This window comes from Halichoerus grypus, chromosome 4 (genome assembly GCF_964656455.1).
Source record: "Halichoerus grypus chromosome 4, mHalGry1.hap1.1, whole genome shotgun sequence".
NCBI classification, from domain to species: domain Eukaryota; kingdom Metazoa; phylum Chordata; class Mammalia; order Carnivora; family Phocidae; genus Halichoerus; species Halichoerus grypus.
In genome coordinates, this window is record NC_135715.1 from 164,860,495 (window position 1) to 164,932,583 (window position 72,089).

The 72,089-nt window shown below is 41.3% G+C and overlaps 1 protein-coding gene across 4 annotated transcripts; it reads left to right on the forward strand.

The window, feature by feature from the left end:
- Nucleotides 1-28,650: 28,650 nt before the first annotated feature.
- Nucleotides 28,651-60,239, forward strand: ZDBF2 (zinc finger DBF-type containing 2). 4 transcript variants are annotated; one of them, XM_078071233.1, is made up of 7 exons: nucleotides 28,651-28,916; nucleotides 33,567-33,619; nucleotides 34,386-34,463; nucleotides 35,501-35,605; nucleotides 41,906-42,033; nucleotides 48,231-55,116; nucleotides 55,171-60,239. In XM_078071233.1, the coding sequence occupies exons 4-7, from the start codon at nucleotides 35,546-35,548 to the stop codon at nucleotides 55,447-55,449; spliced, it is 7,353 nt and encodes a 2,450-aa protein (XP_077927359.1). In that variant the 5' UTR covers nucleotides 28,651-28,916; nucleotides 33,567-33,619; nucleotides 34,386-34,463; nucleotides 35,501-35,545; the 3' UTR covers nucleotides 55,450-60,239. The 4 variants fall into 4 exon arrangements, with proteins under 4 accessions (XP_077927359.1, XP_077927362.1, XP_077927360.1 ...); XM_078071236.1 differs by lacking the exon at nucleotides 28,651-28,916 and adding an exon at nucleotides 29,040-29,130; XM_078071234.1 differs by lacking the exon at nucleotides 28,651-28,916 and adding an exon at nucleotides 29,067-29,211.
- Nucleotides 60,240-72,089: the final 11,850 nt, after the last annotated feature.

The window sequence follows — 72,089 nt, forward strand, 5'->3', positions numbered from 1 at the left end:
TCCTGCAATATGCTGATTAGAAAGCCTTTACATATATCTGATTTGCAATTATCATCTTTTTTTGTAAGTTGCCCCTTACTCTGTTGATTCTTGCAATGAAGTGCAAAAGTATTAAAGGCTGATATAGTATCATAGGTCAATTTTTAAAAAAATTTGTAAGGGCAATATTTGTGTATTGCTTGTGTTATAAATATAACGATTGATTTCAAATTGATTACTGTAATTTTTTTTATTGCTGTGATAGAAATTGACACAAACTCAGCGGCTAAAGGAAACTCATATATTAGTTCAAGTTTTGTAGTCACGTCTGCCCAGGTTGTATTTAGAGCTGAGCCAGTCTCTCCGCAAATCAGGAATCTCAAAGTCAGAGTTCCCTATACTTAGTGCCGAGGTCCCTGATAAAGCCTGTCTCACCATGAAATAGTGTCAGTGACTATTTGTTTTCTGTAAAGTGGCACTGTATGCGACACAGTACCGCTGTCGTGCACACGTCACTAACTTGTGCATTGTGCACAGAGTACAGGGGACATGAACTTTCTCCGAGAATCATCTGTGCACCTCCTTGTAAACTGAGGTTTTGGAAGAACTCTGCTAGGTGAGCTTTGGCCAGAACCCCGTCTTTCCATCTCAGTACAGCCTAGATATCTCCTCAGGGTGGCCATCCTTCCCCAGGTGCTGTTTGATCCGTCTGGGCTGTCCATAGCAAGAATCCTGTGTGGTCGCCTTAACCAGAACCCCCGTTCGTTTCCTCTGAGTATTTTTGATCCACTGTCCACTTTAGAAATTATTCCCACTTGCCCGTGTTGTAGTTGGAGTGCAGGGCGCTCTCTCCCTGAAGTGAAGTCCTAGTTGGAGGGGTCCCTCTATCTATTGCTATGATCCGAGTCATACCTGCCTTACCATCCTAAGAGGCATCATGGAATGTTCTTTCTCTGAGGAGGCTCGTCTTGGCAACAGCGAGCTGCCCGAGCGCACCGCGACACTGTGCTCAGCCCCATCAACGCTCCTTGGCGGTCCCTTCGCGGCACAGGCACGGCACGCGGCCAAGTTAGGGGCTCATCTGGGTCCCCTGCGGGGCTCTGCGGGTCTTGGCACTTTTCACCGCACTCTTTGAGGCAGCTTAGGGGGACCCCACTTTCTAGGAGGTGCCCACTGCCATTGGGTCCCGTCTGTGAGCCCAGCCATCCAGGGTGTGTGTCCTCGACTCTGTGTGGGGATCCCCATGCCTGCAGGCCCCTTGTCTGACCTACATGGCCTGCCATTGTTTTGGGCAGAAAGAGAGAGGAACACAGGCAGGAAAACGATTGCCCTGAAGGAAGAGGTTCGTATTCTGCTCGCAGTCCCCTAAAACAGGAGAGGCGGCAGGGCGGGAGGGCCAGCGGGGAAGCAGCCTGCAAGGTCAGCGGGCAGAGCGGGGGACAGGGCACTGCGGGACCGAGGCTGGATGGAGGATTTGTCGGGAAGGAGTGAGCAAAGCAAGGTCAAGGAGACGCACCAACTGAGGATCTAACTGCTTCTTCGAGGCTGTCCTGTTGTGGGCACGGAATTGTCCTACTCTCTTCTAGTACTTTTCCTTCTGGTTGGAGTAGAAGTGTCCCCTCTTCGTTCCATATTGTACTAATTGGAGTCCTCCTTTGTTTTGTCTTGGTCAGTCTAACGGAAATAGTTAATTTCATTTATCTTTATTCAAGGGAACACTTATTCGTTGGTATGTCTACTGTGCTTCTATCTATACATCCTGGATTTCTGCTCCTTCCTCATAGTTCCTTCCACAGCTAATTTTTGATTTAGTAGGTTGTTCTCGCCATTCTTCACTGAGATTAAAGTTAGGTTCTTATTTGAAGTATTTCCTTATTCTTAGGGTAGTAGTTTTCAGTACAAATGTCCTCCGAGAACTGCTTTTGCTGCATCTCATAAACTGTTGTGATGCATTTCATTTAGTGTGTGTGTGTGCGTGTGTGTGTGTGTGTGTGGTCGTGATTGCTTGTGTCAAAACAACTCCCGTTCTGTGAGTTGCCTTTACTCAGGTGATTGCTTCCTTGGACGTGCAGATGTTTAAAATTTGTTGTGGTCACATTTGTCTATTTTTCAAAATTTATAAGTGCAGTATTAGTGTATTGCTTGTGTAATGAATATACTAATTGATTTCACATTGATTACTGTAAATGTTTTCTATTACTGGATAAAAAAATGCCACACTCAGTGGCTTAGATGAAATCCAAGTATTTATTCAAGATATGTGGTCAGAAAAGCAGGATCTATTTGGAGGTGAGCCCAGTCTCTTCCCCAGTTTCAAATCCCAATGGCATAGGTCCCTATATGTATTGCGAAGAACCTGAACAAAACCTTTCTTACCATTTTAACATGTGTCATTATACTTTTTTTTCCTCATTGAGTGGCCTGCATGAGGAGTAGCTCTGGAATGCACTGCAGCTCTGAAAACAAGCTCCTGACCTGGCATTAGCTGGGCGCCTTACCTGGCTCCGTCCCTCAGCTGTGCACTGTCCCCTACTCAGCACCACACCTCGGTTCCATAGGTCCCACGAAATCCGGATGGTTTTCCTTACCATATCGCAGCTCTATACCAGGTAGTCTTTGGTGACAGAGATTCCTTACCTTGGTACACTTTATTCAGGTTTCTAAAATCTCACTAGGGCTCATGTATGCACTTGTTTGTAAATCACATACGAAGGAGCCCTGCTAAATGATTTCCTCTAAAATGTCCATATCTGAGCACCTGGATATGCGATCAGGACCCTCAGGCCTCCCCATCTCCCAGGTGATACTTGGTCACTCTCTTCTGTCTTCAGCAAGACTCATGTTAGATGGGATTAGCCAGAAACCCCCTTACCCTGATGTTCCCTCTTAGTAATATCCATGCACAGTCCACACGGCTTCTTGTCTCCAAATGTGCACTCGCCCTCCTGTATTCGGAGGTGGGCCAGTCTTTCCCGCATTGAGGAGCGCCAGTTGGAGGGGTCCCTGTACCTAGTGCTGAGGTCCTGAAGAAAGCCTGCATTCCCTTGTTTAACAAGGTCATTGAATACTCCTTTCCTTTACCAGGATCAATGGGATGCGCTGCTGCTGGACCCTGGGGCAACGTCGCTCCTCCGAAACTCTGCGCGACCTCGTGAGCAGCATGGTACGCAGCCCCGCACGTGCGCCCCTAAGTGGTTCTGAGGCGGCATCGTACCTCGGGACCAGAAGTCAGTACCCTGCCTCGGCACCTTACTGCAGCTGTACCTCTGCCCGGTACCTCTCACCGCACTTCCAGGCCTTTCCAGGCACTGTTTGGTGAGGACAATTCTTGGTTCACCATACTGGGTCAGGCAACTGAACCGTCTCTTAGACTCTGTGCACTTCCTTGTCAAATCGTGTTTAAACTCCCACCTTGCTAAGTCTGTTGGCCCAGGACCAGCACCCTCCACTTCTGATCACTTGGATATGAGATCGGATTTGTCATCCTTATCATCTGCAATGGATGTCTCATCACCTGGATCTTTCTTCTTCAAGAATGACAGAGGAGGGGCACCTGGGTGGCTCAGTTGTTAAGCGTCTGCCTTCGGCTCAGGTCATGATCCCAGGGTCCTGGGATCGAGCCCCGCATCGGGCTCCCTGCTCCATGGGAAGCCTGCTTCTCCCTCTCCCACTCCCCCTGCTTGTGTTCCCTCTCTTGCTGTGTCCCTCTCTGTCAAGTAAATAAATAAAATCTTAAAAAAAAAAAAAAAAAAAGAATGCACAGAGGAGGCTCATCCAGAACCCTCTTTATCCTTGACGTTTCCTGTTAGGACTAGATGTACCTCTAGTCCTCTCTCCTGCTCTTTGTCTACAATTGCACACATTGCAAAAAAAAAAAAAAAAAAATCGCCGAAACAATTGCACACATGGTCTTGCTATATTCAGAGTGAGTCCTGTCTCTCCCTCCATATAAAGCCCAATCGCAGAGGTCCTATACCTATTGCAGTGCTCCTGAGTGAACGCTGCATTACCATTTTTAACAAGTGTCATGGAATGTACTTTGGTTTTTACCATGGTGCCCTGTAGGAAACCACATTGCGGTACCACCGTACTGTGGCTCCATTGTCCGCACTGGCCAATCGACCAGGAGTACCATGCTTTAAGGAAGTGGGGCAACAGATTTATCTTTCTTGTGCTTGGTTATTTTACTGAATAAAATGTCCTTGATGTGCATTCATGTCATAGTATCTGAAAAGGTATGTTGTTGTTTTTCTGAAGCCGGCAGAGTATTGCATTGTACAATGCACCCCATTTGTTCTCTCCATTCTTCTAGCGATTGACTTTTGGGATAGCTCCATCTCCTCTATTTTGAATAATTTCGTGATGAACATGAGGGTCCAAATGTGTTTCTAACACTACTTCCTGCCTCCTCAGTGACAAACTTTTCTGGTTTGCCATACCCTAATCAGGCTCCTGTACTTTCCTTAGGTTCATCTGTGCACCTCCTTGTAAAATCCAGTTTTAACAAGAACCCTGCTATATCAGCTTTTACCAGAACCCACACGTTTCACAACTGATCACCCTGTCCTATTTCTAGCAAGAGTCCTTTTCGGTTGCTTTAACCAGAATCCTGCTTAGTTACCTCTTAGTATTTTTCATCAACTGTCCCCGACCTTCCTCTTTAGCCATAATTCTCACTTGCCCCTGCTGTAGTTGGAGTGCAGGGCGCTCTCTCCAAAGTGAAGTCCCAGTCGGAGGGGTCTCTGTATCTATTGCTATGATCCCAGTCATACCTGCCTTACCATCCTAACAGGCGTCATGGAATATTCTTTATCCCTGCGGAGGCTCGTCTTGGCAACAGCGAGCATCCTGAGCGCACTGCAATGCAGTGCTCAGCCCCATCAGTACTCCTCAGCCACACTGCATGCGGCCGCTTTAGGGGCTCATCTCGGTCCCCTACAGGGCTCTGTGGGGCTTGGCACTCTTCACCGCACTCTTTGAGGCAGCTTAGGGGGACCCCACTTTCTAGGAGGTGCCCACTGCCATTGGGTCCCATCTGTGAGCCCAGCCGTCCAGGGCGTGTGTCCTCGGCTCTGTGTGGGGATCCCCATGCCTGCAGGCCCCTTGTCCAACCTACATGGCCTGCCATTGTTTTGGGCAGAAAGAGAGAGGAACACAGGCAGGAAAATGATTGCCCTGAAGGAAGAGGTTCGTATTCTGCTCGTGGCCCCTAAAACAGGAGAGGCAGCAGGGCGGGCGGGGCCAGCGGGGAAGCAGCCTGCAAGGTCAGTGGGCAGAGGGGGGTGCAGGGCACTGCGGGACCGAGGCTGGATGGAGGATTTGTCGGGAAGGAGTGAGCAAAGCAAGGTCAAGGAGACGCACCAACTGAGGATCTAACTGCTTCTTCGAGGCTGTCTTGTGGGCACGGAATTGTCGTACTAACCCTAACTTTGTCCTTCTCTGGGAGGAGTTGAAGTGTCCGCTCTTTGTTCCACATTGTACTAATCGGAGTCCTCCCTCGTTTTGTCTTGGTCAGTCTCACGAAAATTGTTAATTTCGTTTATCTTTGTTCAAGGGCACCTTTATCCGTTGGTCTTTCTATTGTGCTTCTATCTATACATCCTCAGGTTTTGCTCCATCCATATTAGTTCCTTCCTACAGCTAATTTTTGATTTAGCAGGTTGTTTTCGCTATTCTTCATGGAGACTAAAGTTAGGTTGTTTTTTGAGGGATTTCTTATTCTTAGCGTAGTAGTTTTCAGTACAAATGTCCTCTGAGAATTGCTTTAGCTGATCTCAAAACTGTTATGAGGTGTTTTCATTTAGTGTGTGTCTGTGTGTGTGTGTGTTGTTCATGAATGATTGTGTCAAGATAAATTGTGTTCCATTTGGTTAACAAGTTTCATCCATTTGTTATACTGGAGTTGTACAATTTCCATGAGTTTGTGAAGTTTTCCCTTTTTCTCCCCATAGGAATTTGTCCCCTCACACCAGTGTGGCCAGAAAAGAACGCGATGGGATTCCAGACGTGTCCCTCTAGCCTACCGGGTACTGTTGGGGGCTCTCTGTGTGGCACGGGAGGCGTCACTGTTCTGGGGTCCTCGCGTGTGGCTCTCTGTATGACTATATGACCGCTCAGCAAACACTGGACTTTTCAAGCTCCCCATTTTTAGACTGAGGAATGACGGCGATACATGGGAAAAAGCATCAGAACGTAGCTGCCATCAGACAGCCAGCCCGCCAACCAGCAGCGGCGCCCCTCAGGTGGTGGCCGTGGTGTTGGGTCAGTGAGGAGCGCCAGTCGCCCATGGGTGTAGCCAGTGCAGCCGGAGTCAACCAAGCTGCTCATTGCACCAAATGCCCTGAAAATGTACCCTGGACTTGTTTGTGCAGATACAAAGATAGAGAGAGACACAAACACCTTGCCATGAGGCACAAACTTTTTGAAAACTCAAAGCCCCCCAGAAACATTGGCTGTGGAGCCCAGAAACGTCACTGGGGAAGGGGCTGCATGGTCAGCGGGACAGGGGAAGTGTGGGAAACAATGGGCAGTAGTCTTATCTTATTAAGTAGGATCCACACCCAACGTGGGGCTTCAACTCATGGAAATAACGCTGTGATGAAGATGGGGGTCCACGTATCTCTTTAGGATCCTACTTTGAGTAGTGTTGGGTGAACACCGCTGGTGGAATTGCAGGATCCTATGGCATGCTCTCTTTTTATATCTTTCAGTCACCCCCATACTGTTTTCCATCCTGGGGCACTGTTTACACTCGCAGCAAGGGCTCTGGTGTTGCACTTTCTCCATTTCCCCCCAACACTTGTCAGTTTCTGCTCCTTTGGTAATGGCCATCCTCATCCACGTGAGGCATTCGCTCATTGTGGTTTTGATGTGCATTTCCCTGAGGATCAGGGAAGTTGAACATCTTTTTATCCAAGTGTTGGCCATATTTATACCCTTTTTGGAGAAATGGTTACCCAGTTTGCTGCCCATATTTTATCAGGTGATTTGTTTCCTTCTGGTGAAGCAGCAGATGATCCTGACTGTGCTGGATGGGCAACCGCCCATCAGCTGCCTGAGCAGCAATTATTACCTCCTATTCTGTGGTGACCTTTACTGAGGTGATTGCTTCTTTGGACATGCAGATGTTTAAAATCTGTTGTGGTCAGGGTGCCTGGGTGTCTCGGTTATTAAGCATCTGCCTTTGGCTCAGGTCATGATCCCACGGTCAAGGGATAGAGCCCCGCATCGGGCTCCCTGCTCTGTTGGAAGCCTGCTTCTCCCTCTTCCACTCCCCTTGCTTGTGTTCCCTCTCTCACTGTGTCTCTCTCTGTCAAATAAATAAATAAAATCTAAAAAAAATTTGTTGTGGTCACATTTTCTATTTTTCAAAATTCATAAAGTGCAGTATTTGTGTATTGCTTGTGTAATGAATATATTAATTGATTTCACATTGATTACTGTAAATGTTTTCTATTACTGGGTAACAAATTGCCACACACTCAATGGCTTAGATGAAATCCATGTATTTGTTCAAGGTATGTGGTCAGAAAAGCAGGATCTATTTGGAGGTGAGCCCAGTCTCTTCCCCAGTTTCAAATCCCAATGGCACAGGTCCCTATATGTATTTCGAAGGACCTGAACAAAGCCTTTCTTACAATCTTAACATGTGTCACTACACTTTTTTTCCTCATCGAGTGGCCTGCATGAGGAGTAGCTCTTTAATGCACTGCAGCTCTGAAACCAGGCTCCTGACCAGGCATTACCTGGGCGCCTTATCTTGGCTCCGTCCCTCAGCTGTGCACTGTCCCCTACTCAGCACCACACCTCGGTTCCATAGGTCCCACAAAATGCGGATGGTTTTCCTTACCATACCGCAGCTCCATACCAAGGTAGTCTTTGGTGACAGAGATTCTTTACCTCATTACACTTTATTCAGATTTCTAAATCCTCGTTAGGGCTCATGTGTGCACTTGTGTGTAATTTGAGTATAAGAGAACCCTGATATATGATTTTCTCCAAAACATCCATATCTGAACACCCTGGGTATGCAATCAGGATCCTCATTTCTCCCTATCTCTTAGGTGACATTTCGTCACCCCCTTCTGTCTTCAGCAAGACTCCTGTTAGTTGGGTTTAGCCAGAAACCCCCTTACCCTGATGTTCCCTCTTAGTAATTTCCACGCACAGTCCACACGGCTCCTTGTCTCCAAGTGCGCACTTGCCCTCCTGTATTTGGAGGTGGGCCAGTCATTCCCGCGCTGAGAAGTGCCAGTTGGAGGGGTCCCTGTACCTAGTGCCGAGGTCCTGAAGAAAGCCTGCATTCCCTTGTTTAACAAGGTCATTGAATACTCCTTTCCTTTACCAGGATCAATGGGATGCGCTGCTGCTGGACCCCGGGGCGACGTCGCTCCTCCGAAACTCTGCGCGACCTCGTGAGCAGCATGGTACGCAGCCCCGCACGTGCGCCCCTAAGTGGTTCTGAGGTGGCATCGTACCTCGGGACCAGAAGTCAGTACCCTGCCTCGGCACCTTACTGCAGCTGTACCTCTGCCCGGTACCTCTCACCGCACTTCCAGGCCTTTCCAGGCGCTGTTTGGTGAGGACAATTCTTGGTTCACCATACTGGGTCAGGCAACTGAACCGTCTCTTAGACTCTGTGCACTTCCTTGTCAAATCGTGTTTAAACTCCCACCTTGCTAAGTCTGTTGGCCCAGGACCAGCACCCTCCACTTCTGATACCTCGGATATGTGATTGGGTTTGTCATCCTTTTCATTGTTACTGATGTCTCATCACCTTGACCTGTTTTCTTCAAGAATGCACCGGGGAGGCTCATCCAGAACCCTCTTTATCCTTGACATTTCCTGTTAGGATCTTTGATCAACCCACTATCTCTAGTCCTCTCTCCTGGTCTTCGGCTACAATTGCACACTTTGTCAAATTAAAAAAATCACCGAAATAATTGCACATTTGTTTTGCTATATTCAGAGTGAGTCCTGTCTCTCCGCCAGTGTAAAGCCCAATAGCAGGGGTCCCTATACGTATTGCAGTGCTCCTGAGTGAAAGCTGCATTACTATTTTTAACAGGTGTCATCGAATATACATTGGTTTTTACCGTGGTGCGGTGTAGGAAAGCACATCCTACCGTGGCACCATTCCCCGCAGTGGTGAACCGACCAGGAGTAGTATACTTAACGAAGTGGGGCAAACAAATTTATCTTTCTTGTGACTGGGTTATTTTACTGAATGAAATATCTTTTTTTTTTTTAAGATTTTATTTATTTAGGGGCGCCTGAGTGGCTCAGTCATTAAGAGTCTGCCTTCGGCTCAGGTCATGATCCCAGGGTCCTGGGATCGAGCCCTGCATCGGGCTCCCTGCTCGGCGCGAGGCTTGCTTCTTCCTCTCCCACTCCCCCTGCTTGTGTTCCTGATTTCGCTATCACTCTCTGTCAAATAAATAAATAAAATCTTTAACAAAATGATTTTATTTATTTATATTTGACAGAGGGAACACAAGCAGGGGGAGTGGGAGAGGGAGAAGCAGGCTTCCTGCTGAGCAGGGAACCCGATGCGGGGCTCGATCCCAGGACCCTGAGATCATGACCTGAGCCGAAAGCAGACACTTAATGACTGAGCCACCCAGGAGCCCCTGAATGAAATATCCTTGATGTGCATTCATGTCATAATATCTGAAAAGTTTGTTGTTGTTGTTGTTTTCCTGAAGGCACCAGAATATTGCTTTGTACGTATGCACTCCATTTTCTCTCTACATTCTTCTGGTGATTTCTTTTGGGATACTCAATCTATTGCCTTTTTGAACAATTTTGAAATGTACATGGGGGTCCAAATGTGTTTCTAACACTATTTTCAGGAGTTCTGGTTAATACCACAAGTGGGATTCCTGGATCATGTGATAATCTCAATTTTCCTATTCTTGAGTAACCTCTATACTGTCTTTATCAAGGAGGGGTACAGAATTCACATTCACACCAACAGCATCTTGTGTTTTTAGCTCTTAATTCATCCTTCCCAGCAATAGTCATTTTTTGTTCTTTTGATAGTGGCCATCCTGATACTGAACGATAAGATATCATTGTGGTTTTGATATGCATTTCCCTGATGATTAGCAATGTTGGGCGTCATTCATATGCTAGTTGACAATTTGTATACCTTCTTTAGAGAAATGTTTATTGAATCTTCTGCCTATATTAATGGGGCTATTTCTTTTGTTCTTGTTGAGTTGCATAAGTTCTTGCAATATGCTGGATAGGAAACTGTTTTCCAGATATTTGATTTGTAATTATGTTCTACTTTCCTCTAATTTGCCCCTTACTCTGTTGATTCTTGCAATGAAGTGCCAAAATCTTAAAGGTTGATATCGTACCCTAGGTCAATTTTTAAAAAAATTGTAAGGGCAATATTTGTGTATTGCTTGTGTTATAAATATAACAATTGATTTTTAATTGATTACTCTAATTTTTTTTATTGCTGTGATAGAAATTGGCACAAACACACTGGCTAAAGGAAACTCATGTATTAGTGCCCAGGTTGTATTTAGAGCTGAGCCAGTCTCTCCCCAAATCAGGAATCCCAAAGTCAGAGTTCCCTATATATTGCCGAGGTCCCTTATAAAGCCTGTGTCACTATCTGAACGAGTGTCAGTGACTATTTGTTCTCCGTAAGTGGCACTGTGTGCGACACAGTACTGCTGCTGTGCACGGGTCACTAACTTGTGCATTGTGCGCACAGTACAGGGGACGATGCGCCCCTCCGTACATGGTGTTCTACGTGCACAGCGACCCTTAGCTCCCTGGAACTTTGTGTTGTGCACCGTACGTGGGTCTTCTCCGTGACAACGTTTTTGCTTTCCCATACCTCAGTCAGGTTCCTGAACTTTCTCCGAGGGTCATCTGTGCACCTCCTTATAAACTGAGGTTTAGGAAGAACTCTGCTAGGTGAGCTCTGGCCAGAACCCCGTCTTTCCATCTCGGTACACCCTAGATATCTCCTCAGGATGGCCATCCTTCCCCAGATGCTGCCAGATCCCTCTGAGCTGTCCTCAGCAAGAGTCCTGTGTGGTCGCCTTAACCAGAACCCCCCCCCCCGTTCGTTTCTTCTGAGTATTTTTGATCCATGTCCGCTTTGGAAATTATTCCCGCTTGTCCGTGCTATAGTTGGAGTGCAGGGCGCTCTCTCCCCGAAGTGAAGTCCTAGTTGGAGGGGTCCCTCTATCTATTGCTATGATCCGAGTCAAGCCTGCCTTACCATCCTAACAGGTATCATGGAATATTCTTTATCTCTGCGGAGGTTCGTCTTGGCAACAGCGAGCCGCCCGAGCGCACCACGACGCTGTGCTCAGCCCCATCAGCGCTCCTCGGCGGCCCCCTTGGGGCACAAGCACCACACACGGCCGAGTTAGGGGCTCGTCTGGGTCCCCTGAGGGGCTCTGCGCGGCCTGGCGCTCTTCACCACACTCTTTGAGGCAGCTTAGGGGGACCCCACTTTCTGAGCTCCCCAGTGCTCGTCTGGGGCATCCTGGCCACACTGGACCCCAGAGAGCACAGCGCGGGAGCCATCAAGCAGCCAGGCAACCACAGCAGTGTTTCCCTTTTGGGGGTGCCCGCTTCCCTTTGGTCCCATCTGTGAGCCCAGCCATCCAGGGTGTGTGTCCTCGGCTCTGTGTGGGGATCCCCGTGCCTGCAGGCCCCTTGTCCGACCTACATGGCCTGCCTGTCAGAAAGAGAGAGGAACACAGGCAGGAAAACGATTGCCCTGAAGGAAGAGGTTCCTATTCTGCTCGCGGTCCCCTAAAACAGGAGAGGCGGCAGGGCGGGCAGGGCCAGCAGGATATTTGTATGGTCAGAGTTGTAATATCTCCTCTTTTGTTTCTGATCTTGTTAATTGGATTCCTCCCTCTTTCTGTGTGTTTAGTCTAACCAAAACATGTCAATTATGTTTGTCTTTTTAAAAAGGGAAGTCTTATTTTGTGGTGCCTTCGTGGCATAGTCCGCTAAGCGATCTCCTCTTGGTTTTTCTCAAGTCAGGATCTCAGGGTTGTGAGATGGTGGTGAGATCTGTCTCTGCACTCATTGCAGGATCTCCTTAGCACTCTTTTCCCCTCTGGGTCTGTCCCTTCCCTTGCTCGGGCTCTCTCTCTGTAAAATAAATAAATCTTAAGAAAATAAAGAAATAAAGCGGATCTCTTATTTCGTTGATCTTTCTTTTTTTTAAAGATTTTATTTATTTATTTGACAGAGACACAGGGAGAGAGGGAACACAAGCAGGGGGAGTGGGAGAGGGAGAAGCAGACTTCCCGCCGAGCAGGGAGCCCGATGTGGGGCTCCATCCTAGGACCCTGGGACCACGACCTGAGCCGAAGGCAGACGCTTAACGACTGAGCCACCCAGGCGCCCCTTTCGTTTGTCCTTCTATCTATTCTTCATTTCTGCTCCATCCATATTATTTCCTCCTACAGCTAATTTTTGATTTAGTAGCTTGTTCTCACTCTTCTTCCCTGAGGTTAAAATTAGGTTGTTATTTGAGATCTTTCTCTATACTTCTTGTAATGTGCTTAGTATAAATGTCCTCTGATAACTGAATTTGCTGCATCTCAAACTTTCTTATATATTGTTTTCATTTTTTTCTGTTCAAGATTATTTTTTAGTTCCCTTCGATTTCCTTGGTTGACGCATTGATTGTTCTTGTGTTGTGTTTCAATTTCCACAAGTTTGTGAATTTTTCTCTGTTTCGCTATCCATTTCCCTGTTTACCCTAGTGTGGGCCGAAAAGAACTTGATCGGATTCCAGCCTTGACAGTCTAACATGCCAGGCACCCTTGGGGCACTCTGTGTGGGGTAGTAAGATATGCTCTTACAGAGGCTTGGGGCGTGGCTCTGAAGGCTGCCCTCTGTATGACGGCTCTTGCAGGGAGCACAGATTTTAGGCTGAGAAATCTTGGCCGTATTGGACAAAAACAACAGAATGCAGTAGCAGTCAAATAGCAAGCATGCCAACAAGCAGCGGTGTCCCTTAGGTGGTTGCTATGTTTGCTGGGTCTGGTTGATGAGCGCAAGCAGTCCAAGGATGTATCATCCTCTTCTTGTGAATCATCCCTGCTGTCTGCACCAATTGTTCTAGTAAGATACCCTGGACTTAGTTTTGCAGATACTTACACACACAGACACAAAAATGATTGTTATAAAGAAAAATATTTTTTCATACTCAAGATGTCCTAGAATCATTTGACATGGGTAACCAGAAGGGCCCCTGGGGTAGCAGTGTGTATGATCAACAGGGGCGCTGGGTCAGGGGAGTGAAGGTGGGCAGAAACTGTGGGCGAGAGTATTATTGGATGTTTCCTCAGGCAGAATGAGTTAAGCAAGGGGGCGCCTGGCTGGCTCCATTGGTAAAGCATGCGACTCTTGATTTCGGGGTCCTAAGTTCAAGCCTCACGTTGGTGTAGAGCTTACCTAAAAGACCAAAAAAAAAAAAAAAAAAGTGGGCTAAGCAAGGTAACCAAGGGGGTACAAACTATAATTGGCGAGTTTGAACAGTGTGGACATTCAGCAGGATAGAGCAATTGTTCCCAGCCATGGTCTCCAAGAGTGTAAGGATCTTCTAGTCAGTCCTGAATCTTAGGATAGCGAGCTATTTGCTTAATTGTTGCTTTTCCCAGACAATGAGCCAAGGCTCAGAGCAACATACAGACCCTTCAATTACTTTTCCCTCTGACCTGTATCATTTATGCCAGTAAGGGTACCGTGTATAAAAAATATTTTCCTAACGATTATCTTAGCCGTTCTTGAGTGTATACTTAGTGTTCAGTGTGTTCACTTTGTGTTGAACATTTCCTTAAGTCTTTTTTATCTTACAGTTTTTTTAAAAAAATATTTTATTTATTTATTTGACAGAGAGAGACACAGCGAGAGAGAGAGAGAGAGAGAGAGAGATAGAGAGAGAGAGAGAGAGAGAGAACACAAACAGGGGGAGTGGGAAAGGGAGAAACAGGCTTCCCGTAGACCAGGGAGCTCAACGCGGGGCTCGATCCCAGGACCCTGGGACCACGACCTGAGCCGAAGGCAGACGCTTAATGACTGAGCCACCCAGGCGCCCCTTTATCTTACAGTTTTGAAATTGTATAACCAATACACTAATGTCTCCTCTCTCTTTCCCATAGCCTTTGGGAACTGTGATTCTACTTTTGTTTCTATGACTTTTGAGTACTTTAGATAGTTCAAACAAGTGGGATCATATAGTATTTGTCATTTTTGAGATTGGCCTATTTCTCTTAGTATGATATTTCATGCAGTCGCATGTGAACGGATTTTTTTTTCTTAAGGCTGTAGAGTATTCCATTGTATGTATATACCGTATTTTCTCCATCCATTCATCTAGCAATGAACATGTGGATTGGTTCTACCACAGGGCAACAGTGAATAATGTTGTGATGAAAATGGAGGTCCAACTATATCTTTAAGATTCTCCTCTGAGTATTTTTGGATGAATATCACAAGTGAGATCACTGGATCATATGGTATCATCTCTTTTTACATTTTTGAGTAATTCCCTACTATTTTCTATTTGCATGGATAAAGTATTTGGGTGCACTATTTACATTCACACCAATAGCTCTCGATCTCCCCCCACTCCTGCCCTGCAACGAATTGTCATTTTCTGTTCCTTTGATGAGGGCCATTAGATACATGTGAGGCATTATATCATCGTGGTTGTGATGTACACTTCCCTGATGATTAGTGATGTGGAGCATTTTTCATATGCTTGTTAATCATATTTATTCCCTTTTTGGAGAAATGTCTATTGAATTCTGTGCCCTTATTTTAATCGGGTTATTTGTTTTTCTCTTGTTGAGCTGTAGAATTTCCTGAAATATGCTGGATAGAAATTCCCTAATCAGTGTATGATTTGCAATTTTGTCTCTTTCTGTAAGTTGCCTTTTACTCTGTGGATTTCTGCATTGAGTTATAGAAGTTTTAAAGTTTGATGTAGTCCCATAGATCAGTTTTTCAAATATTTATAAGGACCATATATTTCTGTATTTTATGCAATAAATATAATAATTGATTTCACATTGATTACTGTATTAGTTTTCATTGCTGTGTAACTAATTGCCACAATCTCAGCTGCTAAAGGAAACTCATTTACTAGTTCCAATTCTGTAGTCACAATTGCTGAGACTGGATTTTGAGCTGAGCCCAGTCTTTCCCCCAGTCACAAATCCCAGTGGCAGAGGTCCTGAATAACACCTTCTTATGGTCTTAACAAGTGTCATTACATTTTTTTTTACAGTGGTCTGTGCCTGGTACTATACACTGAATCCCTCTGCAGCCCTGACCTGGGGCTCCTGACCTGGCATTACCTGGGCGCCTTACCTGGCTCCATCCCTCAGCTCTGCACTGTTCCCTACTGTCCCCTACTCCTCACCACACCTCGGTTCTGTAGTTCTGTAGGGATGCTTCTCCTTACCATACTGTAGCCTTGTATCAAGGTAGTCCTTGGTGACAAAGATTCTTTACCTCTCTACACTTTATTCAGCTTCCTAAAACTTCAACTAGTCCTCATCTGTGACTTCTTTATAAATTGAGTATGTGGGAACTCTGCTAAATGATTTTCACCAAAATGTCCATATCTAAGCCCCTGGGTACGCAATCAGGGTCCTCATGCCTCCCACCTCTCAGGGGATATTTGGTCATCCCCTTCTGTCTTCTGCAGGGCTAGTGTTAGATGGGTTTAGCTGAAACCCCTTTTACCCTGATGTTCCCTCTTAGTAATTTTCATGCATGGTCTGCATGGGCTTCTTGTCTCCAAATGCGCACTGCCATGTTGTATTTGGAGTTGGTCCCAGGTTGTTCCGCACTGTGAAGTCCCAGTCGGAGGGGTCCCTGTACCTAGTACTGAGGTCCTGAAGAAAGCCTGCATTCCCTTGTTTAACAAGGTCATTGAATACTCCTTTCCTTTACCAGGATCAATGGGATGCGCTGCTGCTGGACCCCGGGGCAACGTCGCTCCTCCGAAACTGCGCGACCTCGTGAGCAGCATGGTACGCAGCCCCGCACGTGCGCCCCTAAGTGGTTCTGAGGCGGCATCGTACCTCGGGACCAGAAGTCAGTACCCTGCCTCGGCACCTTACTGCAGCTGTACCTCTGCCCGGTACCTCTCACCGCACTTCCAGGCCTTTCCAGGCGCTGTTTGGTGAGGACAATTCTTTGTGCACCATACTGGGTCAGGCAACTGAACCGTCTCTTAGACTCTGTGCGCTTCCTTGTCAAATCGAGGTTAAACTCCCACCTTGCTAAGTCTGTTGGCCCAGAACCAGCACCCTCCACTTCTGATCACTTGGATATGTGATCGGGTTTGTCATCCTTATCATCTGCCACGGATGTCTCATCACCTCGAGAATCCTGAGAGGAGACTTATCTGGAACCCTCTTTATCCTTGACATTTCCTTGTAGGATTTTCCTTTTTTTCTTTCAAGATTTTATTTATTAATTGTCAGCAGGAAAGAGCGATCGAGCACAAGCAGGGGGAGTGGCAGGCAGAGAGAAGCAGGTTCCCCACTGAGCAAGGAGTCCGATGCGGGACCCGATCCCAGAACCCTGGGATCATGACCTGAGCCAAAGGCAGACACCTAACCAGCTGAGCCACCCAGGCGTCCCTCCTGTAGGATTTTGGATCGATCCAGGCTCCATACTGCTCCTTAGCTATAATTGCACACTTGCTCTTGCTATAGTTAGAGTGAGTCCTGTCTCTCGCCAGGTGTAAATAAAGCCCAATAGCAGAGGTCCTACTACCTATGGCAGTGCTCCTGGGTGAAAGCTGCATTACCATCTTGAACAAGTGTCATTGAATTAACTTGCCCTTTAACACTGGCGCCCTGTGGGAAATCATACCGAGGTACCACCATACCTTGGCGCTGTTCCCTGCACTGTCGAACCTACCAATAGCACGGTACTTTATAGAAGTGGGACAAACAGATTTATCTTTCTTGTGACTGCGTTATTTTGCTGAGCGTGATGTCCTTGATGTGCATTCATGCCATAGTATCTGAAAAGGTTGTTTTTCCTGAAGTTGCATAGTATTGTATTGTACGTATACACCCCATTTTCTCTCTCCATTCACCTAGTGATAGACATTTGGGATAGCTCCATCTCTTGGCGATTGTGAACAATGTTGCAATGAACATGGGGGTCTAAATATGTTTTAGACACTGCTTTTAGGAGTTCTGGATAATACTACGGGTGGGATTTCTGGATGATGTGATGTTCTCTGTTTTCACATTTTTGAGTAATTTTTATACTGTTTTCTATCAGGGAGGGGTACAAAGTTCACACTCACATCAACAATGGTCTTGTGTTCTTAGCTCTCAATTCCACTCCCCCAACAATTGTCATTTTTTTGTTCTTTTGATAGTGGCCATCCTAATACTGTACGATAATCATTGTGGTTTTGATATGCATTTCCCTTTGGATTACTGATGTTAGGCGTCATTCATATGCCTGTTGGCAATTTGTATACCTTCTTTAGAGAAATGTATTTTGAACCTTCTGCCCATATTAATGGGGCTATTTGTTTGATCTTGTTGTAGAAGTTCCTGCAATATGCTGGATAGGAAACTCTTTATTAGATATAGGATTTTTAATTATGTTCTCCTTTTCTGTAAGTTGCCCTTTACTCTGTTGATTCTTGCATTGAAGTGCAAAAGTTTTAAAGTTTGATATAATATCATATGTCAATTTTTAAAAATTTGTAAAGACAATATTTGTGTATTGCTTGTGTAATAAATATAATAATTGATTTCACATTGATTACCGTAATTTTTTTATTGCTGTATTAGAAATTTCTACGAACTCAGTGGCTAAAGGAATATCATTTTTTAAAAAGATTTTATTTATTCATTTGACACAGAGAGAGGGAGAGATAGAGAACAAGCAGTGGGAGCGGCAGTCAGAGGGAGAGGAAGAAGCAGGCTCCCCACTGAGCAAGGAGCCTGACGCGGGTCTCAGGACTCGGGTACTCGATCCCAGGACCCCGGGATCATGACCTGAGCTGAACACAGATGCTTAACTGACTGAGCCACCCAGATGCCCCAGGAATATCATTTTTAGCTCATGTTCTGTAGTCACACTGGCTAGGCTGTATTTGGAACTGAGCCAGTCTGTCCCCCAATCATGAATCCCAATGGCAGAGGTCCCTATACCTATTGCTGAGGTCCCAGTAATCTGTCTCACCATCTGAACGAGTGTCAGTGAGTATTTGTTTTCTATAATGTGGCACCGTATGCGACACTGGACCGCTGATCTGCACGCAGCACCTACCTCTGCGTGGTATCCAGCAGGAGAGGGGGACCATGCGCCACACCCAATGTGGTGTCCTACCTGCGCAGTGGCCCTTAGGCCTTTGGTGCACCATACCGTGCACCTTACCTCTGCCCCCTCGGTGACAAACTTTTCTGGCTTGCCATACCCTAATCAGGCTCCTGTACTTTCCTTAGGTTCATCTGTGCACCTCCTTGTAAAATCCAGTTTTAACAAGAACCCTGCTAGGCCAGCTTTAACCAGAACCCACACGTTTCACAACTGATCACCCTGTCCTATTTCTAGCAAGAGTCCTTTTCGGTTGCTTTAACCAGAATCCTGCTTAGTTACTTCTTAGTATTTTTCATCAACTGTCCCGACCTTCCTCTTTAGCCATAATTCTCACTTGCCCCTGCTGTAGTTGGAGTGCAGGGCGCTCTCTCCAAAGTGAAGTCCCAGTCGGAGGGGTCTCTGTATCTATTGCTATGATCCCAGTCATACCTGCCTTACCATTCTAACAGGCATCATGGAATATTCTTTATCCCTGCAGAGGCTCGTCTTGGCAACAGCGAGCCGCCCGAGCCCACCGCGACGCTGTGCTCAGCCCCATCAGCGCTCCTCGGCGGCCCCCTCGCGGCACCGCATGCGGCCGAGTTAGGGGCTCATCTGGGTCCCCAGAGGGGCTCTGTGGGGCTTGGCACTCCTCACCGCACTCTTTGAGGCAGCTTAGGGGGACCCCACTTTCTAGGAGGTGCCCGCCTCTGTTGGGTCCCATCTGTGAGCCCAGCCATCCAGGGTGTGTGTCCTCGGCTCTGTGTGGGGATCCCCATGCCTGCAGGCCCCTTGTCCGACCTACACGGCCTGCCATTGTTTTGGGCAGAAAGAGAGAGGAACACAGGCAGGAAAACAATTGCCCTGAAGGAAGAGGTTCGTATTCTGCTCGCGGTCCCCTAAAACAGGAGAGGCGGCAGGGCAGGCAGGGCCAGCGGGGAAGCAGCCTGCAAGGTCAGCGGGCAGAGGGGGGGGAACAGGGCACTGCGGGACCGAGCCTGGATGGAGGATTTGTCGGGAAGGAGTGAGCAAAGCAAGGTCAAGGAGACGCACCAGCTGAGGATCTAACTGCTTCTTCGAGGCTGTCCTGTTGTGGGCACGGAATTGATATAGTCGTCTCTTCTGCCACTTTGTCCTTCTGTGGTGGGAGTTGCAGTGTCCCCTCTTTCGTTCTTGATGGTATTAATGGGAGTCCTCCCTCGTTTTGTCTTGGTCAGTCTAATTAAAACTTGTCAATTTTGTTTATCTCTATTAAAGGGAACCCTTTATCACTGATCTTTTCATTTGTCTTTCCATTGTGTATTTCTTTGATTTCTGCTGACTTTACTATTTTCTACCTACCTGCTAATTTTCTGTGACGTTGGTCGTTCTCTCTATTGTTCCCTGTGGTTCATGTTCGATTGTTATATGAGATCTTTCTGCATTCTTAGTGTAATTTTTCAGTAAAACATTACTCTGAGCACCGCTTCTGCTTTACCTTATAAACTTTGTTGTGTTTTTATTTTTGTTTGTTTCAAGGGACTTTTTGGTTTCCATTTTGATTTCCTCTTCCATTCATTAATTGTTCTGGTGTTGTGGTTTAATTCCACATGTTTGTGAATTTTCCAAAATTCTCCTGCTAATGAGTTTTACGTTCATACCACTGTGGTCAGAACAAAGAACGTGATACGATTCCAGACCTGACAGCCTAGTCTAATGGGTACTCTCGGGGGCGCTCTGTGTGGAGCCGTAGGAGATGCTCTACGGCAGGGGCTTCGTGAGCACCTGTGCAAATGACTCTCGACATGATAGTTCAGGGAGCACTCAGCTCTTTGAGCTCTCCAGTTTTAGGCTGGGAAATCATGGCGATACCCGATAAAAAGAACACAGTTGAATAGCCATCAAGCAGCAAGCGTGTCAACAGCCGGCGGTGCCCTTTAGGCAGTGAGCGTGGCTGCTGAGTTTAGTTAGCGAGCCCAAGCAGTTCAGGAAGATAGCATCTCTTTCTGGTGTGAAACGATGCTGCTGTCTGCACCAATTGTTCTAATAATGTTCCCTGGACTTGTTTTGAGGAGAAACCGTAAGAGACAGGGCCATGAAAGTGATTGCCATGAATGAAAATATTTTCATTATACTCACGGTCCCTTAGAAACAGTTGGCAGGCCTGCTAGGAAGGCCACTGGGGAAGGAGTTTGCCTGATTAGCAGAGAGAGGGGGTAGGGAGACGGCAGGCGGGAGCCTTAATGGAGATTTTCTCGGGAAGGAAGGCTAAGGAAGGTAAGCAAGGCGTACAAACTCTAATTGGAGAGTTTGAATAGTTTCTGTGGACTCTGGGCCATAGGATGGTCTCCAGTTGTCTGGTACTTTGCCCAGTAGTGATTAGGGCAGGGAATTGAGTCCTGGGGTGTTGAGGTCCGATGAATGGATCCAGGTTGGGGGTATGGACTCCCGGATTGGTTCGCTTGCATATCAAAGCTTTGCTAGTAAGCAAGTTGTTATCTCTTGGATTTAGTTAATCCTGGGTGGGTGGTTTCCCCTGGGGTCGAAAGCCTCCAAATTCCACAGTGTGGAGATTATATAAATAAGAAAATATAGTTAATACTATTGGCCCTGTGGTACTTGGGCATCTCAAGGTGCTTTGGTGGAATTATGGGAGATATGTTAGCCCTAGTAGATCTGCAAGATGAGTATCTTCTATAGATCTGCTGTGCAACATTGTGTTCAGGGACAATAATACTATATTATACACTACCTGTTAAGAGGGTAAATCTCATGTTAAATGTTCTTACCACAATAAAATAAAATATAATATGTATAATAGTAGGGAACTGCATTATTGCAATATTTTAAGAGGCAAACAAGGAGGAAATTGATCACTAATATTCCTATTAGTAAAATTAACCTAATTTGGAAGCTGGTTCCTAGCCAGCCATGAAAATAAGTTAGGGATTTGCAGAATACAGGCCAAAGAATCTTGACCCATGTTTCATAGGTGTAATGCCTCAAAATTTTAGGCAAAATTAGATAAAGTCTTAGATATTCGTTGATAGTTCTGTGTGATTTGATTTTGTCTGTTGATGGCAGTGACCCCGGTTGAAAAGCCTGCAACTCCCAACGATATGACCTATTCCACATAATAGGGAACGACAATAGGGTCACGTCAATCAATGCCTTTGCCAAAGTGAAGTTGAAGGGAATGCTGCTTGAGACTGATACATAGTCAGGGGAAGCCCTGGTGTGAGCAAGATTGAATGGGAATCCAATTTTTATAGGGCAACACCACGTACAGGTGACATTGATTTTTGTTAATAGGGCCATAAGAAAAACCCAATCCTGAAGTACATGGCCTCAGGCAAAATTGGGATCCTAAGCATAATTTTTTGTAGGTTTTTATGAGCTGTATGAAGGCCAAAATCACACCTGTTAGGATAGAGCAAAAAATGCCAATAACGTTTAGCAGTGAGGGTTGGTACAAATCCTATCCAGAGGATCCCCTAATTGAACAGTTTTTTGAAATCTCGGGAGCTTGGTGTAATGGGAGTGTTGAAGTCAGTTGGACTATATTTTGGCTGGTTAACCTTCACCAGTAAGGGAACTCAGAGCTATGTCAGTAGGATATGCAAATAGCGGGAGGATTGTGGAAGGTAAATGGACTGCAGGTCCCACAATTGCGGGCATTTAAACTCTGTGCTGCCATTTCTGAGAGTTGAATGTAAATATTGCTTGTATCAGAATGATTTTGTGGAACACAGGTTGCTTGGCCTTTGGCTTTAAACGTGTGGGTCGAAAGGTTGATAGGCAAAGAATGAGTGGTGGGTGGGGGCTGTGAAAATTCTCGTGATGAAGTAGCTCTAGCAAGTTGGGTTGGTGAGGTTAAGGCATGTGATGAGGAATGCATGGTAGCAGTCAGGAGCTAACAAGAATCAGCGGAGATCTGTAGCACTACACATAGAAGGGGCCAATCTTGCAAATGGAAAGTTGAACATAGTGTAGTAGTATTAGAGGGTATATTTCAAGTGATAGCCTCAAAGATATATTTTTTATGATCCCATCTGCATGGTTTCTGTGTGTTTCACTTCCCTCCGTGAACGTCATCCTTGTTCTTCTCTGTCTAAACAGATCCTACCCATCGCTCCAGGCAGAGCTCAAGTTTTCGCTTAACCATTATATTAGAGGGTGAATTTTGAGAGATATCGTTAAGATACGTGTTTATGATCCCGTTGTTTATCTTCATGATCCCATGTTTACTAGCATCGCTTTGCAAACACGGGGCTTGTTACTTTGAGTTTGAAGGCAGGATAGGATACAGCAGGGTCCTAGGTGAAGCGAACCGCCAGCTCCCAGAAATAGACATTCGGTGGGTGATACTGTTGCAAACAATCCTGGAGAAGTTCAGGGTCAGGAGTCCAGGAGGATGGCATAAGTGTGGAGCGAGGCAACTGGGCTGAGTCCAAGGGATAATTTTGAATAAGAGCTTGAGCAGGAGGTGAGGTCACTTTGAGCTGAGCACTCGTGTGCCGGCAGGGGCCATGCCTCCTGCAGTGAGGTCCTCTCCAGCAGCGAGCCAAAATTCTTTCCGAGAAGTCAGTAAGTCCTCTGTAGCCTGGCTTATCTATTTTGATGCCAGGAAGCCACACAGGGCTGTCAGGTGGCGGATGGTCTCTCTGTTCTCAGGCCCGTGGTGGCTTGAAGTAAGATTGTTTAGGCGGACCCAGGTTCAGGTGGCAAGCAGCCCCTCAGATTTTGAAGAAAAAAAAATGACTCCAGTTTTGACTTCAGTTTGCTTCTCACTGTCTAGTCACCCAGAAGGGATCCTGAAGTCCATTTAGTTGCAAACAGTGTAGATGGTGTTTCTGAGGATACAGACTTCCTCCGTGCACCTTCTTCTTCATGTCCTCGGGCAGGGGTCCTGCTCCAGAGCCCATCATCCAAACTTTGTTTCTCCCCTGTCTAATGTCTCTCAGTTTGAATTTTTATCTAGCTGCTGTTTTAAGTGGAAAAAATTCAGAAGACTCATAAACCATAACATGATAAGTACAGGGTGACAAATGTCACTCTCCCCACCTTCACCCTCCCTGTTTCTCACCTCCTCGTTTTTGCCATAACTGATTATTTCCTGAATTTCATTTCAGAGTTATTTTGTGGAAATATAATTATAAATTTGTATCCCAAGTTCTCCATTTCTTACACAAAAATGTATTATGCTTTGCTGTTTTCACCTAATATATTCCAGAGCTCTTCCTAAATAGTGTTTGAGTGTCATTAAGTTTTAAAAACAGGGTCTATGGAATTCATATTAGCTCCTACATTTGTCCTTATAGCAACTATATTTAAATGGAATAATTCTATATTGTTGCAAGTCGACCAATGAAAACAATTGGGAGGGTTTTTTAAAGATTTTATTTGAGAGATAGAGATAGAGAGAGAGCACACAAGCAGGGAGGGGCAGAGCAAGGGGGAGAAGCAGACTCCCTTCTGAGCAGGGAACCCGATATGGGGCTCCATCCCAGGACCCCGAGATTGTGACCCGGGTCAAAGGCAAATGCTTAACTGACTCAGCCACCCAGGTGTCCCAACAATTGGGAGTTTAAATAGAGGGAAAGGCTCAAAAATATAGTTCTCGTATTGATGACTTCATCTTATAAAAGCCAATAGTAATTATTTTTTATAATATTTTTAGTAAATAAATAGTAATTTTTTTTTAATAATCAGTTGAGCGGCTGACTCTTGGTTTCAGTTCAGGTCATGATCTTGTGGTTGTGAGGTGGAACCCCCCGAGTCGGGCTCTGTGGTCCACAGGGAGTCTGCTTCATATTCTCTCTCTCTCTCAAATGAATAAATAAAACCTTAAAAAATAATAAAATAAATAAAAAAAGAAAAAACTGTGTCAAACTCTGGCCTATTGATGTCTTTACATAAAGATGTATTAAGGTGTACCCACAGAATGTAAAAGTGGGAAGGAGTTGGTCTGATCAGATTGAAGCAAGAATAGAATGGGAAGAGTATAACAAAGAAGTTCGATCTCATTGCACATAATTTTAAGTTGATGTGGGGGAACCCATGATGATATTGGAGCTGTGGTCACCTGTCCTGCTGCCACTCCTTTGCTCCTGACAAACAGAAGCAACTATTAAAAAATGTTTTATTGTCTTTAGTTCTGGTGGATCATCTGTATGTTTAGTTAAAAATAGACACATATCGGGATGCCTGGGTGGTGCAGTCGGTTGGGCATCTGACGCTTTGGTTTCAGCTCAGGTCATGAACTCAGGGTCGTGAGATGCAGCCCTGTGTCGGGCTCGTGCTCAGCACAGAGTTCGGAGCACAAGCCCGACACAGGGCTCGATTTCACGAGAGTTTGCTTGGGATTCTCTCTTTCTGTCCCTCCTGCTTGTGTTCTCTCTCTCAAATAAATAAATAAATCTTAAAAAAAAAGTTTTATATTACTCTGTAGTACTTTGCCGATTTCAGCCATTATTAAATTCTTGTATGATGGATGAGGATTTAACTCATCTGCATGATCTCTCCCTACACTCTTCTCCCCACACTGAGATCCACCGCCAGGCTCCGTGTATCCACCATATATCCCTGCAACTCTAAGCTACACACTTTCACTTGTATTCCTTTTTCAAGAACCTCTTTGTTCCTTCTTGTTCTAACTCCCATCCTGCCTTCTACCTTTCAAATGAAATTTTCGTCAAAGATGGGGACTATTTTACAGGGAAGAATCAAGAACAAGGCAAAGTGAATAGAGATATTTTGTGATCATTCTTATTAATTTTTAAATTATGATTTGGAAGGGGCATATGAATGAATCCTTTTCTATAAAAGATGACATCATACTCTTTATATACTTTTTATAAAAAATGCCAGGCTAGGGGCGCCTGGCTGGCTTAGTCAAGAGAGCATGAGACTCTTGATCTCAGGGTCTTGAGCTTAAGCCCGAGGCTGGGGGTGGAGCCTACTTTAAAAAAAAAAAAAAAAAGCCCAGGCTAATGATGGGTAAAAGCTTCATAATGATACCACCTGACTATAAATAGGTAGATGTGCACTAAGAGAAATTTTGGGAAAAATAAACCAAACTCTAAACTGAGAATCTAAATTCTTTTATGATTCAGGAATGAGATCTAGGTTTTCCCTTTTTCCTTAAGACATTAGCCTAATGTTAGCTTAAACAGCTTACAAAACACAGGCAGTATCGGAATGATTTCTGACATGAAATAACAGTTTTTATTCATCCTTTTAAGAAAGAATGTGAAAGAGCACATATATAGGATCCTTTTTCTCCCTGGAGAAGGAATGGGGTACATACAAACCCAACCTTGATTTTTAGTGTCTTCATTTATTATTTATTTATTTATAAGATTTTATTTATTTGACAGAGAGAGCACAAGCAGGGGGAGCAGCAGAGGGAGAGGGAGAAGCAGGCTCCCCACCCAGCAGGGAACCCGATGCCGGCGGGATCCCAGGACCCTGAGATCATGACCGCTTAACCAACTGAGCCACCCAAGCGCCCGTTTAGTGTCCTTTAAATAAGTATTTGCTGATCGGGTTTAGATCTGTAATGGGTTAATAAAAGATTGTGGGGACCTGAAAAATTTTAAAGCTTAACCTTATAGATAATTAAGCTCTGCCAGAAAACTACCCATTGCCAGTAGCCAGAAATCTGGTCTGGAAGGACTGCTAATCTGATGTAGGATGATACTTCCTTGAATTTTATATGATAGTATCATGCTTAAAAAAAATGCTGTCAACTAAAGCACGTTGATTTTTTATAATTTAGTATTTTTATTTCCTATGTAGTGAAATAGCCCTTTCAGACTTAGATTTGGTATGTACCAATCTTGTGCATGCATATAAAGGGAAATATAAGTAAGATTGGTTAAGGGATTTCAAAAATTTCTTTACATTCAGAGCCCAACTTTTTAAAATTTATTTTTATTTTTTTATTTTTATTTTTTTATTTTTTAAAGATTTTATTTATTCATTTGAGACATAGAGATAGAGAGAGAGAGAGAAAGCATGAGCAGGGAGAGAGGCAGAGGGAGAGGGAGAAGCAGGCTCCTCGCTGAGCCAGGAGCCCGACGTGGGGCTCGATCCCAGGACCCTGGGATCATGACCCGAGCTGAAGGCAGACGCTTAACCATCTGAGCCACTCAGGCGCCCCAAAATTTATTTTTATTTTTTTAGTAAAGATTTATTTATTTATTTGCGAGAGAGAGAGAGAGAGAGAGAGAACACAAGCAGGGGGAGAGGCAGAGGGAAAGGGAGAAGCAGACTCTCCGCTGAGCTGGGAGCCCAATGCGGCTGGATCCTAGGACCCTGGGATCATGACCTGAGCCAAAAGCAGCCGCTTAACCAACTGAGCCACCCAGGTGCCCCTGGAACCCAACTTTTCTAAGTCACTTTTTGAATCAGTTGTTGATGCCTATGGTTTTCCATACAGTATTGTCTTCGGTGCCACCAGAAGTGTTGGTGATGCATCAAGTCTTAGAAGAGTGCTCTACTATTGAATCTAGGATTTTTTTTTTTTCCCCAAGGAGCTGATCCTATTCCTCAGGTTTCGATGCTGGTATTTTCTGATCTAACCAGAAGAGGTCAATGGGTGGTTTCCCAGTAACATACAGGACTCATTTTCCTTCTTCGATGATTTTTTTTTGACCAAAACTTAGAGGGGTTGTAATTGACAAACCATACCGTCAGAAATAATAACTAAGCCATTTCACTTTGTGTGTGTGTGTGTGTGTGTGTGTGAGGCTTATTTAAGTGTTCAGATGTAGGTTTCCAAAATGCATTAAGAACTCATGTACTTGGTGAGTAACTCAGGTCTCTCAGAAGTCTAAGCTCTTTTTGGCCAGTCCCATCTCTTTATGTGCTGAAGGAAATCTCTTTTGGTCCTAGGAAAGTCTGTTCTTTTTTCCTAGGAAAAGCTCTCTTCAAGTTTAAGAGACTCCTATGCCTGTTAATTTCCTCCTTTTAGGGTTGTGGGTTTTATTAAACAATGCACTTAACTCAGTGGAAATAAGGACAATGTGAAAAGCTACATCCAAGTTTCTGCATGTGGAGATGATGACAACTAGGTTGATACAGCCACCTGGCCAGTACTATTAAGAGACCAGTTTGGAAAATGCACCCTGATTTCTGAGATGTGAAAAGTGTGAAAAATGTGTGTCTTCGCATCTGTGAAATACATTATGTCATGGTGGCTGGGTTAATGTATAATAGGTTTTCCTTCACCATTTCCAAGACTGGGATGTGGAAAAAGCTTGCCTTAGAAGAAATCAGTATTTTTTTTGGTGTGTTAAAAAATCTAAATAGGGGTATAAACCAAATAGTTGCAATAGCCCAGGTTTAAAATCGCAGAGAGATGTCCTGGGCGAGGCAAGAGCGGAGTAATACACAAAGAATGGAAACTATGGCTGCAAAAGCAATGGAGAATTTTAAAAAACGGGACAAAGTCCCTAAGCTTATCAAAATAAAAAATGTAATGATAATTACAATAGCCAAAGAACAAGGTAGCTCATTCTCAGATTATTTTTACCTAAAACAGAAGCTCTCCCATCGGAGGCTCCCTCCATTTTAGGGACGATTATTTGCCTTATCACAGATTTTAATCGATTCAGGTTTGTGTCGCCCATTACAGTCAGCTGATTTTGCACAGCACCATGTTCGAAGTGGGTGGTACAGAATACCATTGAATGACTGAGGGGATTTTGGTTAATATTCGTAACCCTTTCATGTGCAGGGGAGGTCTTTCAATACCTAACCTCCTTAAGCCTCAGTTTTCTCCTTTGTCGAAAGGGAATAGTAGGATTTCTAGTCAGGTCCTCAAAAGGCTTGCCCCGAGCATGAAGTGCAAGAACCTAGACATAAACCTGAAACACAGTGCCTAGCACAAAGTAAGCGCTCATTAAACAGCAGCTTTTGTTAGCGGCAGCTCACTGCGGCAAACACACGCGAACGGCGCAAACGCCGAGCCCTCTCAGCCGCATGTTCTTTTCTCCGGTTCCTATGTTGCTGGGAATTAGCAAGCAATAGCTCTCTGGGCCCTCAAATGCTAAAACCTCGGTGACTGTCTCGCGTCCCGAGTCCGCTGTGAGCCCAGTCATTTTGGTTGGTTAGAACAGGTTTGATTTTTACAAGCTCCCGAGTGGGGCCCTGACCCCGGAGGAAGTGTTCGCTTTAAAAGATCTCGGGGAGGGGAGGGTGGGGGCGGGAGGAAGGGGGCTCCGGCGCCGGGGGCGGGGGTGGGCAGGGGGCGGTGCGCGGCTCCTGCGTCAGAAGGGGCCCTGTTTTTCGCACCTTCCCTGACGTCAAAGCTCAATCAGGACTGCAGCGCTACGCTCCCGGTGGATGTCTACGTGGGCTGAGTCGTGACTCGGGGCCCGGGGCTTGCGAGTGACGCTCGCACTTCGCTTCTCCTCTCGCACCGGCGGGAGAGGCCGGGGGCTCCACTGTCTGGCTCCGCGGGCTGCGGGCGGCGGGCAGCGGGCGGCCGCGGGGCCCTGGACGGCCCGGGGGTCCGGGCACCGCCATGGAACCGGAATAGGAAGGGAGCGCGCCCACCGGTCCTCGGCCGGCGCCCAGGCCCGGACAGAATCCGGGAGGCCTCCGCGGAGGTGAGAACCGCGCCGCAGAGCCCCGCGGAGGGCGCGGGCGCGGGCGGGGGCGCGGGCGGGGCGGGCCGAGCCGAGGCGGCGCGCAGCCGGGGCGACGCCCGCGGGCTCCGTGCGCGCGGCCGGGGGTGGGGCCTGCTCGCCTTGCGCCCCGGGCGCCTTCTTCCTCCCGAGGGACGGCCGGACCGCTCGCCCGGCTCCTGCATCCGCCTCGCAGGTCCTCCTCGGCGTCTCGTCTCCCACTCCCTTTCTGCACCTCCTGCGGGAGCGGGGCCGGCGTCTCCGGGCCCGGATCGAGGTGGCTGGAGCGTGGGGTGGAGGTGGGGCGCAGGCTGCCTTGTGCTTCTGTCGGGAGCCCTGGGTCGGAGGGGCCCGCGGACGAGGCCTTGGGCTGGGCGATGGGGAGGGGGCTGCCCGCGGAGGTCGGATTTGGGGCTTTGTACCCGCGAGGACTTGCGGGGGCACCTGTGGGGCCGAGATCCGGAGCCACCTGTCCACAAATCCCCTTCCCCCCATGTCCTGCGCTGTGTCCAGCTGTCCCCAGACCTAGGCCTTTATCAGTCTCTGGTGATTGGAATTTGTTTTGGAAGCGTTAGATTTTTGTGTTAACGGTCGTTTTACTATTGTCGCGCAACAGTTGTGTAAATCTGGGCAGATTACGCCGTCGTTATTACGTGCTCCCGAGAAGGCCCTTTGCAGCTCCTAGCATTATCCGTCGCGATGATTTTGGCAGCGCGGGGAAGAAATGCATAACGAGATGCTGGCTCTCAAGGAACTAAAACGTTTTTTATCCCCAGAATGGAATTGTATTTAATTTGTCTTACAGTAGTGATATACGATCAGGGAAAAAAACAAACAAACAAATAAAAAACCCACTGAAAAAGCCCATAGCAATTTCATCCTCAAGGGAGTCAGTATTAACAATTTGGGGTACGTGAACGCATATTCGTGTTACATAAAGGGGGATACTAATGTAATCTGCCTTTTTTGCTTAATGCGTTGTGGCTATTTTCTGTATCAGTGCATAAACATCTTTCCACTGCCTTCTTAACTTGCACTGATTTGGACCCAAAGCCTGGAAGGCAAGAATTTTCTTCTTCTCCCTGCGCCTTGGCCAGTGGCCAACCTTAGTAAAACTCGTTAGAGATTTGACAAAGTATCACCGCAATGGCGAAGATATTGGATTAAAAAAAAGCTGAATTCAGGGTAACAGCCATGTTCTGTAAATATTGTTTGTTCTGCTTAATAATGCGAGGCAGTGTTTTTTTCAGATTGCAGTTTTCATCCATTAGTGAATTGTGAAATTAATTTTGTGGCTCATAGCTAGCACTTGAAATTAACGAAATAAGATGGCATAGAAAATACCAGAATGCATTACATGTAGCGAGGATATTTTGTAAGCTTTGTTTTAACTGCGTTTCTGTGTGTGTGTGGGGTGGGGGGAGGGCTGGTGCGTGTGTGGGGTGCATGCGTGTGAGGGTGGCGTTGCATGTGTGCGTGTGTATGCTGGGTTGTGATATAAAATGTATTGCTTCCTCTGTGCCATGCTAATTAAGTTTGAAAGTCCCTAATCCAAGGTACTGTCAGCACTCATCTCAGAATGGGAGCAATGATGCAATTAAGCTAAATGTTATCTTTACTCTTTTCTTTGGAATATGTGACAGTGTTTATTGCAGCAAATTAGATTCCTAATTATTTGTTTTCATGTAATATTAAAACAATCAATTAGCATTCTTGAAAATACAGAGAGGAAGCGTTTTATGGAAGTTAAGAGGTTAAGAGCATAAACTGCTCAGATTGACCTAGGGTCAAATCCCCGCTACACAGTTTATTGGTGTGTGACCTGGAACAAGATACTGCTTCTCTCTAAACCTCAGTTTCCTGATTTGTAAGGTAGGAGTTCCTGGGACACCAATTTCATAAGGCTGTTTGCTGTTCAGATGGGATAATGCGTATGAAACTGTTGACATAGTACCTAGCCCAGTTTAAGTATTCACTGAAATTTAGCCATTATTATTTTATTAAGACTGAATGGAGGGTCCAGGATAATGCTTGCCACCAGATGCATAAGATGGATAATCCAAACAAGTGGGAAGTTGAAAATGAGTTAATGTTGTAAGGAAAGGGACCCTGAATTAAAAGGGTCTTTTTATTTCATTTGGCCGTTGTTTTGTGATTGCTCCCCAATTGTTTTCCTATTGCTAGACAGGTGATTTAGATGATCTTATTCAATAAACCAAAAGGCTTTCTATTGTCTTTTTAAGTTTAATATTAAGTTGGTGTCTCTCTTGTTAGGTGGTTGAAAAATATTTCCCATAGGGATTCTGGATTTTTGTTAGCTCTTACTTCAAAATACCGCAGTCAGCTTGGGAAACACACACTACAATTCTGAACTCATTTCAATAGTGTGTTTATCTCTGCAGTGGGTACAGATCTCAGGTGTGCAAGAAATAGTCCAAAAAGAAAAAAATAAATGCAATTTTGAGACATTTGTGTTGAAGTCATCTCAGGGAGTTCAGAGGTCTTTGTTCACGGCCCCCGATCGGTTTATGCAGTTTTAAGTGTTTCATAAATCAATGAAATAGAATGTAAGCATTGTCTTTTAGTATAGCATTATTATTTTCATAAAAAATAAATTGAATCCTTTGCACTCAAAAAAAAAAAAAAAGAAAAGAAAAAAAACGCCATTGTAAGAGTACTTAATTGGGTGTGACAACTGTAAAAGGTTGGGGGAAATCTTAAATGTTAATCATAATATTGTTCTCAGTTTTAGAAATGTCTTTAAGTTCTTGTTCTATTTTAGAGGAACCAAAGTGAAAACTCGTTGATGGTAAATTATGATGTGGTTTATGAAAATATGAAAAAAATATGACTGGGAACTCTAGCTGTCCTATCCACAAAAAACCTCAGTGAAACAAAAAAGCTTAACTTGACCTTAAATCAAACATATACATTTGTATATTTTAGGTTAAACAAAATATTGATGATGTATGTATTTTTAAAATCCTCTTACTAATTTTTAAATAGTTAACTCACCGACTGCTAGCTTTTATCTTGTCAGAAAAGAGGGCTTTTGTCTTACACGGGTAAAATACTATGCAATCATTAAAGATTCTGTTTTGGAATTATATATAATATATAGAGGTGCTCATCGCATACGGTTAAGTGAGAGAGGAGGCTATAGAATAGACTATAGTACCATCCCATTTTTGTAAAAACATGTTTAGAACAAAGAATATATGATGAATATTAATGGCGGGTAGTGGGATTATGACTGATTTTTATGCTCTTTATTTTTATAATTGTACCATCAAAAAATTTTTCATAATAAAAATAAAAGTAATTTCTTAAAGAAAAAAATTAACGTGTGTTTTCCTAATTTGCAAGCATAAATGAGCCTAAGTCTTTGCTCTAATACTGATCCTTTGAATTGGATGGTTTGGATATTAACTCATTCTCCAGTATTCTAGAAAATAATGCTGAATATTTTAACTTACCCCTGAAAAGCTCCTTTGAAGAGGGAAGAATCATTGTCCCAGAATTTTCTTAAATTCTGTTCCAGAATTTTCTTAAAGCTCTCTGCATATACTGCTTTCCAAAAAAATACCCACACTGCCTAAATATGTAGTCTAAATTCTCAAGTTTTCTTTTAAATACAATCACGTTGAAACTGAATCTGCTTTTCTTGCTTTATTGCCCCTTAAATTTTAAATGAAATCTTAGCTCCAGCTGAACTTGTCAGTTTACTGTCTCTAAATGTACCTTCTCTTTCTTGCTTGTGTGCTTTTGCTTCTTTGTTACTTGGAATATTTTTTCCTAATCTTTGTTTAAGCAAATCCTACCCATTTTCCAATGTCCGGTTAAAAAACCATATCCACTGTGACATTTTGGCACTTACTATTTATTTGTACATTTCTCAGATACCACCTGGTGTTTTTGCATTCATTTCCTAATGCCATTTTAAACTTCTTGAGAGCAAGAAAGCTCGTCTATTTCTATCCTTTAAAGCTTCTAGCATGGAACTCTGCACAGGGTAGGCACTAAATATTTATTTGATAATACAATGCTGTCACTGGGTCTTCTGAATCTAAGTGTTGGAATTTTTTGTTAACCAGCGGTTCTGGGCAAGGGGCAACACACTGCCAACAACAATGTGGAAGAATTAAAAAAATGGATAATTTGGCTTTATTGTCTATTGATATAGAGAGATGATAAAGAATTGACTGTTTTTTCATTGAAACTAACATAGGAGCTGAGGGTTAGTCCAGGACCCAACGTTAATTTCATGTAAATATTTCTTTCAAACATTTCCCATGAACATTTCTCATGGGGGTTATAGCATCTTTGTTCTTAACCTTACCAGAGACCCAGTTTATTCTTTTGTAGCTGTTTGTTCCTGGAACCCAGAGATGTGAAATACATGATGGTGGGTTATGTGGGTTACTCTGCTCCAGAGCATCTTAGGAGGTCATGTGGGATTCAGTGAGTCATAGTATGTAAAGTCCTTTGTGTTCAAGAGTTAATCTTTTTTTCTCCCATTGAAACATAATTGAGTTATTTTTCAAACTTATCTATGACTGGGGGGGGTACTTACTTGGCCAATGGTAGATACTTAGGGGGCTTATCTTTTTTTTAAATTGCTTTAATTTACAGATGTTTGCCAGGACTAATACAGCTGATGTAATACCTGCCCTTTCCTGCTCAAGGTAGGTGATTTGTTACTGTATGAAAATACCAGGTACCAGTAGAATTAAGAATTGGTATTAAAAGACCCATTGGGTCATGAAAAGTAATATAATCCCAGACCCCAAAGAAATGATCTCTTTATTAAGTAAGAATTTTATTAGTACATAAAAAATGATGACTTATGTAATTGCTTCAGCCTATCTCAGAATCACCTTAGAGCATTTTAAATATGCATAATATGCATGTGCCTGGCTCCCCGCCAGGCGATTTTGATTCAGTAGGTTTTTCAGGTGGGGTTCCTAGCATGTAAAGTTTTAAAAATGCCCATCGGGTGCTTCTGAGTCATTGTAGCTCATTGTCGTAATGGCACGTATGTGACACAAGATGATAGAAATGTCATAGAAATGTCGGATAATAATGCGGAATGGGAATGGGAAATAAAAATGGGAATTGAAGGCTGTAAGTGTTGAAGATCAAAAAATAATTTAAAGGAGTTCAATTTTGTGTGTGTGTGATATTAGACTCATACTTCAATTTTGCCTTTCATTCAGTGATTGTTTTAAATATATTTTGAATTAAAGCACTAAAAAGTTTGTTATTTTATGATTTTCAAAGTTCAGGTTTAAGTGCTAGGGTTCTCTCAGCTCGAAAATTGCCATATCTATAATACAACTAAAGCTTGTTTCATTTTGTTGCTTCAGGTTAATAAATGAAGTAAAATAATGGAAAAAAGACCAGAATTTAAGGAGGTCATTTTTTTTTTTAAATATATATTCTCTCTTTCAGAGGCTGGTTTAATTGATTTATTTTCCCCGTAAGTGTGGAAGTCAGAAAGTCAGAGTTTCTCATAATAAGACGTAACAGGTAAGTGAATGTTATGGTAGCATTTGATTTACTGTTTTCACTGATTTCAAGGCTGTGATTTCATTTTAAAGGTTGATTTTAATGAGTAAACTTTTTGTGTTGCAGGATCATCTTATCAGAAATACTCAACACATTATAGGATCATTCTGTTACATATTCTCCAACAGACACGAATGTTTAAAATAACTAGAATTAAAACTTGATGAAATTATTTCTTACAATTCTGTTTGTACTTTAACAAAACACAGCCAAAAAACTGAAATTGTATTGATTTATTACTTAAAATAATTGTTAATTGTAAACACTTTGTGTCAGTGAATAAATTGGCTGTGTATCAAAGTTACTTGGGGAATTAAAAAAAATTCTGAATTCTAGGCTCTTTCTCAACCCTGCTAAATCAGAATTTTGGGGAATGATTTTGATATTCAGCCTGGCTTGTGAACCACTGCAGTATGTAATGTTGAAGGATTATAGTTTTAAGGGAGTAGGAACTTGGAAACTTTTTTATTTGTAGAGAAATCTCATTTCACCGATTGGAAAAAATTCCTCATATATAATTTGGTTTATGTGGTTGTCAGAAGAGAAGTGTCTTGTGTTTCAGACACGAATTAGTTGTTACTTTGATTTTTAGCAACTCTGTCAGATAATTTATTTTAAAATCTGCCCCTTTTTGGATTAAGCAGAAAGTACATGTGGTATCTTTATTCTCATGACAGAATTAGACGTTAGGTGTAACACTGGAGTCTGCTTCTCCCTCTGCCACTCCCCCTGCTTGTGCTCGCTCTCTCTTTCTCTGTCAAATAAATAAACAAATCTTAAAAAAAAAGAAAGAGAGAGAAGATGCACAGCTCTCCTATCTACTCCAGGGTCACCGATGGATTCAGCAGCTCATGGCAGCCTTATCTAATTTCATAATTATTAGAAAGAAGAGGGGGTCGGACTGAGGAATGCATTTCTGTTCTCTGATCTTATCAAAGCTGTTTTCCTCATGGTAGTAAGGAATGATTGTGTTTTTACCATTTCTCTTTTTTTTTCAGTTTGAGTACTCCAGGACAGTAGCCACCTGACTTGGGTTATTCACCATGCAGAACAGACAAGGATACTGCAGCTACTGCTGCGTGCGCTATAATAACCTGGAACAGGTGAGAGCGTCCTGACAATGTGCTTACACCTCAGAAGCCCTCGTTTATTTAATAAAGTAAATTCATTTTTTCATCCACTGAACAGACCATGTTGTGAACCTTCTCGTTGGTAGACACTGTTTAAGGTTCTCAGGATATGACTATGAGCCAGTCCAGGTCCCTTTTTTCATGAAGCTTACTTTGTAGTGTGGTAAGACAGAAAATAAATAGTCATATACATTTTAGTACAGGATATGTCAGATTGGGATAAATGTTCTGAGGAAAATAAAAGAGAGAAGAGAGTGCAGTTTTAGATAGGGTGGCCAGGTGAGGTGAAGGAAGTGACATTTGAGTTGAGATTTGAACGAAGTGTGGGGTCCAGGCTTGCTTTATTTCTGGGGGAGGAATTTCTAGGTAGCAGGAAGAGAGAACAAAGACAGAGACTCCAAGGCAGAGGGGTGGTTAGCATGCTAACCAAAAGCCAGCAGCCAACGGGGCTGGGGCTTCGGTGCTGGTCAGGTGGGGGGCAGGTGTTAAGTGAGAGGTGAAGAATTCAGAGGATTAGATTCTATAAGACATTATAGAATAAGGGAAGGACTTTGAAGTTTATGCTTTCACACACAAATCTTTTAAGTTTTGCTGTAGTTAAATGTAGCTTTTTTCCCCTCCTATTGTTGCTTGTGTTTTTGGTGTCATAAAAGATTGCCTAATCCGAGGTCATGAAGATTTATGCCTCGTATTTTCCTCCAAGAGTTTTATAGTTTTTGTTCTTACATTTAGGTCTTTGGTTCATTTCCAGTTAGTTTTTTTTTTTTTTTAATATATTGTGATTTTAATTACCTCCTAAAAGCCCTGTCTCCAAAGACAGTCACATTGGGAGTTAGAACTTCAACGTATGAATGGGGTGGGGGGGGCACAATTCAGTCTGTAGCAATTATATTGATTTGAGTTTTAGCTGTTAAACCAATTTTGCATCCGTGAGCTAAATCCCACTTGGTCATGGTGTTTAATCCTTCTGTATGTTGCTGGATTTGGTTTGCCAGCATTTTGTGGAGGATTTTTACATCTATATTCATAAGAGATATTGTTTGTATCTTTCTTTTCTTGTGATGTCTTTGGTTTTGGTATTGAGCTTCATAGAATGAATTGAGTAGTGCTCCTTTTTGTTGGAAGAGTTTGTGAAGCATTGTATATGGACATTTTGAAATAAGTAATCATGGTAATAGTAGCTGTAGTCTTCTGACCGGGATTGTTAACTTGGAAAAGTCTCAAGGTTTTCTTCAGGGTCTAAGCTGAGAATTGTGTCATAGGTGAAGTAGTAATATAATGAAGCTCTGGTCCTGTTAGTGCTAAACTGTTTTATCATAAGTGATATCTAAGACAAGTTGTAATACATAAAAATTCAGCTATTTAGTGGTATTTGTTTGTCAACAGTCATCATTTAAATTCATACTAAGGAAAAGTTTTTATTGTTGTGATTTCTACATCTCTGCCTTTAAAAAAAAAATAACTTTCTAATGTTGGTTATAAACATGAGGCAGCAGGTAATAAATCTCAAAGCTCTCTTTAGTGTTTCTATCACGATTGGTAAATTATAGCATCACTTGACTGGAAGATTATTTGCTGAACTTTTGATATTAATAAAACATACTAAATCTTTAACTACAAGCTCTATTCAGTAAGCATTCAGTCTAACTTTTTCTTAAGGTTTAAAATAATTTTTAGACATTTGGATACTCATGCATTAAACAGACATTAAAAAAGACTTTTTTTTTTAAAGATTTTATTTATTTATTTGACAGAGAGAGAGACAGTGAGAGAGAGAACACAAGCAGGGGCAGTGGGAGAGGGAGAAGCAGGCTTCCCGCAGAGCGGGGAGCTTGATGCGGGGCTCAATCCCAGGATCCTGGGATCATGACCTGAGCCGAAGGCACACACTTAACGACTGAGCCACACAGGCACCCCTAAAAAAAGACTGTTGACAGTCAGAGTAATTTGTGCTAAGTATAAAGCCTTAAGTAAATAAAGAAATGGATAAGTTTCATGACTTTGGAGAACTTTTAAGGCAGTAGAGAAATACAGGGCCTAGATCTAGGTGAATATTCAACAGAAACAATGGAAGCCAAAAGACAGAATACAATTACCAACTTATAATTCTATGCTTAAGAAATACATCCTTGAAAAAAAAAGGTGAAATAGAAATATTTTCAGAAAACAAAAATTAAGGGAATTTGTCGGCAGCAGACCCTTACTGAAGGAAATCCTAAAAAGAGTTCTTCAGATAGAAGGAAGATGATTCCAGTTGGAAGCCCAGAGAGGTGGGAAGGCATGAAGATCAATGCAAAGGTGGTAGGCAATCTAAATAAATAGTATCTTGTAGGAGGGAGTCACAACAGTGGCATAGAAACTGGAAAGAGAGTAAATCAAGTTAAGTCTTTGCTCAAGAAGAGAGTAGAAGTAACAAGTAATTTTAGATCTTGGTAGGTCAGGGCTGCTTGTTATAATCTGTTACCACTAATAGACTAGAAAAAGAGCCTAGCCTATAACTAACTGCCAAGTTAACAGAAAGGGGAAACTTGGAATAATAAAAAGCAATCCACAAGAAGGCAAAAAAGAGGAGAAATAGGGGCATCGGACAGGCAAGAATAATAAAACACAGATTTAAAAATAAAAACAAAGATTAAATCCAAATATACCAGTAGAATATTAAGTGAAAATAGACTTGGTGCTAGGAATTAAACTATATTTAATATTTTATTGGAGATTTAGCCAGGGAAATAAGGAAAGAAAAATTAAAATGACAACGATTAGATAAAAAGAAACAAAACATTATTTGTACACACTGTGATTATGGACATAGAAAATCCTAAAGATATCTAGGTAAACTGTTAGAATTGATAAGTGAGTTTATTTTTTGTTTTTTTATTTTTAAATTTTTTTTGGTGAGTTTAAAAAGTTTCTTGGGCCAACATAAAAAGAAATTGTATTTTTATATCCAACGCCACACAGAAAATGAGATTTAAAAAAATGCTTACAACAGCATCAAAGAACGTCAACTCTTCAGGAATAAATATAACAAAATATGTATAAGGTTTTTATATAGAAAAGTATAAACATCGAGAGAAATTTAAGAAAAATTAAATAATTGGTGTGATATACTATGTTCATGGATTGAGAAAATCAGTATTATAAACATGTCATTTCTCCCCAAACATATATATTGATTCAATGAAATTCCAAACAAAATTCCAGAAAAATTAAGTTTAATGAAAATTAAGCCTATTCTAAAAATACGTACGTACATGCAAAGGGCTAAGAAGAACCAGGATAATCTTGAAGAAGAAGAACAAAGTCAGAAGTAATAGCTATCCAAATTTATTACTAAACTACAGTCTTTAAGACAATGGTGCAAAATTAGAAAGATTATGGAAATAAACCAGAAACTTCAGAAACAGATATTTGATTTGTGACAAATGTGGCACTAAAGAATGGTGAGGACAGGACTTTTTTCAGTAAATGGTACTGGGTCAATTGGCTATCCGTATGGAGAAAAAGAAATGAAACTCTATTCCTAAATCATCCTGGATACAAAAGTCAGTTCCAGGTAGATGGTAGATGTAAATATTGTAGGTAAAACAATCAAGCTTCTAGAAATCAATAGAAAATCTCCGTGATTTGAGGTAGGGAGAGATTTCCTAAACTGGTAACAGAAAGCACCGACAAAAAAAATTGGTAAATTGGACTGCAGTTAAGTTAGGAAGCAATGAGAGATGATTAAGAAAGTAGAAAAGTGCCTTGTAACTATTCCTGGAAAACACACACACACACATACAAATAAACTTTATGAACACCCCACCCAAAAAAAAGAAAGTGAAAAGGTAAGCCACAGGGAATGATACTTGAAACATAATTGAAAGAAGAGCTCATGTTCAGAATAAATAATCTCTGTAGTTCGTTAAAAAAAAAACAAACATGCACTTGAAAGACAGGAAGAGACTTGGACACACCATAAAAGAAGATATCCAGGTGGCCAGGAAAATGAAAAGCTATCACAAAAATTGCAAATTAAAGCAACAGTGATATAACATGAACCCCCCTCTTCAGTAGCTAAAATTAAAGAGACTGACAATGGCAAGTGTTGACGAGGAGAGAGAGGAATGGAAACTATGATACATTGCTGGGGAGGGTACAAATTGGTGCAGCAACTTTGGAAGACTAGTCAACAGAGGGTACTAAAGCTGAGCATATGCAAACCTTATGACCCAGAAGTTCCACCCTTAGTAATACACTCAACAAAAATGTATGCACGTGGGCACCAAAAGTCACATAGAAGAAAGTTTTTTGCAGCATAATTTATAACAGCCATGAGCTGCGAATGACACAAATGTCCATCAAGAATGCAATGAATAAATAATATAAGGTATATTCGTACGATGGGATACTATACAGAAATTAAAGCGAACAGACTACAGCTATTATGGATGAGTATTACAGATGTGGAGTGAAAGAAGATGAATGTAAAAGAGCATATACATTGTATGACTACCCTTAAATTTAGAAACTTTCAAACCTAATCTATATTAAAATTTAGATTATAGTTAATTTGGGGGAAGAGGAAAGGAATATTTGATTGGTCTGGGACATTAGAAGGGTTCTGAGTGCTCATTAGTTTTTCATGGATAGATGGTTATGGATGTGTTTATTTTGTGATAATTTATTGAGCTATACATATGATTTGTGCACTTACCTTTATGTAAATGTCAATTAAGGAAATTTAAAGAAACTGACACCTTCTGGGCTATATAGTGTGGTGTTTTCTGTGGTTTGTGTCAGTGTAAATTCTCCATTCATGTTGCCTTTTTAAAATTTTTACTGAGGCAGAGAGAGGATGAGGTTGGATTTTAATTGAACCTTTATTTGTTTCCTTGTACCTTTGTTCCCTTCATGAAACAGGTGGGCTAGGGTACTGGACAGTGGGGAGCTTTGAGGCCAGAGGATCTTGAGACTGTCATGATTCAGACTGTTACTGGGGCTAAGGCAGCATCAGAGTAGACCCCTGAAGTCAGCATGGAAGGAGAGAATTCCAGGAGCTGTAATAGTGGTCAGGAGCTGGCAGCCTGGTTTAAGTTCTTTTGGCATCTTTACTATGGTATTTAAAGTATGACTTTCCCCGGGTATTGTTAAATGAAAACATGTTACTAAATTGTCAGTAACTCATGTTGGAAATACGGCATTAGCAGTAGTGTGATATAGGGAAAGAAGATAAGCTTTAGAGGTAGATGCAGATCGAAATCCTGGCTTAATTGTTACTGGCTAGATACCCAGCTTGAGGCAGTTTACTCCAATTCTTTGTGCTTTAATTTCTTTATATCAAAATGGGGACAAGAGTCATACTCAGTGAAAATTCGATGAGATTACTGCATGAATGGAATAGCACTGTGTTTGATATGTTATAGGTGCTCAGTAGATGTTAGACTTCTTTCCCATCCCTTTTGATAGGTCACTAAATAATACTTGTGAACCCAAACTGTTTCTGTGGAGAGAATTACAAAACAGAAAAATTCTGTGTATTTATTCCAGAATTCTGTTTAAGTGAGGATTTGTAATCTCTGAAGAGAAATGATAGACTTTTTGTGTATTAATCTTCAACTTTTGCAAATACAGTGATCCAACCCTCTTCTCTCTTTGAACAGATTTTTATTATAAAAATATTTGCTCGGTACAAATATAAGAATTTATAAGAAAAAAATTAAAATTACTTTTAAATGTACCTCACAGATGTAAATGCTTTTAAGATTTTGGTGTATTTTCTTCCATTGATTTGTCTGTACATTTCATTTTATTTTATTTTATTTTTGTTTGTATGTTTTAAAACCACAGTTTTAGGTAAAAGCATACGTGTGATTTTTGCATCCCCCATTTTTCTCTTACTAACATTTCTCTATGTTATGTAAAATTTTTCGTATTATTTTAGATAGTTTCGTAGTATTACATCTTAGGTCATATTATAGATTTTACTGTTAGACACTTTGGAGATTTCCAGTTTTTTGTTGTTATGCTGTGATAAGCATCATCTTTTGCATAAAGCATCCACATTTAGGATGATTTCCTTAGGGAGAGATTTAGAGAAATGTAATTACTATATCCAAGGGAAAGATACTTCTGTGGTTTTTAGATACACATTTTAGAATTGCTTTGCAGAAAGGCTATATCAATTTATACTTCTGCCAGGAATTTCTAAATGAATCCATTTGTGAAACTCTCACTACTAATGAGTATTACCTGTTTAAAACTGTTTAGTGTGTTTTTTCTTTTTAATAGCATATGTCCAGTGCTCAGCACAGATACTTGACCACACAGAATCGACAGCGGATGGGCACCACTAGCTTGATGGAACGTTTCTTGCAGGACGTGCTCCGGCACCACCCATATCATTCTCAAGAAAGCAGGTAAAGTAGCTGAGCGGCATTCTGTTAGTACAGAGTTATTATGTGTTATAGTCGATGTTTGTGCGAACTTTCTAGTACTTTTTAAAATGAATCTTTTCATTAAGGAATATGAAGTGAAATTTTACCTAGTAACTTCTCTTTGCTGCTATTTTAAAATCTTTTCTAGCTTAAATAAGAAATTTCACTCTAAAAGATAGGGACCACACCATGCTTTTTTCTAAAGAGAAGTCTTAGGTCAATAAATAGTTATACATCATTAAGGTATTCTACTAAGTATGTCATAAGATTAAGCAGGGGTAATGGTGGGGGCAAAAAGAGCCTTTGAAAGATCAGGAACAGACCAGCTGGTGACTGTAGCAGAGTAAGTAAAAACTAAGTCAGTTCCACCTTAACTGAATTATTTGCTAACTGAATCGAAGAGATAGCAAATAGAATTGGCTTTTAAATGATCTGTCAGCGTCTTGATAGCTTTTTCTTGTATCGATGTTTTGGTTGTTTTAATAAAAATAAATATTTTGAAAATATTTAAGAGTTAATGTCCTATGTCAAAGAAAAACAAGATTAGTTTAAGAACTATGTGCAAGTTGCAGCTACAGCTGTATGAGCTAAAGCAAAACAGATTATTAGCATATCTGTGCAGAATAGTTAAGCACCAGCAGTAGAAAAAGGATAAACTTTTTGAATGCTTTGCTTTGCAAGTCACAACCCAGAATTTAGCAAATGGAGAAAAAGTTTAAATGGGGAAAAAGTTTAAAAAATAAATGTTCTTTCTTAGCTGTTGGAAAGACAGATTATGTTGGGGTCAGTATAAATTTCTAGTTTATAGCTTGTATAAGCAATGCTTCAACAGACATATTTGTACATGCAGCTATTTCTTGTGGTGTAGATTCCTAGAACTTGAACTTCTGGGCTAAAGTTTCTGAGCCTTAAAAAATATTTTTTATCTTTTAACCTTTCATTTTGGAATAATTTCAGGCTTACAGAGAAGTCACAAAACTGGTACAAGAAATTCTTGTATAACTTTCCTCTGACTTCTTCAGATGTTAAATCTAAAATAATGACAGTACAATGATAAAATCCATGAAATTACATCGATGCCATACTATTTATAGACCTTATTCAGATTTTGTCAGTTGTCTTACTAATGTCCTTTTTCTGGGACCAGGATTCAGTCCAGGATCACATACGGCATTTAGTTGCCCCATCTCCTCAGACACCCTTAATCAGGATCAGCTCCTCAGTCTTTGCTTTCAAGCCTCAGACACTGCTGGCCAGTTATTTTGTAGGATGTCCCCAAATTGGAGTATGCCTGACATTTTCTCATGATTAAACTGAGGTTTGCATTTGGAACAAGAATAAATTATAATTGATGTTGTGCCCTTCTCAGTGTATTAAAGAGACCCATGTTGTTGTCATGTCTCATGGCTGGTGATGTTAACTTGGATCACTTAATTAAGGGGCTTCTCTACTATTAATGTTACTCTTTTCCCCATTATAATTAGTAAGACTTGTGGAGAAGTACTTTGAGACTATGTAAATAAATACGCTGTTTCTCATCTTATTTCCACCCACTTATTGTAAGCATTAATTGATGATTCTTCCCTGAAACAGTTATTACGTGTATTAATTAGCCTTCATAAAGAAGAGCTTTCTTGTTCCCTCACTTATTCGAGTATCTATTTATGTCATTATAAACTCATGGCTGTGTCTTCTGTGGGTTTTAATCCTTTACTCTTACTTATTTTGTTGCTCAAGCTGTGTGTGGAACTTTAAAATTCTTGAGACACTTCCTTAGAAGGCTATGCCAATTTATATACAATTTATATACAATTTATATAACATATATATACACCAGTAGTCTATGAGAGCGCTCATTTTTCTGTCACTCTTGCTAACACTGGGATTAGCAACTTCTTCCCTCCCCCCCATAACATAATAGGCCAAAAAAGCATATCCCTTCATTAGCCTTTATTTACTTAAGAGTAAAATAGAACATCTCTTTATATATGTTTATTAGCTATATGTTTATTTTATGAATTGTTTGTAGATGTTGCCTGTTTTTCTATTTTTTATATATTTTGGATTTGTATTCAGTATTTGTAGATAATAGTCCTTTGTATTTTAAATATGTTATAATTATTTTCCCAACATCTGTCATATGTCTTTCATCTGTGTGTATTGTCTTTTACCATATAGAAATTAAACATTTTGACCTAATATATGTAAGGGAATTTTCCTTTATGGCTTCTTTCATGTCTTTTTCTTCATGTCCTTATTTCTGCTTTTAAATATTTTTAATCTTCCTGGAATTAATGTTATTATATGTGGTGTGAAGTAGGACTTCTTATTTTTTTGTAGAAGTATATTAATTATCTCCACTGATATAAAATGTCACCTGTAAGGGCGCCTGTCTGGCTCAGTGGGTAGAGCATGCAACTCTAGGTCTCCTGGTTGGGGGTTTGAGCCTCATGTTGGTTGTGGAGTTACTTTAAAAACAAAAAAATGTCACCTGTAACATAAACTAAATTCCTCTATTTGTGTATCTATACGTATTTTCCCATCAGTATATCTGATTTTGAATTCCATTTTCTTACCTTGAGTTTTTTTAATCCCATGCTAACACATTATTTATGTTTATAAACATTCTAAATTGTAGAGTTTATTTTTAAAAATTTCTTCCCTCCCCCCCTTATCTAGATATTGTAGGTTTTTCTATTATTTTAGCCTTCTTGAAAATCAGCTCTTGCTTTATTTTTGTTTTCTGTTTATTGGTTTTTCTTTTTCCTAATTAATTTTCTCAAATTTCCTGGGTGGGGGGAATTTGATTATCTTTCTTCCTGAATTAAGTGCTCATTTAGTTAATTTGTGCCTACTAATTCTTTTTTTAGTGGAAGATTTAAAAGTGTGAGGTTTCCATTTTGATCACCTCATAGATTTGATATGTAGTTTTTAAATTTTACTTATAGATTTCAAAAATTTAGCACAAGAATTATATAAAAGAGAGGGTTTTTAATCTTTAATGGTTAGATTTTTAGAGGGCTTTTTTGTTGTGAAATTAGTTTAAAATGAGTAGAAATATTGGGACACCTGGGTGGCTTAGTTGTTAAGCCTCTGCCTTCGGCTCAGGTCATGATCCCAGCATCCTGGGATCAAGCCCCGCATCAGGATCCCTGCTCAGCGGGAGGCCTGCTTCTCCCTCTCCCACTCCCTCTGCTTGTGTCCCCGCTCTCGCTGTGTCTCTCTCTGTCAAATAAATAAATAAAATCTTTAAAAAATAAAATAAAATAAAATGAGTAGAAATATAGATTGTGATTTCATTCTTAATTTTAACCACATGCAAATACAGATGTAAATCAAAGCATTTAGATGATCTGATTCCTAACTTTTTTGGGATTTTGCCTAATTGTTTGGTTTATGATTCTGCCTTCCTTTTCCTTGTTAAACGTTATAAGATTAATTTTATTTTGAGAATGTTGTGATAGTCTTTAAGACAAATAAATGGAGATGGTCTTCCAGGGTTCTGAAAAACTAGGGTAAAGTGGTGATTGTACTGCAGTTTTATTGATCAGAGTTCAGAAGTATGAAACCTTTTGGAATTTTTTTGCCCTATCATATTATTCTAGTATCTGGGTTAACTTTTTAATTTTACAAATACCAAAAAATGTTCTTTTAGTGTTAATTGTGATAAATTTTTATGGGAAAGAAATAATGATATTTATGACATGTTAAAAAAAGTTGCATGTGGCTGACGCATGTATACATTTCTCTTAGATGATTGAAGCATCTCAAATTGAAAAATATTTAATAAAGGTATTTTTTAGGTGTTAATCTATTTTAAAAAACTTATTTATTTTAAAGCATTTTATTTATTTTTAAAGATTTTATTTATTTATTTGACAGAGAGAGACAGCGAGAAAGGGAACACGAGCAGGGGGAGTGGGAGTGGGAGAAGCAGGCTTCCCGCCGAGCAGGGACCCCGATGCGGGGCTCGATCCCAGGACCCTGGGATCATGACCTGAGCCGAAGGCAGACGCTTAACGACTGAGCCACTCAGGCACCCCAAAAAACTTATTTTTAATAGATTGCATTTTAGGACAGTTTTAGAGCAACAGAAAACTTTTTTTTTTTTTTAAGATTTTATTTATTTATTTGACAGAGAGAGACACAGCGAGAGAGGGAACACAAGCAGGGAGAGTGGGAGAGGGAGAAGCAGGCTTCCTGCCGAGCAGGGAGCCTGATGTGGGGCTCGATCCCAGGACCCTGGGATCATGACCTGAGCCGAAGGCAGACGCTTAACCGACTGAGCCACCCAGGTGCCCCTAGAGCAACAGAAAACTTGAGAAAGTAGTACAGAGAGTTCCTATATACCCTCTCCACCTAATTTCCCTATTACTAACAACTTACATTAGTATGGCACATTTGTTACAATTAATGAACCAATATTAATACATTAAGTTCTGTAGTTCATTCAGCTGTTCTTAGTTTTTACCTAATGTCTTTTTCTGTTTCAAGGTCCCATCTGGGATAACCATGTTCCATTAACTTGTCTCCTTAGACTCCTCTTGGCATTTAAAATTTTTTTTCCGGGGGGGGAGGGGCAGAGGGAGAGGGGAGAGAGAATCTTAAGCAGGCTCCAGGCCCAGCACAGAACCTGATGCAGGGCTTGCTGTCATGACTGTGAGATCATGACCTGAGCCGAAACCAAGAGTCGGATGCTTAACTGACTGAGCCACCCAGACACCCCTGATTTTAGCCATCCTGACAGTGAGGTGTGAGGTGACATCTCATTGTAGTTTTGATTTGTACTTCCCTGATGATGAGTGATGTTGGGCATCTTTTCATGTGTCTGTTGGCCATCTGTATGTGTTCTTTGGAAAAATGTCTGTTCATGTCTCCTGCCCATTTTTAATTGGATTATTTGTTTTTGGGGTGTTGAGTTCTATAAGTTCTTTATATAATTGGATACTAACCCTTTATCAGATATGTCATTTGCAAATATCTTCTCCCATTTGGTAGGTTGCCTTTTAGTTTTGTTGATTGTTTTCTTCACTGTGCAGAAGCTTTTTATTTTGATGAAGTCCCAATAGTTTATTTTTTCAGAGACATGTCTAGGAAGAAGTTGCTGTGGTCGATGTCAAAGAGGTTACTGACTGTGTTCTCTAGGATTTTAATGGTTTCATGTGTCACCTTTAAGTCTTTAATCCATCTTGAATTTATTTTTGTGTATGGCAGCATTATCTACAATAGCCAAATTATGGAAACAGCCCAAATGTCCATTGACTGATAAATGGATAAAGAAAATGTGGCGCATACACACATATGCACACTGGAATATTACTCAGCCATAAAAAGAATGAAATCTTGCCATTTGTAATGACGTGGATGGAGTTAGAGTATCATGCTAAGTGAAATAAGTCAGTCAGAAAGACAAATACTATTATGATTACACTCATGTGGAATTTAAGAAACGAAACAAATGAGCAAAGGAAAAAAGAGAGAGAGGCTAACCAAGAAACAGACTCTTAACTATAGAGAACAAACTGATGGTTACCAGAGGGGAGGTGGGTGGGGGGATTGGTGAAATAGGTGATGGGGATTAAAGAGCGCATTTGTGATGAGCACCGGGGGCGTCGTATGGAAGTGTTCAATCACTAAATTGTACACCTGAAACTAATGTTACACTGTATGTTAACTAACTGGAATTTAAATAAAAACTTAAAAAACCCAACAGTGTGTTAAATAATAGCTAACATTTGTGGATGATTATATTTTCCAGGCTTTTAAAAAAATGCTCTTTACATATAACAACTAATTTACTCCTCAAAACAATCTCATGAGGGAAAGTAATATTCCGTTCTTTTTTTGAGAGAACTGAAGCCTAGAAGGTTATGTAATTATGTAACACTGTTTACCACTCTGATAAATGATATATGGCTTTTTTTTTTTTTTAACAGCGTTTTATGTTTAGGAGCCATTTGTGTTTATTAAGTAGCAATTGGTGGAGCTGCCTTCACCTTCTGTGCTGATTTCCCTGCCTGCAAATACATACAGGGTACAGCCTCATGTGATTGCCTTGATTCTTTGTCCTCTGACAAGCGGGCCCAGGATAGAAAGAAAATAACATTATTGTGCCTTTATTGTAACATTTTAAATAGATATTAGAGTATTTTTATGGATTTTCCCCCCTTGCTTTTTAGATCAACCCAAAATGAGAGACTTCTTACGAATACTGCGTCACCTCCTGAAGTGGTTCCTGTTGATGATTCTGTTTCTGAAGGAGCGACTGAGGATGCTGCTGGAGTCAAAGGAGAGAGCTCCACCAAGGGTTTTGAACCTAGTAAAGAGTTGCATTCTAGACCCAGCAAATCTCAGGAATATATACAGGGTGTTTCAGTTAGACCATCAGTTATTCAAAAACTGGAGAAGGGACAACAGCAGCCCTTGGGGTTTGTTCAGAAAATTGGGAGTGGCATGAAAGAATTTAATCCAGTTGGTATTGGCCAAGCTACACATACTAGACCAAGCTTAATATGTCCATCAGTGATTTCTAGTGCTCCTGCTAGTTGTTTAGCTGGAAGTTCCTTTGATAGACCAGTTACAACTAAAACTACTAGGTTACCAGCTGCAGCCAGTTCAGATTCAGTCAGAAAATGTGACCCAAACAAAGTTGACAGATACGTTGAACAGCCAGACAGGGGCTCTAGAAATCCTGTGCTGTCATCCAGTCTAGAAACTTCTTCAGTTTCCTATCAGAAACGTAAAGAACCAAATAGGAAATCTTTAGGTACGAATTCAGATAAATTGATTATACAGGAAGATGAAAAATCTCAGTGTAAAACTTTGTCAGCTGGCGCTAAAGTCCGTGAATTTATGGGCACTGAAGGCTCCTTAAAATCTGAATCTCTTTCCAAATTAGCTGTCAACCAAGGAATCAACCTGAATAAAAGTGGCATGCCTTCTAATAAAGGAATCTTTGAAGATGCTACTGCAAAGCACCGTGGGAAATTCTTTTCTGATATGGATCATACCCAAGAGGAAAAGCATTTGGTTTTTAATAAGTCAGCCTTTTTGGGACAGAAGAGCTCAGTGATTTCTGAAGTGAAGTTTGCTCGTGGCTCTCTTCAGTCAGCGTCTGATCAACCCGAAGAGGCTGCGCAAGACCTTTGGAAAGAGGAGCAGGTTGACCAAGAAGATAAAAACTATGAATCAAGAGCTTCTGAAATGAGTTTTGACTGCAGTTCCCCTTTTCATTCACCGACTGATGAATCTAAGGTGACTGCCAAAGAAATAAACCTTTCAAAGGAAGCATATGCCGATTTGCAGTGTAAGAATAATAAATCTTTCATTTCTGAAGTAAGTTCTGATCGTGACGGCTCTCTTCCGTTGGCTACCAACCGAACTCAAGTAATTGTTAAAGGTGTAAGGGTTCAGAAGGCAAAGCCTATTAGCCTGGTTGATGAAAGCTATGAATCTAGTGATTCTGAGATTAATTTTGAATGTGATGCCTTACTTCAGTCAACCAATGACTACCCCCAACAACCTGCAAAAGAAGTAAACCTTCCTAAGGAGGAACACATTGACTTGGTTGATAAGAACTATGGATCTAGTAGCTCCGAAGTAAGTACTGATTCTCCATTTCCTCTTCAGTCAGTGGGCGACCAACTCCCAGTGGCTGCCACAGAAGCGAAACTTCAGAAGGTTCACATTGGCTTGGTTGATAAGAACTATGGTTCGAGTTGTTCTGAAACAAGTATTGATAATGATGCTTCTCCTCAGTCAGTAGTTGAGCATCCCCACCTGGTTGTCAAAGAAAGAAACCTAAAGGATAGACAGGTCTACCTGAAAGATAAGAACCTTAAATCCACCAGTGCTAAAGCCCATCTTGATTATGCGGTCTCCCTTGAGACAGTGACTGATGAATCTCAGAGGACTGTTGAAGAAATACGTCTTCTGGAGGAGAAGAATGAACCTGTGGATATGAACTATGATTCTCACGGTTCTGAAATGAGTTTTCACACTGATGCTCGATTAGTGGCTGGCCAATCCAGAGTAATAGTTAAAAAAGTGAACCCCCGAGAAGTAGCTGTTGACCTGGAGGATAAGAGCGTTAAGTCTAGCAATTCTGATCAAAGTTCTGATTCTCGTGCTTCTCTTTATCAGTCAGCTAGTGATCAACGTGAAATAAGTCTGAAAGAGTTAAATGTTGACATGGAAGTTAAGAGCTATGGGTGCTCCAGTTCTGAGTTGACTTTTGAATCTGATCCCCCTGCCATGTCAGGTACTGAGCAGTCTGAGATGGACATGGAAGAAATAAGAAAAAGGCACATTAACTTGGAAGGTGAGCACTCCGGGTCAAATAGTTCTGCAATAACTTTTGATTCTGATATTCTTCTTCGCTCAGGAGTTGACCAGTCTCAAGTGGCTATTTATGTGGAGGAACCTAGTCCTCTGGAAAACAAGACTAATAAATCTTGTGTTGCTGAAATAACCTTTGATTCTGATATACCTGTTCATTCGGGGACTAATCAACCGGAACTGGCTGTTAAAGACATAATCATTCAGAAAGAAGAATATATACACTTAGGGAGGAAGAATGAAGAACCCAGTGGTTCTGAAATAAGTTTGGATTTTTATGTCCCTCCTCATTCAGTGACTGACCCTCCTGAAGTAGCTATGGAAAAGCTAAATCTTCAAAAAGAAGAGCAGATATACTTAGAAAATAAGGACAGTGAACCTAGTGGTTCCGGATTAAGTTTGGATTATGGTATTTTTCATTCAATGACTGGACATTCTACAGATCCCATTAAAGAAATGAATCTTCAGGAAGAGCACATACACTTGGGAAATAAAGGTAATGTGCCTAATGTTTCTGAAATCAGTTTGAAATCTGACATTTCTTATCATTTAATGACTGATCATCCTAACATAGCTGTTAATGAGATAAGCCATCAGAAAGAACATATACACTTACAAGATAAGGATAATGCATTAAGTGTTTATGAAACAAGTTTGGATTCTGGTGTCCATCTTCATCAGTCAGTGACTCACAAGCCTGAAACAGCTGTTAAAGAAATATGGCTTCAAAAAGAAAGACATGCTAAATTCAAAAGTAAAAGTGCTAAATTTAGTGGTTCTGAAACAGATTCTGACATCCCTCATTATTTAGTGACTGAACCTCAGATAGCTGTCAAAGAAATCAATGTTCAGAAAGAAGAACGTGTTCTAGAAAAAAAGAGTGATAAATATAGCAGTTCTGGAATAATGTTTGGTTCTGATGTCCTTCCTCACTTAATGACTGAAACACCTCACATTGCTGTTTTGAAGGAGGACCATGTTGCCCCAGAAGGTAAAACTACTGGCTCTAGAGGTTTTGCAGTAAATTTGGATATTGGTGCCCCTCTTCATTCAGTCATTGGCCAACCTCAGCTAACCCGCTTGAAGGAACAAAATGTTCATCTGGAAGATAAAAAGCGTGAATCTAGTCATTGTAAAATAAGATATGATTCTGGTGACCCTCTTCAGCTGTTGACTGGACAATTTCAGGAAGTGGTTAAGAAAACAAACCTGAGGAAGGAAGGGAAAGTTGTAATGAAAAATAAAATGGTTCAAACTAAAGGTTCTAAATTAATACGTGCTTCTGGTGTTTCTCTTCAGTCTGTGGCTGATAAACCTGAAGGGGCTATTAAACGAGTAAACCTTGAGAATGAAGGTCATGTGAACGTGGAAGATAAGAACAGCCAATGTAGTGGTTCTGAAATGAGTTTGGATTCCGATTTCTTGGTTGAGTCAATAATTGATCAACCTCAAATAACTATTTTGGATCAGGACCATATTGAGCTAGAAGATAAGCACAGTCAATCTGGTGGTTCTGAAATGAGTTTTGATTCTGAGGATCCTCTTCAGTCAGTGGCTGAGCAGGTTAGAGAAACTGTTAAAGAAATAAGCCTTTGGAAGGATGAAGTTGATGTGGAAGATAAGAGGGATGAACCCAAGGGTTTTGAAATGGTGTATGATTCTAATGTCCTTTTTCAGTCAGTGGCTGCCCAAACTGAAGAAGTCGTTAAGGGGATGAACCTTTGGAAGGAGCATGTTGACTTGCAAGGGAAGATTGTGGAAGCTAGTGACCCTAAAATAAATTTTGATTCTAATGAATCTTTTCAGTCTGTGGCTAATGAAATTCAAGATGCTATTGCAGAAATAAATCTTCTGAGGGAAGGACATGTTTGTCTGGACGATAAGGGCTATGAACCCAGTGATTCTGAAATAATTTATGTTTCAGATGTCCCTCTTCAATCAGTGGTTGAGCAACCACACCTTCTCGAAGGGGAACATGCCAGTTTGGAAGATAAGAGCAGTATCGCTTGTCCTGAAATAACTTTTATTTCTGATGATCATCTTCAGTCAGTGGCTGACCAGCTTCAAAAGTCTGTTAAAGAAGTCGGTCTTTGGAAGGAAGACCATATTTACCTGGAAGATAAGAGCTATAAACTAGGTGACTTCGAAGTAAGTTATGATTCTGATGTTCCTGTTCACTTCGTGACTGATCAGTCTCCTCTGGCTGTCAAAGAAATAAACTTGCAAAAGAGGGGTCATCATGACCTAGAAGATAAGAGCTGTGGACCCAGTGTTTCTGAAATAAAATGTGATTCTGGTATTCATTTTCAGTTAGAGGTTGACCAATCTCAAGTGGTGTGCAAAGAAATAGATCTTCCAAAGGAAGGGCATCTTGGCATGGAAATAAAGAGCAGTGAACCGAGTGATTCTGAATTAATGTGTGATTCTGATGTCCCTCTTGAAATAGTGGTTAATGAACTTCAAGTGTCAGTTAAAGAAGCAAATCTTCGAAAGATGCTATTTGTGGACCTGGTGACCAGTGATAGTGATTGTGAAGTGATTGCTGAGTCTGATATGCCTTTTCAGCCAGTGATTGACTCACCTCACATGACTGTCAAAGAAATCAATTGTATAAATACGGAAGGTTATGATCTGGAAGGTGAGTGCTGTGACTCCTGTGGTTCTGAAATAGGATATGTTTGTGAAGCCTCTCCTCAATCACTGGCACACCAATCCAAAGAGACTTTCAAAGTAGTAAACCAGAAGAAAGACTATATTATTCTGCAGGAGTCAAGCTGTGAGTCTTATGGTTCTGAAATAAATTTTCAAATAGATCCCCCAGATCGGTCTGTGACTCTCTCATCACAAGGGTCTGATAAAGAAATGGTGAAATACATTGACTCGGAAGAGAAGAGTTGTGGATCTGATAGTCCTAAAACAAATTTCAAATGGGAAGACGATTCTCAGCCAATGGCTGACCAGCTTCAGGAAGAAGACAAAGGAATCAACATTTGTCAGAGGAAAGGTCTCGAAACTATTGGCCGAAAAGATAAGCACTGTGAATCTCCTGTTTCTGCAGTGCGTTGTAATGCCTCTTCTGGGTCAGCCGTCCATCAAAGGGCTAGTAAAGGAAAACTTCTGAAGTTAAAACATGCAGATCCAGAAAGTATGAGCTGTGAACCATGTGGTTCCGGAATGAGTTTTCAGTGTGAGCTCTCTCTTCAGTCTGACACTGACCATACTCAAGAAGCTGTTAATAAAAAAGGACTATATAAGAAGATGTCTCTGGACCTAGAAGAAACAAACCGCGATTCCCATTCAAACTCTATTTTCGTGGTTGATCCTGTCAGGAACCTGGAAAAGGCAAAGGAGGTCATAGAAGACAATCCGGATGAACCTGTTCTTGAAGCCTTGCCTCATGTCCCTCCTTCATTTGTAGGGAAAACATGGTCTCAAATAATGAGAGAAGATGACATGAAAATTAATGCTCTTGTCAAGGAATTTAAGGAGGGTCGTTTCCACTGTTACTTTGATGATGACTGTGAGACCAGGAAAATAAAAAAAAAAAATTTGAATGAAGGAAAAAAGATTACCTGGACTGACCCGAGTCAGGACACTGCAGCAATTCAAGTTCTTTCAGATTGTGATGATAATGCAGGTGGCATTTCAGATACCGATGACTTTTCAGTGGCCTTAGATAAATCTAGCCATCATTCTACAGTAAAGAGGCCTTATTATGAACAATCATGGCGACTGGCTTCTCGATGTCAGGCTGTAAAAGTCAGCCATGGAACTCAAACCAATTTCACAAACCAGTCAGACACACAAGACAGTGGACAGGAGGACGACTCACCAACAGGGAAGCGTTCGCTTCTACAGGACAAAAAAACAAAAAAGAAAGTGAAAATTGGAACACTTGAATTTCCTGAAACATGTACTAAAGTTTTGAAGCCTTTGCAACCCAATGCCTTAGTCTACGTTATTTCTTCAAATATGAAATTTCAGGACAGTGAAACTGCCAACTTCTCTAAAAAATACCGCACCCCCAGAAGTCGAGATGTTAGCATAGAGTACAAATATAAACGGAGCTCCTTTAATTACTATGACCCATTGAATAAGAAAATTGTAATTAATCCTCCACTGAGCATAGATGTATCAGACCCTGACAGAACTAACTGGCTTCAAGCTCATCTCAGCGACCTGAGCTCCAGTTCAGGCGAGGAAGATGCTGAAGATTGTGACCCAACAGCCGTTTTGACCATAAGGGATGAATTACTGGCCTATCCGGGGGCCCCCGTTTCTCCTGAGCCAGTGCCAAGGCCAGGGACTTCGAGCGCTGGTGCAGCTCCAAAGGAAAGGAACTTCCAGGTAACGCTCGTGGACCGCGATGCCGCCGGGACCTCTTCAAAAGCAGTTACCCGTAAGTTCTTAGAGGGTAGAAAGAAAATTCAGAGGCGGAGGATGACAACGAACGATAATAAGCCAGGTTTCCCCCAGAAGGTTTACAAACCAATTAGTCTCCACCCACAACCCAGAATCGCTTCAGAAAAACGGCCAATTTGGATTCAGACCAAACTAAATGATATAATTCGGAAGTATCTTTCAAAATACTCGGCCTTCTTGCGTCGCAAATACCAGTCCAGGAGCGCCTTCATTAGACTGCATCTGAAGAAGAAGAACCGCGACGTCGCTAAGTTAAAGAAAGCGAAGAGCCCCACGCACATGGTTTTGAGGTCGTCGGTTTCGCGGGTTCCCTCGGGTCCGCGGGTTCCCTCGGGTCCGCGGGTTCCCTCGGGTCCGCAGGGTCCCTCCGCGCCGCCGGGTCCGCCGGGTCCGCCGGTGGCGGCTGCTGAGGAGCAGTTGATCGCTGCCCCCGGCTCTGCTCCCAAGCAACCTGGGCAGGGTTCTCGCCCCCCTGCAGGAAGAAAGAGGAATGGTGGTAAAAAACGCCCGAGGAAGAGAAGAAGGCTTTCTCGACCTGTGAAGATATATGCTTTGAGAAGCTTATATTCTCAGGTACCATACTCCGATAGGATGAGGACTCGGCTATCAAACAAACCGCGGGCTAATGAGACCACCTAGAAGTGTTGAGGCTAGCTGAGGATTCAGTACTTCACTTGAAATATATTTGTGCACATAGCTTTCCCAGCTTTGGTGAAAAAATTTTACCTTCAACTATTTTGCTACAGACATTATTTTTCAGAACTTTTATAATTGATTTAAAATTAGTGTTTAAGGTCCTTTTTTTTTTTTTTGAGATTTAAACTCATCCTTCGTCCATTTGCCGTAGAAGAGCTTCATCTTAATTTATATCCATCATTTAGCACAGTATATATACATTTTTTTCTCCCTCAAATCATGTCCCTCTTATTTATTTTTTATAATTGTATCTCATGTCAGCAGGTTATAATATTGCAAAAATGAATGTGGCAAACATTAAATGCTATCTTATTTTTCCTTTTTAAAAACTGAAACAAAGGAATATGTACTTCTCTGCGTTTCAGAGTGGCATTGTCAAAATCATATTCTAACTGGATAATTAAAAAGAAGAAACTAGAATAAGTTATCTCCACTTTCGAGTGAGGTTGATTTAAATAATCAGAAACAAAATATAATTGATCTTTCTTTTAAAAGCATCCAAGGAAACGAGATTCCATAATCTTTACTCCAGTTTTTAAAAACTGCCTAGTGATTTTATATACGTAAACACAAACTCCTCCTTCTTCATTTAAATTGGATTTGCAAGTCTCTAACTTTCCTTATTTGGACACATGCACATATACGATCTCTGTGGGTTTTTCTTTAGCATTATTAGATCTTAAGGGGAAAATGATCTTGCCAGTGTAATTATGTTTTCTACCACCTTTATTCCCCTCCACCTGAAGTGCTGGTGGTTTAATATGAAAATCTGGGTTATCTTTATGGCCTTACCTCTTAAAAATATTTCAGCCACTATCACATCATTTTCTGTAATTATTGAACTGAGATTGAACTGAAATTATTGGGTTGGTAATTTGGGCAGACCATTAATTGTTGTCATTAACAAATTCTTTGTAATCTTAATATTTCAAAAGATCTAATAAAACATAACCTACGTGGAGGCCAGTTTTGCAAGGGAAAAACTACATATTTGTATATTCGTTTGGCTTTCCTTAAACTTGCTAACTGATTTTAATAGTTCAAACAAAAGACGTTAAGATAAGCAGTTGGGTCTGAGATACTCAGAATATGTTTAGATCCTTTATTCAGAGACACTGGTTGAGCTGGTACAGACGCATCCAATTACCCTGTTAAGACAAGGATCCTGGATCCTTTTCTATCGTTAATGTTAAAGGAAACATGAATTTCAACTATCTTGTATAAACCACATTTTATTGAAACTAGATCAGTGTACCATGATTTCAGAGATAAAAATGTGTTACTTTAGAATTAATGAAATATAGTGTAACAGTTGGTGTCTAAATGTAGTTTTATTTCAGGGGCCGTTTTTAACCTGTGGGTATGTTATGATGGTGTTCTGTTGTAATTTCTTTACTTCTAAATTTAAAACTAATTCTGTTGAAAAACAAATGGGCAAATGTTTATATTTTTAGTTGCAAAGTAACTCCAACCTTGCCTCATATACAAACATATTTTAATTCCCTTTCTTAAAATAGTACTATGGGCCACTAATTTAAAATAACCCTCCAATTTTAATTTAGAAAGAAAACTGTCCTACTGATTAGGAAGTAAACAAGCAGTTAATATGTAAAGATATTCTATTTGTGGATATTGGTGTCTTTTTTTTCCTGTAAAGTAGACACGGTAATTTCCTTAAGTACTATTAGTAGGCATTCTGGATGCTTTAGGTTTAAGTTAAAAAGCAGGAGATCATCTGGAAATAATGTACTCAATGATTATGATGTGTCATATCTATTGTGATTGCATCACGCAGAGAGGACAGTTCTTATAAGTCAAATGATTAAAAGCAGTTAAAAAATTTTACTACTTTTTTCATATTGGTGACTCTTCTAAATACCATTTTTCTGAGAGAAAAAAGGTTTATATTTAAAATTTATATTATTAAAAATATCAAAGTATATTACAGTCCTGATTATTTTTTTTTTAACATTTTGGAAATGTTTATAAGTTCCTGTAGTCATTACTTTAGACAAGCTTGAAAACTTGAAATTGGAAAAATTATAATTTAAATTAAATTAGAAATGAATTACTTTCAGAATTTGGTAGGATACAAGATGTGCCCCTTTGTCAAAATATATTTTGGCTTCATTTGCCGATTAGATGAAACAGTTGGATGTTTTTTGTGTAGTCAAGAGTGCATTAAATTCTTTTAATAGTGAAAAATCAAGTTATAACCACAATGAATATTTTATTAATCTTGTCCTTGTTCAGTATCTTGCATAAATTTTTATTATAATTGTCCCAAGTTATACAGTGTGTGGACAATATTGTGTGAAGTGTGTTTTGCATTTGTGCATTTAAATTATTTGTGTAATTAGGGCTCTGAGTGACACTTTTTGGTAAAGAGAAACTATATTTAAATATTCAAGCAAGTATATATTTCCATGTAAAGCTAATGTGAAGACTAATGTATTTTTTATAATGCAGTTTAAAGAGTAAATTTGTTTTCAAAGTTGCCAAGATAAAATTTATCAAATATTGAAATTTGTCTCTACTTTCTCCTCATGTTAGGAAGTTTTTCTGGGAATACTTAAGGAATCAGAGAATAATGAAAACGAGTTCATTTTATAAATGGTCTTAGAGATAATAAATAAGAGAATATAAATGTTGATGCTGGTGAGGAAATAGTTTAACCAAAGATACACAGGTATGTTCATGGAGTACTTATTTCAAAGGATTAAAATTAAACAACTATTTATTTCTCTGGTGGAGTAGCGGGTTAGCAACTTTTCACTTTGTATACCTGTATTGAAAGAGTCAGTGAACAGGACTGAGTTCAGGAGGCAGAAGCTACATCATTATTTGACACCTGCTGGGAAGAGAGAACTTCAGTGCCTCCAGTGTCATAGTGCATGTTATAAAGGACAAGAAAACATGGAAAAGTATACATATGTCACTGAGGTCGGGGCCTTGGGCCTCAATAGTATTGATTTCTGGGTTTTTTTGGTCCAGGATTATATTGCTAAGATGTAACAACAGCCTACTCTCTGTGATTCAAAAATTACTGAAGTAAAAATATGTGATGGATGTCCATATTCGCTAAAGGACTTTTATGTGTAGAAATAAAATGTGGAACATACTGAAAAATCATGTAATTAGGGAATTAACACATCAAAATGTCAACTTGAGAAGATGAGAGGCTGAGGAAGAGTCTCAACATTTCCTTAAACTTTATTTAGACCCAAAATATTAGGGAAATGATATAGTAAGTTTCCTTTGTTCTTCTTATACTTTATATGTATATTTAAAAAGTTTTCCCAACATAGTTTAAACTGTTTACCTTGATTAAGAAATAGGTCTAGGATGAACTATAATTTGTTGCTGAATCTTTAAATAAGTATGAACTTATACTTTATTTACATTTATAATTTATTATATGCATGTTGTTTTTTTACATGCATTTTATTTTCTAAGTTTTTAAGCTGGACGTGTGTGTGTGTGTGTGTGTGTGTGTGCGCGCGCGCGTGCGCGCGCGTGTCCATCTTGAGCCCTTACTTACTAAGTGCCGGGCATTGTTCTGAGCTTTTAACCTGTATTATCTCATTTGATCTTCAAAGAGCCCTATGAGTTAGGTACTGTGATTGTCACTAAATAGCTCTATGCCTCAATTTTGGGATTACAAATGAGTTGTTATTTACTGTATTCAGATGGGGATTACAGTCAATCTCCAGTGCCAGGACACCACTAATCTACTGTCTGTATAGTTTAGCCTTTTCTGGACATTTCATGTAAATGGCATCATACAATATGTGGTGTTTGTGTCTGGCTTCTTTCATTTACTATAGTGTGTTTGAGGGTCATTCATGTTGTGGCATGTTATCAGTATTTTGTTCTTTTCTTTATAGCTGAATAGTATTTATAATTAGTTTTTAATGAAGCTGGTAACAGAATGCTGGTCTCCTGATAAATATGATAAAAAGCTGTTAGGCTTGAGGCTAGCTGTTCCTTTATGACTCTCATACCTGTTACCCTTGATTATTACCCCAATTCCAAGACCAACTGGATATCTGCCTTTTTAAGTGCCCTTATCCCATACTTGAATGCTTTATACTCCCTCTGTCTTTGATTCTTACTCCCTTTACTGCCCATCTTGGCATTCTTTTCACTGTGCTTTGTGAATTCTCATTTTCGCTGTCAACACATTATCCTGTGTTTTCTCAATGTTTCACAGTGGATTGCTTGAAGGTAGCCGAACCGAGAATCACATCCAAGTTAGCCATTCTCCTCTCCACGGGCTGGAGAGCCGGGCAGTGTTGGTGATGGTACTGGTCATGGTGAACATTCTTCTTTACAGTTACACTTCTCCATAACTCCAGTACACACCATCAAAATCAAGAAATCAGCCTTGATATGGTATAACTCTACTCCACAGACCTCATTTGGATTTTACAGATTGTTCTAAAATTTCCTCCAGAGGTCCAGGATTTGACCCAGGATCACACACTGTCATGACTGTTCAGTTTCCTTCTGTATGGAGCAGTTCCTCAGCCTTTCTTTGTATTTAATAACTTGACATTTTGAAGTGTACAAACCAGTTTCGTTGTGGAATGTCCCTCAGTTTGAGTTTGTCTGGTGTTTCTTTATAGTTAATGCTTTGCGGGGGTTGGGGGGCAGAAATTCTGTGGACTTTTCAATGTATCATAACTGCAGCCATGTGATGTCAGTTTGAATAAAAGTGGTGATTGAAAATATCCAGTCTTCGTCTTTATCTTAGAGGAAGAACTTTTAATAATCGGAAATGGGGGCTCTCATAGTGGGTAAGTTATCAACAGTTAATTTTTTCACAACTGAATTTTGACACAATTGGGATGGAAAATTTTGTTATATTTATCATCCAACTCATACATAAGACAGTAGCTTATGTGTACACTTAACAAATACTGCTCTCCATAATCCTAGCACCTCTGGTCCCACTCTGGTGGGTGCCACAGATCCAAGCATCAAGCACACAAGCCTCTAGTTACTCACTTTCATTCACTGATATGAATGAAAGAGAGTTTCAGTAGTGGTAAGTTAGAGAACCTGCAGCATAATTCTTACACTTTCAAAAGATCGCTAATAAACCTATATAGATAACATAGGATACTGCTATTTGGCATGGAAAAATTTCTCAACTTTCTGCACTAAGACCATTTGCAAGGCATTGCTCATCATTATCTGGAAAGATTGCTTTTCTGTGTTTGCATTATTATGAATAGTCTCTCCTGTGTTGGTTTGATGCATCAAGATGAATCGTTACATGGACTCCCTTAGTTATTTGGGCACAGAAAAGACTTCCTAAGGACAAGTCGATATATTCATCAGCTGTTTAGGTTTTGAGTTGAGCTGTTGTCAGCTCTTTTGAACTGGAAAAATTGAGGATTTGTTAATTTTTTTTGGAGAATTGTTAATAGTGGTCACAGGTAATGAATACATGATATTATATTGAGCTGAAGTTATTTTATGAGATGAATGACCACTTGAAAATATGATTATTATCTACCATGATTATTTCACTGTACCAAATGGTGGTAGCCTCGTAACTGATTATAACTATAGCTTCACACAGTGTCCTTACATCTAGAATATATTTAAGTGAGTATTTGGGGGGCATTGATGGCTCTCTATAGAGTCAGAGAAGCCACTTGATCCTTGTAAGTCATAATTTTCAGGTTTTTCATTCTGGGTATACCACTTCACATATCTATAACCTAGCAGAACAACAAAGTTCTTTTTTTCCTACAGAGAAAGAATCTCAAGTCCAATGTGAAAAGTTGCATGACAATGTGTGACAGTCTTTTGAGAACAAACAGTAACCCCAAATTGCCCAGCATAATCAGCGACTGCCAGGTAGCATTTGGAGCTAGGACTTTCTTCAACCGTGCTGAATGATCGTGTGAGGGGGCAGAACATGAGGAGAGTTCTAAGTGGCAGAAGAGAGGGGTGGTGTGTGTGTGTTGGGGGGGTAAAAAAAGGTGGCAGAATAAAAACAAAGCTAAACTTTAGTATTATCTATAACCAAGTGGTCCTTTTTTTTTTTTTAAAGATTTTATTTATTTATTTGAGAGAGAGAGAGAAACCACATGAGAGAGGGGAGGGTCAGAGGGTGAAGCAGACTCCCTGCCAAGCAGGGAGCCCGATGCGGGACTCGATTCAGGGACTCCAGGATCATGACCTGAGCCGAAGGCAGTCGCTTAACCAACTGAGCCACCCAGGCGCCCCCAAGTGGTCCTTTTAAAAGTTGATGATAGTGGGCGCTTGGGTGGTGCAGAGATAACGGGTCTGACTCTTGGTTTCGGGTCAGGTCACGATCTCAGGGTTGTGAGATGGAGCCCCATGACTGGCTCCTCGCTCAGCGTGGAGTCTGCTTGAGATTCTCTCTCTCCCCCACCACTCTCTCTCTAAAGTAAATACATCTTAAAAAAAAAATTGATGATAGCTCGGCCATTTTTAATATGTTTGGATCACCTGATTAAATGACCTCACTTTTTTTTTTTTTTTAAGATTTTATTTATTTATTTGACAGAGACACAGTGAGAAAGGGAACGTAAGCAGGGGGAGTGGGAGAGGGAGAAGCAGGCTTCCCACTCGGAGCAGGGAGTCCGATGCGGGGCTCGATCCCAGGACCCTGGGATTATGACCTGAGCCGAAGGCAGACGCTTAACGACTGAGCCACCCAGGCGTCCCTAACATTTTTTTAAATTTTATTTATTTATTAGAGAGTACGAGCGGGATGGGGAGGGGAAGAGGGAGAGGGAAGAGGGAGAGGGAGAAGCAGGCCCCCCGCTGAGCAGGGACCCCCCCCCCTCCCCCGACGCAGGGCTGGATTCCAAGACCCTGGGATCATGACCTGAGTGGAAGGCTGAGGCTTAACCAACTGAGCCACCCAGGCGCCCCTAAATGACTTAACATTTAAAACATTTTTAAAATTTATTTTTATTGTATTTTATATGACCATTTTATTCAAATAGCATTCATATGCCATAGAATTTACCCATTTAGAGTACAATTCAATGGTTTTTAGTGTATTCACAGAGTTGTGTAGCCACCGCCACAATCCATTTTAGAACATTTTTGTCAATCAAACTCCATGCACACCAGCAGTCAATAAATCACGTTTGAAACCAAAAAGAAACCCCATGCTTGTTAACAGTTGCCCTCCACTCCCTCAACCTCTCCCTTTATCCCAGCCTCCTGGCAGTCACTAATCTACTTTCTGTCTCTATGGATTTGCCTATTCTGGCCATTTTATAAAAACAGGATCATATAATATGTGGCCTATTTGTGACTGGCTTCTTTCACCTTGCATAATGTTGTAGCATGGCTTGGTACTTCATTTCTTTTTATTGCCAAGTAACATCTCATTGTATGGATAGATCACATTTAATTTATCCCCTCATCAGTTTTTTCCATGCCAAATAGCAGTATCCTGCCAGCCCTTGATTCTTTTGTTTGTTTTTGTCTTTTTTTAAATTTTATTTTATTATGTTATGTTAGTCACCATACATTACATCATTAGTTTTTGATGTAGTGTTCCATGATTCATTGTTTTTGTATAACACCCAGTGCTCCATGCAGTACGTGCCCTCCTTAATACCCACCACCGGGCTACCCCATCCCCCCACCCTCGTCCCCTCTAAAACCCTCAGTTTGGGGCACCTGGGTGGCTCAGTTGTTAAGCACCTGCCTTCGGCTCAGGTCATGATCCCAGGGTCCTGGGATCGAGCCCCACATCGGGCTCCCTGCTCTGCGGGAAGCCTGCTTCTCCCTCTCCCACTCCCCCTGCTTGTGTGCCCTCTCTTGCTGTGTCTTTCTCTGTCAAATAAATAAATTAAAAAAAAAAAAAAAACCTCAGTTTGTTTCTCGAAGTCCATTGTCTCTCATGGTTCATCTCCCCCTCCGATTCCCCCCCTTCATTTTTCCCTTCCTTCTCCTAATGTCCTCCATACTATTCCTTATGTTCCACATAAAAGTGAAACCATATGATAATTGACTTACTCTGTTTGACTTATTTCACTTAGCATAATCTCCTCCAGTCCCATCCATGTTGGTGTAAAAGTTGGGTATTCATCCTTTCTGATGGCTGCGTAATATTCCATTGTATATATGGGCCACATCTTCTTTATCCATTCGTCTGTTGAAGGGCATCTTGGCTCTTTCCACAGTTTGGCTATTGTGGACATTTGCCAGCTCTGATTCTTAATGGCAGCTCTGGTCTCACCTCCTCCAGGCGGCCTTTCCTGACTATCTCTGTTATGGAACCGTGAACCTATCTTTTCTCGGTCTAACGCTCCACCACAACACTGTGAGGGCAGGAATGCGCCTTTCATTTCTGCATCCCTGCAACTTGGCAACTGGCCTAGCTTGGTGTCGCCCCCCTTCAGCTGTCCCTTCTGGGTGAATTTGGCACATTTGTATACCATCTATATTATTGTTTATATTGAGAGATTTATAAAATAAAGGAGAAAGCAAGAATATTTAATAAATGTTGCTTTCATCTAGATTACTAACATAGTGTTATATTTCTTTTAAGTCACTTTCTTTTTTACAAAAAAGGAATTGAAATTTTTTATAATTTTTATTTCCTTGGATCATCAATTTTAGCCATATTCCTTCCTCTCAGGGAGAAAGTTTTTAAGGAAAAGTGGCAAGAGGGGTGCCTGGGTGGCTCAACCTTTCCCTCTGTCTGCCGCTCCCCCTTCTTGTGCTCGCTCTCTCTCTCTAATAAATAAAAATTGAAAAAAATTAGCAACAGTAACTAGTAATAAAATAGAACAATTCTAAAAATACACTGTGATAAAAGTTATGTGAATGTGGTCTCTTTTAAAATATCTTACTGTAATGTTCTCACCCTTCTTGCATTGATGTGAGATGATAAAACACCTACGTGATGAGATGAAGTGTGGTGAATGGTGGAGGCTAACGAAGTTGAGTTAGGCTACGATTGACCTTCTGGTGATTCGCCAGCAGGCGGTCATCGGCTTCCAGACCAAGGTTGACCGTGGGGAACTGAACCTGCGGATGAGGGTGAACTGCTGTAATCATTTGGTGTATTCTTGCCACTTTTTAGAAAGATTTATTTATTTATTTATTTGATAGAGCAGAGGAGAGAGAGAGAGAACACAAGTGGGGGGGGGAGGGGCAGAGGGAGAGGGAGAAGCAGGCTCCCTGCTGAGCAAGGAGCCCGATGCGGGACTCGATCCCAGGACCCCGGGGTCATGACCCCAGCTGAAGGCAGACGCTTGACTGACTGAGCCACCCACTGTCCTAATTTATAAATTAAACTTTATCGTCGGTGTGTATGTATAGGAAAAAAAAGTATATATAGAGTCCAGTTATCCCTAGTTTCAAGCATCCGTGAGCAGTCTTGGAATGTATGCCCTGCAGATAAGGGGCAACTACTGTATTTCAAATCAACCATCTCTGAAGGCTTTTCAACAAAAGCACAAAGCTCACACAGAGGAAGCCGCGGATGTGTCCCTGCAGGGCACTTACTCTAATTCAGACAAACATGCCTCTATTTGGAGATAATTTCTTTCAGAGAGAATGCATGAAGTTCCTGTTAAATGAAAGATGTTGATGAGGATTATTCTGAAGAAAAATGGCCACTTCATTTTAGGTGTTAATCAAGGATGACTAGCTTCTTCTCCGATAATGTTGATTATACTCTTTCCAAATGATGTGGCTTAAGTTATGTAAATTAAAACTCTCTGGAATAGGTATGTTCTACATCCGTTTCAATCATGAAGCTGCTAATTTCGCTTGCCATCGGTGAGACTATGGGCAAAAATTCCTTTTAGTTATGTGCAGGTATATTGTGGCAACAGATCTTTTGTTTAACAGGCTAAGTCCTTAAAGTACTTTTGGTACAGATTCAGTGAGTTAAATTACTCTAAGGAAACATTGGGGAGGGTATGTGCTATGGTAAGCGCTGTGAAGTGTGCAAGACTGTTGAATCACAGATCTGTACCTCTGAAACAAATAATACATTATATGTTAAAAAAAAAAAAAGAAGAAGAAGAAGATAGCAGGAGGGGAAGAATGAAGGGGGGGCAGATCGGAGGGGGAGATGAACCATGAGAGACTACGGACTCTGAAAAACAAACTGAGGGTTCTAGAGGGGAGGGGGTGGGAGGATGGGTTAGCCTGGTGATGGGTGTTAAGGAGGGCACGTTCTGCATGGAGCACTGGGTGTTATGCACAAACAATGAATCACGGAACACTATATCTAAAACTAATGATGTAATGTATGGTGATTAACATAACATAATAAAAAAAATAAATTAAAAAATAATTACAAAATAATTACTCTAAGGAATAACCATGAAGCCTGATATTCTTCCTCAACCCCTGTCCAACAGAAAAGCTTGTGATTGCGTTTTCAATACGTGACCTTTCTCTCAGACATCCAGAAAAGTTTATATTATATAGTACTTAGGGCTTAGCATTCAGGTCAAGGTAATTCTCTTTTCCTTCTGAACCACAATAAAACTGTGTGGAAATGGTTCAGGAAATGTTTGCTTGAGAGGCAAGTGCTTGATGATAACTAGAGACACTGAGCACTCGTCCTGGGTAAGGGAAGAGGGCCCAGTGTTTAAGCAGAGCTCTCTCTGCCTGTGCATCAGCCCAGCCTCTGAATGAACACGATGAGCCTGCAGTTGGGTCATGGAGAATAACCCAGTAGGCTCGGCATCATCTCTGTCTCCTCACTTCTTTCTTGGCCACCATCTCCTAATACAAAGTTGTATTCAGTATTTACTTACACTTTCTCCCATCTCCTCTCGTGGGGCCACTAACCTCGTCTTGAACTTCTTCATCATATGCCTAATGTATTCTGAAAGAGGCCGGGGTCTCTGGAATGATGGAATGAAGACCTCTGTACAGGCTTCCCTCCCATAAAAACAAGGGAAATACTGAGAAAATATGTCAAAATCAACTTTTCCAGAACTCGGGAAATAAACTGAAGGCTTGCAATACTACGAGGAATGTTTATTCAGGAAAAACTGCTGAATCTCAGTAGGTAACAGTGGGCTTTGTGGCATTTGAACCTGTCCTGCTCGCATTACCTTTTCCCCAGCTCCACTGTCGTCATGTAAACCCGCAGCCTTGCAGCTCCTGGAGGGGCCAGAGTGTGGCCTCAAAAAGTCCTATCTCCAGAACACTGACTCTATTTGACCTGCCCATCCTGCAGCTCCCCGGAAGAAAACCCATGAGGAGAGTGGTTTCCTTTTCTTTTTTTTTTCTTTGTCCTGCTTCGAGTTTAATCTGCAGAAAAGCTCCTTCCTCAGGGCCCTTGTCGAAAACAACGAGCGGCCAGTGTTTCCCACCACAGTTATGATACCAGTTGGGGCAGACAAGAGCCCGGCCCAAACTTAAAAGGTGTCCCGTAGGAGGACTTGAAAAGCTCTGATATATTCCTGGGGTTCTAAAAGGCTCTGCAAACGTGCAAGACTGTGTGCATGCCTGGAAAAGACCCGAGAGGGCCCCCAGTCTCTCACCTCTGGCTGGCTGGAGCTGGCTGGAGGCCCTGCGCAAGGAGCTGCCGGAGAAGGCAGAATTATAAACAGCCTGAGAGTCGAGGTCATGCCCCAACATACCTACACACAGAGCTTCTCACAAAAGGTTGCAATTCTTATTGGTTCAAGGCATTTCAGGAAATTTCTGGCCAATCATTAGCTGGCCACTAAGCTAACTGAAAAGAGAATTCAGTGGCTGTGCATTCTAGAGAATAAAGAATTTATGAAATTAGTCTCTACAGAAAGACCACTAGTGTAACAAACAACAGCCCCAACAACAATAAAACGGCAACAACAACAGGCACTGGGGTGGGGGAAGTCTGATTTCCAGAGTTGTCACATTTTCTAAAATGTCTACTTTTAAAAAAAGAATTATTTAAGTAATCTCTCCACCCAAATGGGGCTTGAACTCACAACCCTGAAAGCAAGAGTCACATAACCCCCTCACTGAGCCAGCCAGGCACCCCTAAAAGTGTCCACTTATCAATAAAACATTTTTATATAGTTGCAAAAAAACAGGAAAGCATGGCCCATGCCCGGGGGGGGAAAAAAAAACACTCTTAGAAAACTATTCCTGAGGGGTCTGAATTTTGGACTTATATTTATAAGATAAATATAAAGATGAATACGTATAAAGATTAATATTATACATACATAAATGTAAATAACTAAAGGAAACCATATCTAAAGAATTAAAGTGTGAGAACAATGCTTCAGCAAAGAGAGAGTATCAATAAAGAGAAGTTGGGAAAAAAACAGAAGTTCTGGGGTTGAAAAGTCTTTTCAGTAAAATTTTTCTATAAGAAACATAACATCATGTCCTCCTTACGATGTAGCCTCCTTCAAGATGTAGTGTTTATCGTGTACATTACACTTTTTTTTAAAGATTTTATTTATTTATTTATTTGACAGCGAGAGAGGGAACACAAGCAGGGGGAGTGGGAGAGGGAGAAACAGGCTTCCCACTGAGCAGGGAGCCCGATGGGGGGCTCGATCCCAGGACCCTGAGATCATGACCTGAGTCAAAGACAGATGCTTAATGACTGAGCCACCCAGGCGCCTCATGTACATTACATTTTTGTGTCTCTCAATAGGTCTGGTGTAATACCTGGTTTTCCTGCTTAGCACTTAGCATACGTAATTTGTGAATATGTATTTATTGTGTGCCTGTCTTCCCACCAGCTTGGAGACTTCATGAGAATCAGGCCTTGTCTACTTTAGTCTTAGTATCCATCCAGTATCTGACTTAATATCTGTCTGATAGTTACGTTTTTAAAAAGTATATGTTGAATAAATAAATTACAAGCCAGGGCACCTGGGTGGCTCAGGCGGTCAAGCGTCTACCTTCACCTCAGGTCCTGAACCCAGGGACCTGGGATCGAGCCCCTGGCGTTGGGCTCCATGCTCAGTGGGGAGCCTGGTTCTCCATCTCCCTCTGTTCCTCCTCCTTGCTCGTGCTCTCTCTCTCTCAAATAAATAAATAAAATCTTTAAAAAAAAGTTTAAAAAATAAATTATAAGCAAACTAATGAATGAAAGGAGCTATCATTTGATGAGCACCTTCTACATACCATGCACTGTGCTCGCTTTTTATATATATTATCCAAATTAGTCTTTACAATCACTCCAGCATGGGTATCATTACCTCTACAATCCAGATTAATTTCTTATCTTGGAGGTGGTAGAGACCATTAGTAAAATCGGTTTGGTTAGCATACTATTTGCAGGCTAACAATCAGATGATCTCGAAGCCAGGAAATTCTGGACCTCCCCGGTTCTCCCTACTGAGTATTGTTGCTTGGGTGTTTGGTTTCCTCCTACCCTTTGCAAATAAGCATCCACAGAATTCCAGATGTTTATTTGAGTCTTTACATACGATTCACAGTGATAGAATTTAGGTGGGGCGTGCAGGGGAAGGATTCCACATGGCGCTCTGGCGACCTTACACACACCCACATAGGTTATGTCTGCAGAAGTCTGAGCTACAGCTAATCTGAGTCTTGGCAGAACGCCTTGTTATTCTCCCACAACATGAGAGGACAGGAGGTCTGTGATGAGGTGGCCCAAGGCAGCACCCCTGAGCTCCTCATTGCCTTGGGGTACTGTGAGGTATGGAGTTTTCTGCCATGGCCCTTTGGAATATAGCTGCAGACTACAACCACCTAGCTGCGGTCTAGAATTAGCTCTGCAGCAATGGGACACCCCATGGTGTGTTGCTGCAAGCTTCTGTCTCCTATTATTTGGGGGTCAGCCTCTTTGTTGTGTGGGACAAGGATGACGGGGAGCTGGAGTTTTGGCTACTCTTTTGCTAAGTTATAAATCGCCTACCTCTAAAAAGGGCTAGTGTGTTTTTACCAATTGAATCTGTCAGCTGGTCTTGGCCTTGGCCTTCCTTGCTGCTGTGTGCTTTATAGGGCCCTGATCCCAGAGTGGGAGTCCTTCCAACCCAGACGTGTGGGGTGCCTCTCCCCCACCTGACTACGCCTTCCCTCCTCTGTGGAACTCAGCCCATAGGCTTTGAAGTCCAGATTCTGGTGGTTTCTCCTAGATTCCTTTTAATTTTCAAGACTTTGTGGGGTAGGGTCTGAGTCATTGTCTTTTTTTTTTTTTAATTTTGAAAGTTCAGTAGAAAGAGATGTTAAGAATTGGAGAGGGGAAAATTTACCGAGACATATACACTTGGAGTGGCAGCCTGTTTTTTTTTCTTATGACTGGCCTTGAAAAAAATATACATATGTATATATTATATATATGTATATATAATTAATAGCTTTAATTATTTATAAAACATATATTAAAATTCAAACACCTAGCATTGGGATTCTGGAAGGGTTAATCTCTTTTCAATTGTCACAGAGCTTTTGACTTCTTATTATGCAGAAGAGGGTTTTTTCCCTTCCTTCTTTGAATTTCATTAAAAAATCCTCTTAAAAAAAAATCCTCTCTAATAACTTGATATTGCAGAATGCTGTGTGTGTGTGTGTGTGTGTGTGTGTGTTTATATGCGTGTTTTTTATTAATTTAGGAGAGGTAGGGGAGAGGAAAAGATCTCTTAAATGAGAGAAAACTGAGACACAGAGACGGAAGACCAATTATAATCGATCAATAAATGTTGAAGGAACATTATGGTCCTCAGCAGCTTTTCTGATGTGCCTCTCCTGCAATGCGTGCATCCGGGGCAGAGGCTTCTGAGGACACCGGTGTTTGGGGACTAGTTTTCCTTCAGGCTAGTTACTGGAGAGTACAATGTCCTCTAACTCCTTTCTCAGAGCGCCATGAGGGGGATGGTTGTGGCCATTAAAAATATTTAGTTCTGGAACATCAGCTAACAACCTGAAAGTCATTCGAAAGATTTACTTATGGATACCCAAGTCAGAGATGTTGACTGACTTTTCTTTACCAAAAACAGAAATGAAAACACATGTGTAAGAAATTTAAGGTAGCAGATTAGACAAATTTATCTGTTTATTGTAGAAAATTTTGAAGCTATGAATAAGCAAACTGGGAAAATTAAAATGATTCACAATCCCATAGTCCAGAAATAACACAGTTGGTATTTTGGTGTATGTTCTCCGAGATACACATTTTATGGGATGATCCTATAGCTAGTGTATGGAGTATTGTTTTGTAACTAGCTTCCCCCCCCTCCGACTACATATGTTGTGAACATCTTTCCTTGCCATATTTTCTATGACATCCTTCTTAAGGCTGGGCAGTATTTCATTGCATGGATAGCCAAATGTTTATGTAAATGGTTCTAGATTGTCATATATTAGGTTGTTTTCAGTTTATTTTTGCAAGTATAAAGAAACCTACAACTAATATTCCTATGAATAAAGCTTTTTGAATATCCATGATAATTTACTTGGGATAAATTCTTAAAAGTGGAAGTTGGAACAAAGCCTATGTGCATTTTTAATAAGTACTTTTTCTAATATAGACCAAATTGGATTTATAGTTTTTTTTTTACCAAAAAGAATGCAGTGGAGATTTTACATATGGCTCTCTCTTATCTTGGTCCATAATAAAAAGCTCTGTCATATGTGAAAGGCAATTTCATTGAGGAAAAAAACCAATATACAATAGATATGCATTTTTCTGGTGATCTGTCTTTTTTTATTGTCTGTCTGCTCCATTCGAACGTAAGATCCAGGGGCACCTGGGTGGCTCAGTCGGTTAAGTGTCCGACTTTGGCTTAGGTCATGATCTCAGGGTCCTGGGATTGAGCCCTGAGTCGGGCTCCTCGCTCAGCGGGGAGTCTGCTTCTTCCTCTCCTCTGCCCCTCCCCCCCGCTCATGCTCCCTCGCACTCTCTCTCTCAAATAAATAAATAAAATCTTTAAAAAAAAGAATGTAAGTTCCATGAAGAGAAGGACTTTTTCCCCCTGGTTTATTATATTTCTAGTGCTTGTACCTAACACAGAGTAGGTATTAAATAAATAATTGTTGAATGAATACATTAATGACTCAGGGCTTTTTATAGGAGCTGTAGCTAACAACACAAATTTGAGGTCATTAGTAAGTGCTTGAACTGCACGGTGTTAAGTAGGGGCCCATTGGTGAGGCAGGAAATGTAAGTTAATTTTATTGTATTGACTGGTAAGAAAAATGTGATTATCATATGTGTCAGCTCATGCCCTCCAGGAAGAAACACTGGGATAGAGTTATAAATGCAAGAGACTCACTGTGAAACATCACTGTCAGGTAAAAATCCCAGTGAAACTGAAACGGGAGGAGCAGGGAAGCAAGATTACGCACAGAAAGTCTTCAGATACAATATGTGTCTGACACCTCGGAAAGGAGAGAGGGAAAGAAAGAAGGTTGGGTGGGCAGAGCCCCGGACTGTGGTGCAGGGGGATAAAGTCTTGGCCCCTGTCCCCTGCCTCCAAAGGGAGGGCCAATGTAAAGATGACCCAGAGAGGAGTTCCATGCCGTGCAGCAATGGCTCAATCATTGGCCCAGGTGCTCACAGGCTCAGCTCATTCAGACCCCGAAGGGGCTGCAGAGAGGGGCTGTCCGCTAACTGCAGTCCCGACTTCGGACCTGCA

Bases quoted from the DNA above. Each gene is read 5' to 3' on its own strand.
- ZDBF2 (XM_078071233.1), top strand. From the start codon at position 35,546: ATGCAGAACAGACAAGGATACTGCAGCTACTGCTGCGTGCGCTATAAT. The intron at 35,606-41,905 runs GTGAGAGCGTCC...TCTTTTTAATAG, and splicing joins GCTATAATAACCTGGAACAG to CATATGTCCAGTGCTCAGCA. The intron at 55,117-55,170 runs GTTCCCTCGGGT...TCGGGTCCGCAG, and splicing joins TGAGGTCGTCGGTTTCGCGG to GGTCCCTCCGCGCCGCCGGG.